We start from the raw sequence: 72,089 nt of genomic DNA, 5'->3' as shown, positions 1-72,089 counted from the left end.
GTAAACCGTTGGGAAAAACCAAAGGTGGACATAATGGCGTCCCGTCTAAACAAAAAACTAGACAGATATTGCACCAGGTCAAGGGACCCTCAGGCAATAGTGGTGGACGCTCTGGTAACGCCGTGGGTGTACCAGTCAGTGTATGTGTTCCCTCCTCTGCCTCTCATACCAAAAGTACTGAGAATCATAAGAAGGAGAGGAGTAAGAACTATACTCGTGGTTCCGGATTGGCCAAGAAGGACTTGGTATCTGGAACTTCAAGAGATGCTCACGGACGAACCGTGGCCTCTATCTCTAAGAAAGGACCTGCTCCAGCAGGGGCCTTGTCTGTTCGAAGACTTACCGCGGCTGCGTTGGACGGCATGGCGGTTGAACGCCGGATCCTGAAGGAAAAAGGCATTCCGGATGAAGTCATCCCTACCCTGGTCAAGGCCAGGAAGGACGTAACCGCAAAACATTTTCACCGCATTTGGCGAAAATTTGTTGCGTGGGGTGAGGCCAAGAAGGCCCCTACAGAGGAATTTCAACTGGGTCGTTTCCTCCATTTCCTGCAAACAGGACTGTCTATGGGCCAAAAATTGGGGTCCATTAAGGTTCAAATTTCGGCCCTGTCGATTTTCTTCCAAAAAAGAACTGGCTTCAGTGCCTGAAGTTCAGACATTTGTAAAAGGGGTACTGCATATACAGCCTCCTTTTGTGCCTCCAGTGGCACCTTGGGATCTCAATGTTGTGTTGAGTTTCCTAAAGTCACATTGGTTTGAACCACTCACCACTGTGGACTTAAAATATCTCACATGAAAGTGACGAGTTAGCCCTGGCTTCAGCCAGGCGTGTGTCAGAATTGGCGGCTTTATCATATAAAAGCCCTTACTTAATATTTCATTCTGACAGGGCAGAATTGAGGACTTGTCCTCATTTTCTACCTAAGGTGGTTTCTGCATTTCACAGGAACCAACCTATTGTGGTACCTGCGGCTACTAAGGACTTGGAGGATTCCAAGTTGCTTGACGTGGTCAGGGCCCTGAAAATATATGTTTCCAGGACGGCTGGAGTCAGAAAATCTGACTCGCTGTTTATCCTGTATACACCCAACAAGCTGGGTGCTCCTGCTTCTAAGCAGACGATTGCTCGTTGGATTTGTAGTACAATTCAGCTTGCACATTCTGTGGCAGGCCTGCCACAGCCAAAAAATCTGTAAATGCCCACTCCACAAGGAAGGTGGGATCATCTTGGGCAGCTGCCCGAGGGGTCTCGGCTTTACAACTTTGCCGAGCAGTTACTTGGTCAGGAGCAAATACGTTTGTAAAATTCTACAAATTTGATACCCTGGCTGAGGAGGACCTGGAGTTCTCTCATTCGGTGCTGCAGAGTCATCCGCACTCTCCCGCCCGTTTGGGAGCTTTGGTATAATCCCCATGGTCCTTACGGAGTTCCCAGCATCCACTAGGACGTCGGAGAAAATAAGAATTTACTTACCGATAATTCTATTTCTCGTAGTCCGTAGTGGATGCTGGGCGCCCATCCCAAGTGCGGATTGTCTGCAATACTGGTACATAATTATTGTTACCAAAAAATTCGGGTTATTGTTGTAGTGAGCCATCTTTTCTAGAGGCTCCTCTATTATCATGCTGTTAACTGGGTTCAGATCACAAGTTGTACAGTGTGATTGGTGTGGTTGGTATGAGTCTTACCCGGGATTCAAAATCCTTCCTTATTGTGTACGCTCGTCCGGGCACAGTATCCTAACTGAGGCTTGGAGGAGGGTCATAGGGGGAGGAGCCAGTGCACACCAGGTGATCCTAAAGCTTTCTTTAGATGTGCCCAGTCTCCTGCGGAGCCGCTATTCCCCATGGTCCTTACGGAGTTCCCAGCATCCACTACGGACTACGAGAAATAGAATTATCGGTAAGTAAATTCTTATTTTCTCTTAGTCCGTAGAGGATGCTGGGGATGCTTCAAGAACCATGGGGTATAGACGGGATCCGCAGGAGACATGTGCACACTATAAGTCTTTGAATGGGTGTGAACTGGTTCCTCCCTCTATGCCCCTCCCCCAGACTCCAGTTATAGGAACTGTGCCCAGGGAGACGGACATTTCGAGGAAAAGGATTTATTTAACGTTTTTAAACTAAGGTGAGATACATACCAGCTCACACCACAAACACGCCGTACAACATGGCACTCAACAACAACGTATGCAACGGCATGATCAACATCAGTCATAGACTGACAGAACTCAGCACAACATGTGCGTAACTATAACCAATAACTGCAGAAACAGCCCGCACTGGGACGGGCGCCCAGCATCCTCTACGGACTAAGAGAAAAGGATTTACCGGTAGGTATTAAAATCCTATTTTCTCATACGTCCTAGAGGATGCTGGGGATGCTTCAAGAACCATGGGGTTTATACAAAAGCTCTAGAAAGGGCGGGAGAGTACGGATGACTCTGCAGCACCGATTGACCAAACAAGAGGTCCTCCTCAGCCAGGGTATCAAACTTGTAAAACTTCGCAAAGGTGTTTGATCCTGACCAAGTATCAGCTCGGCAAAGCTGTAATGCTGAGACCCCTCGGGCAGCCTCCCAAGATGAGCCCACCTTTCTGGTAGAATGGGCCTTCACCGATTTCGGTAACGGCAATCCTGCCGTAGAATGAGCCTGCTGAATTGTATTACAGATCCAGCGTGCAATAGTCTGCTTGGAAGCAGGAGCCCCAATCTTGTTGGGAGCATACAGGACAAACAGATCTTCTGTTTTCCTAACCTGAGCCGTTCTGGCGACATAGATCTTCAAAGCTCTAACCACATCGAGATATTTCGATTCCGCCAAGGCGTCAGTAGCCACTGGCACCACAATAGGCTGGTTTACGTGAAATGATTGAACCACTTTTGGCAGAAATTGTTGATGAGTTCTCAACTCCGCTCTATCAGCATGGAAAATTAAATAGGGGCTTTCGTGAGACAAAACCGCCAATTCAGACACTCGCCTAGCGGACGCCAAGGCCAACAACATGACCACTTTCCAAGTAAGGAATGTTAACTCAACCTTGCGCAAAGGTTCAAACCAATGCGATTGCAAGAATTGCAACACCACATTAAGATCCCACAGTGCCACAGGAGGCACAAATGGAGGTTGGCTGTGCAGCACACCTTTTACAAAGGTCTGAACTTCTGGAAGAGAAGCCAGTTCTTTCTGAAAAAAGATCGACAAGGCCGAAATCTGTACTTTAATAGAGCCTAACTTAAGGCCCGCATCCACACCAGCTTGTAGGAAATGGAGCAAACGCCCCAGGTGAAAATCTTCCGTAGGAGCCTTCTTGGATTCACATCAAGATACATATTTTCTCCAAATACGGTGGTAATGCTTTGCCGTTACTTCTTTTCTAGCCTGAAGAAGTGTGGGAATGACTTCACTGGAAATACCCTTTCGGATCAGGATTTGGCGTTCAACCGCCACGTCGTCAAACGCAGCCGCGGTAAGTCCTGATACACACACGGCCCCTGTTGTAACAGGTCCTCCTGAAGAGGAAGAGGCCAGGGATCTTCTATGAGCAAATCCTGAAGATCTGGATACCAGGCCCTTTTTGGCCAATCCGGAACAATGAGGATCGCCTGAACCCTTGTTCTTCTTATAATCTTTATCACCTTTGGAATGAGTGGAAGTGGAGGGAACACATATACCGACGGAAACACCCACGGTGTCACTAGGGCGTCCACCGCTATCGCTTGAGGGTCCCTTGACGTGGAACAATGGGGGTCATTCCGCTATGCTGCAATTTGCTGCAAATTGCGCTTGGTATGCAGAGCACATGCGCTTAGTTATTTTAATAAGAACTTAGTAGATCAAGCTCGAGCGACATTTTTTCAATGCTCGAGTGATCGTAGTGTGATTGACAGGAAGTGGGTGTTTCTGGGCGGCAACTCAGCGTTTTCACGGCATTTGCTAAATAACGCAGGCGTGCCAGGGAAAAACGCAGGAGTGGCTGGTGAAACGGGGGAGTGGCTGGCCGAACGCAGGGCGTGTTTGTGACGTCAAAACAGGAACGAAATGGACCGAGGTGATCGCAATCTAGGAGTAGGTCTGGAGCTACTCAGAAACTGCTAAGAATTATTTCGTAGCAGTTCTGCTAATCTTTCGTTCGCTATTCAGCTAAGCTAAGATTCACTCCCAGAGGGCAGCGGCCTAGTGTGTGCAATGCTGCTAAAAGCAGCTAGCGAGCGAACAACTCGGAATGAGGGCCAATATCTCTGAAGTTTCTTGTTGAGGTGGGACGCCATCATGTCTACTTGAGGAACTCCCCAACGACTTGTCACTTCTGCAAAGACCTCTTGATGAAGACCCCACTCTCCTGGATGGAGATCGTGTCTGCTGAGGAAGTCTGCTTCCCAGTTGTCCACTCCTGGAATGAAGATTGCTGACAGCGCGCTGGCATGTCTTTCCGCCCAGCGAAGAATCTTCGTGGCCTCGGCCATCACCGCTCTGCTCCTTGTTCCGCCCTGGCGGTTTATGTACGCCACTGCTGTCACGTTGTCTGACTGAATCAAAACAGGCAGACCTCGAAGAAGATCTGCTTGAGTTGCAGTATGCCGTTGTAAATGGCCCTTAATTCCAGAATGTTTATGTGTAGAAAAGCTTCCTGGCTTGACCACTTTCCCTGTGTGACTGCTCCCCAGCCTCGGAGGCTTGCATCCGTGGTCACAAGGATCCAATCCTGAATTCCGAACCTGCGTCCTTCCAGAAGGTGAGAACTGTGCAGCCACCACAGAAGGGATATTCTGGTCCTGGGAGATAGAATTATTTTCCGGTGCATGCCCAGGTGAGACCCGGACCACTGGTCTAACAGGTTCCACTGAAACACCCTGGCATGGAACCTGCCATACGGAATGGCCTCGTAGGCAACCGAGTGCATTGAAGAACTGACACCTTTGCTGGTTTCAAAATCTGTTTTACCATGTTCTGTATTTCCAGAGCTTTTTCCATTGGGAGAAAAACTCTCTGCAATTCTGTATCCAGAATCATACCCAGGAACGACAGCCATGTCGTCGGATCCAACTGCGATTTTGGCAAATTTAGGAGCCAACCATATTGTTGCAGAATCGTCAGTGAAAGGGCAACATTCTTCAGAAATTGCTCCTTGGACCTCGCTTTATGAGGAGATCGTCCAAGTACGTGATACTTGTGATTCCCTGCTTGCGCAGGAGAACCTCATTTCCGCCATTACTTTGGTGAAAATCCTCGGAGCCGTGGACAGACCAAACGGCAACGTCTGAAATTGGTAATGACAATCCTGCACAGCAAACCTCAGGTAAGCCTGATGTGGAGGATATATGGGGACATGCAAGTAGGCATCCTTTATGTCGACCGACACCATAAAATCCCCCTCTTCCAGAATGGAGATCACTGCTCGGAGAGATTCCATCTTGAATTTGAATTTTTTTAGAAAGAAATTGAGGGATTTTAGGTTCAGAATCGGCCTGACTGAGCCATCCGGCTTCGGGACCACAAATAGGCTCGAATAAAAGCCTTCCCCCTGTTGTGACGGGGGCACTGTGACAATTACTTGATTTTGACACAACTTTAGTATTGCAGCGCTTACTATCTCTCTTTCTAGAAGAGAAACTGGCAAGGCCGATTTGAAAAATCGGTGAGGGGGCACGTCTTGAAACTCTAACCTGTATCCTTGGGTTACTATTTCTACTATCCAAGGATCCAGGTCCGAGTGCACCCAGACCTGACTGAAGAGTTGGAGACGTGCCCCCACCGGTGCGGACTCCCGTAGAGGAGCCCCAGCGTCATGCTGTGGATTTGGTAGAAGCCGGGGAGTACTTCTGCTCTTGGGAACTTGCCACAGCCTGTGACCTTTTTCCCCTTCTACTCCCCCTGGCAGCAAGGAAGGAGGACCCACGTCCTTTTTTGAATTTATTGGGCCGAAAGGACTGCATCTGATAGTGAGGCGATTTCTTCTGCTGTGCAGGAACATAAGGTAAAAATGAAGACTTACCCGCGGTAGCCGTAGACACCAGGTCAGTGAGGCCGTCACCAAACAAGACCCTACCGTTAAAAGGTAGAGACTCCATCGCCTTCTTAGAGTCAGCGTCAGCATTCCATTGATGAATCCACAATGCTCTCCTAGCTGAGACTGCCATGGCATTGGCCCTTGATCCCAAAAGGCCAATATCCCTTACAGCTTCCTTTAAATATGTTGCAGAGTCCCTGATGTGACCCAGAGTCAAAAGCACACTATCCCTGTCTAAGGTATCTACCTCAGATGACAAGTTATCTGCCCACTTTTCAATAGCGCTACTCACCCATGCCGAAGCAACGGCAGGCCTGAGTAGCGACCATGTAGTGACATAAATGGATTTTAGGGTATTTTCCTGCTTACGATCCGCAGGATCCTTTAGGGCAGCCGTGTCAGGCCACCTTTTTGGATAGACGCGATAATTTAAAAAAGTGCGTTCAGTTCATGAGAGGGAGGAAACGTTACCTCAGGTTTCTTTCCTTTAAACATACAGACCCTTGTATCAGGGACAGCAGGGTCCTCCGTGATATGTAGCACGTCTTTTATCGCCACAATCATGTACTGAATACTCTTAGCCAGTTTTGGATGTAATCTGGCATCACTATAGTCGACACTGGAATCAGAGTCCGTGTCGGTATCTGTATCTACTATCTGGGGAAATGTACGTTTTTGTGACCCCAAAGGGGTCTGGGCTTGTGATAAAGCATCCTCCATGGATTTTCTCCATGTCTGGTTCTTAGACTCAGATTTATCAAATCTCTTAGTCAACCTAGTCACATTCGTGTTTAAAACACTCAAATATTCACTCAATCATTCGTCGGCGGTGCCGACACGGTCACTCTCACAGTATTGTCTGTCCCCACTCCAGCCTCTTCCTGGGAAGAGCATTCAGCCTCAGACATGTCGACACACACGTACCGACACCCACCACCACACTGGGGCTATAGGAGACAGACCCACAACAAAGCCTGTAAGAAAGATACAGAGGGAGTTCTGCCAGCTCACACCCAGCGCCTATCCCGGTACTAAAGCCAGTAAAAAGACTGCCCAGACCTGTTAGCGCTTTTTATATATATAATGTAGCACCAAATTACTTGTGCCCCCACCCGTTTTGCACCCTTGTACAGCAGTGTGGAGGTCAGGGCCAGCGTCTCTGCAGCTTCTGTGAAGAGAAAATGGTGCTGGTCAGAGCTGTGTGGGCTAAGCTCCGCCCACTACATGGCGCGCTTCAGTCCCGCTTAAAATTATCTTCCACCGCGTGCCAAAGACTGGAGTGCTAGCAAACACTCATGAACATGCCCTGCCATCAGCTGAAGCAAGAGGTGGTAACGAGGTGAAATTCAACACTCTATATGCTTCAGAGGATGGAGGAGCAGCAAAAGGCCATTCAAGCCTATACATCTGCCTATGATATAGGCAAAGGAGGGGGAATGCACCTGACTCAAACACAGTGGAGAATGATTTCCATGTTGTGTCAGGTCATTCCCCTCATCAGAATTTTGCAAAAGCAGCTGGAGAGATTGAAGGAGGAGCTAAAACGGAGCGATTCCGCTAGGCATGTGGGACTTGTGGATGGAGCCCTTCATTCGCTTAACCAGGATTCACGGGTGGTCAGTCTGTTGAAATCAGAGCACTACATTTTGGCTACCGTGCTCGATCCTAAGTTTAAAGCCTACATTGTATCTCTCTTTCCGGCAGACACAAGTCTGCAGATGTTCAAATACCTGCTGGTGAGACAATTGTCAAGTCAAGCGGAACATGACCCGCCAACAGCTCCTCCTTCATTTTTTACCCCCACTGGAGCTGCCAGGAAAAGGATACAATTTCCAAAACCACCCACTGGCGGTGATGCAGGGCAGTCAGGAGCAAGTGCTGACATCTGGTCCGGACTGAAGGACCTGCCAATGATTACTGACATGTCGTCTACTTTCACTGCATATGATTCTGTCACCATTGAAAGAATGGTGGACGATTATATGAGTGACAACATCCAAATAGGCATGTCAGACAGTCCGTACGTATACTGGCAGGAAAAACAGGCAATTTGGAGGCCCTTGCACAAACTGGCTTTATTTTACCTAAGTTGCCCACCCTCCAGTGTGTACTCTGAAAGCGTGTTTAGTGCAGCCGGTCACCTTGTCAGCGATCGGCGTAGGAGGTTACTTCCAGAAAATGTGGAGAAGATGATGTTCATCAAAATTTATTATAAATTCCTCCGTAGAGACATTTACCAGTAATTGCCTCCAGAAAGTACATAGAGACCTGTGATGGTGGATGGTGGATTCCAGTGGGGACAAATTAATACTCTGTGAGGAGGAGGATGTACACAGTGAAAGGGGTGAGGAATCAGATGATGAGGATGAGGTTGACATCTTGCCTCTGTAGAGCCAGTTTTTGCAAGGAGAGATTAATTGCTTCTTTTTTGGTGGGGGCCCAAACCAACCAGTCATTTCAGCCTCTGTCGTGTGGCAGACCCTGTTGTTGAAATGATGGGTTTGTTAGTGTGCATGTCCTATTTATACAACATAAGGGTGGGTGGGAGGGCCCAAGGACAATTCCATCTTGCACCTCTTTTTTTTATTTATCTTTGCATCATGTGCTGTTTGGGGACTATTTTTTGAAGTGCCATCCTGTCTGACACTGCAGTGCAACTCCTAGATGGGCCAGGTGTTTGTGTCGGCCACTTGGGTCACTTAGCTTAGTCATCCAGCGACCTCGGTGCAAATTTTAGGACTAAAAATAATATTGTGAGGTGTTCAGTGTTCAGAATAGACTGGAAATGAGTGGAAATTATGGTTATTGAGGTTAATAATACTATAGGATCAAAATTACCCCTACATTCTATGATTTAAGCTGTTTTTGAGTTTCTTTTGAAGAAAACACCTGAATCCAAAACGCATCCGAATCCGACAAAAATCCGAAAGGGTGGTTTTGCCAAAACGCGTCCGAATCCAAAACACGGCCGCGGAACGGAATCCAAAACACAAAACACGAAAAATGCCCGCTGCACATCTCTAATTATTATTATTTTCGCCAATTATTTTTTGGCAATGTATGGGTTAATCAACACTTTCTCCCCAACACACCAGAATAAATGTAAGAAAGATGGATGAAGGGGGAAGGGGACACAACTTTTAGGAGACAGATGGTCACATCCTCAGCTCAGTACTGTCAGTGGGAATTTTCCACTGTTATGTGGGCCACTGTCTGATCCTGTGGAACTCCATCAGCGCTAAGCCACAGAACACTTCAAGTTCTGTGTGTGGGTTGGCGGGCCGCGGGCTGGAGGACAGGACAGCGCAGGACGGGCGGGCATAAGGGAGCACGGTGTGACGTCAGCACATCACACCACGACCAGGAACACAGCACAGGGAGGCCAGGAGCACAGCGCAGGGTGGGCAGGAGGGAGCGCAGTGTGACGTCAGTATGTCACATCACAAGCCGGTCGGTGCTGGGCGGGGTTGTGTCTCGGCAGCGCAACCGTCCATTACCCCAGGAATTTAAGTTTTACCCCATTTGGGGTAATTTACTCCTGTTCCCTGACCACTGCACTAGACTATGCGCTAATAACAGTGACATTCAAAGACAGAATAGTGATTGGTTTAGTCAAGGCTAACATGACAGTGGTTGACACACAAATGGTAGACAGTGACACAAGTTTTTTTTTCCATTTTTGTAAACTTTTACCTGATTTACCATCCATGTATACTACGATTGTGAATAATAATGAGGCACCCTGCCCGAAGTGTAGTGGGTAAAGCAAGTGCACAAGGGTACGCATTTACACTAATTGTGGTCAAAAGTGATGACATATACAAAATGACACTTAAAAACCATTTGTTGACCGTTTTTGTGTCGACCATTTCCAAGTCGACCTTTTGTACCTGCCAACCTTTTGTACTGTCTACCTTTTCCATGTTGACCTTTTGTACCTGTCGACATATTGCATGTCGACCATATGGGGTCAACCTATTAACTGTCTATCTAAAACCTGTAGATTACTTATAACACATCCTTAAAATCATGGGACCTCTAGGTTTCATAGTAAATGGAGTAGACAGGCAATCACCAGTCCACCTGTCATGCAATCGACTCCTTTCCACCAGTATCTCTCCTAAAGAAGGACATCTGTAATCTTTTGAGATGACCCAAAACTTTTTACATTTAACTGGGAAATTTAACCCCACACACATTCCACAATGTGATAGTTAGAGGCGCACGTTGAGAGGTAGACAGAGAAAAGTGAGGCGGAGGAGGCTCAGCTAGTCTATCTCCACAATAGAGAAAGCCGCAAATCAGCAGGTTTTATGTCTAAGGCCAGGTGCACACTAGAACAATGGGCAATCAGGCCAATGGTCGATATAATTTCCCTTTGTCCCAGACTGTGCCAGATTGCCTGTACACACTGTCCGATGTAATAAATGATGGAACGATCTTGCATTCTGTACTTCACCGGGTTGCACACAGTGGCCCTCATTCCGAGTTGTTCGCTCGCAAGCTGCTTTTAGCAGCTTTGCACACGCTAAGCCGCCGCCTACTGGGAGTGAATCTTAGCTTATCAAAATTGCGAACAAAAGATTAGCAGAATTGCGAATAGACACTTCTTAGCAGTTTCTGAGTAGCTCCACACTTACTCGGCAACTGCGATCAGTTCAGTCAGTTTCGTTCCTGGTTTGACGTCACAAACACACCCAGCGTTCGGCCAGACACTCCTCCGTTTCTCCAGCCACTCCCGCATTTTTCCCAGAAACGGTAGCGTTTTTTCGCACACACCCATAAAACGGCCAGTTTCCGCCCAGAAACACCCACTTCCTGTCAATCACATTCCGATCACCAGAACGAAGAAAAAACCTCGTAATGCCGTGAGTAAAATACCTAACTGCATAGCAAATTTACTTGGCGCAGTCGCACTGCGGACATTGCGCATGCGCATTAGCGACTAATCGCTCCGTTGCGAGAAAAATATAACGAGCGAACAACTCGGAATGACCCCCAGTATCTTCTGGTTGGCCGTGCTGCATGTCCGATCAGAAGATGGCGTATGTGCCCTGTGGGAGCATGCACTTCAGACATACACACTAGCCGACATGCACAATTTTCCCAGCATTACAGATCGTGCCGATATCGTTGTAGTGTACCTGGACTTACTACCATTCCTATCACCCTTCCCCGCATGCTGTATAACCATGCCACCAGCATCATGTCACTTTTCATGAGTGATAATGGCCATGTTTTGGGACTGGTTAATATAATTGATATTGATTTGTCGTATTGAATTACATTCTCTTTACAGATAACCAGATAGGCTGTGATATTGGGAAATAATTTTAATAAATATATATGTGTGTTTGGTCCCTTAACAAATCTGATTTCTGAGTAATAATTTCCCCAGTGTGTTTCATGACCTCCTACAGAACAGTATTTAAGTTTGCAAGTGTTAGGGATATTTGGGGGATCACCAACAGTCATAGACCAAGAGACTTGCTACTCATGTGGTAGAATTGTTCATGATATTCCAAAAGTGATCACCGTCCAGTGTTCATATGGGTAACGGAATCATGACGATAAATTGAAAAACATAATAGTTCAAAGAGTCTCCAATATATATAAATATGTTTTTTACTTGACCTCTCTCCTCAAAATAATAGTGCTTTGGTAGGGGGCCCTTCTGTATGATCCGTCACACTGTACAAATGCCCTTATTTATCAGTGAGTGATAAAGTGCACCAGCCAATCAGCTCCTAACTGCCATGTTACAGACTGTTTGAAAAATGACAGTTAGGAGCGTATTGGCTGGTGCAATTTATCGCTCACAGTGAAATAGTATTCCCGGTAGGTTGCAGCCGGGCAGGACGCTCGGGAGCAGGCAGGGGTCCTATGGGAAAAGGGGGCGTGGCTGGCAGAAGAGGGGACCCATCGCCGTCAGCACTTACGAACATGCTGGGCTGCCTCCAAGCCTGCCCCACACTGTGAATAGATGTTGTGCGCATGCCCACAACATCCATTCACCGGGCACTGGTGATCGGTAAGAGCAGGTTTTCCCACCCGCGGGACACTGTGGTCCGTGGGCAGAATGGCACAGGCAAGCTGTTTTAGTTGGGCGCTGCTAAAAGGGAAGAGAGCATTTTGCAGTTTTCAAAATAGGTAGTGTGTGGCACACTGCTGAAACAGCCTAGTGTGTACACTATGTACATGTACTATGATACCATCACTTTCAAAGTAGGGACCTTTCCTCACCACCTCTGATGCTACCTGTCTATGTGCGCAGGAGAGGAGACCAACATACAGCTGTAAGGCTTTCCTGGCTCATGTCTACTGTACATAATACATTTGGGAATTATGGGCCTGATTCAGAAGTGTACACTAATGCATTCACAGCTGTGGATGTGTGAACTGTGCAGATGGCACACGACTGGATTTCTATGGAGTCGCCCTCCAGCGGCTTCGCAGCTCCAAGCAAATGGGCACAACTTTGAATCAGGCCCTATGTTCTCCTAGAGTGCATTGTGTGTATAGCGTATAGATATATTTGCCATGGTCGTGTCAAAGTACAGTATTGGCAGCTGCAGTAAATCCTATTGGCATTAGTTACTTGTGCTCATTTCCTATATATTAGTTTTATGTTACATAGTTGGTGAATTACAGCTCCCATAGTGCTCTCTGCCAGTTAGATGAGCAATCTAATTCAATAGCAGATGAAGAGCCTCAGGTGATGTACACAATAGTACACAATTGCCCCCTGTATGTCACAATGTAAATTGGGGGTTCGGTACTGTATGGCATAAAGTGTACTGGCAGCCCTATGGTTCATAAACTAGGAGGTGTCTCTATAAAACATTGGGACAGGGGCCCTTCAAAATGTTGCCACGGGGCCCACAAAGTTCTGTCTACGCCCCAGAATGTTGTTGTTAATTTAACTATCTAGATAATGAACCATTTGCTGTGTTTATTAAATGAAGTTTGTGCTCTGTTATTCAGTACTTCAGTTCTAATTTTTAACTTGGTAGAAAGTCTTCAATAGTGAATGCAGTTACATGATTTTTATGGCCGACTCAAAAATGTGATTATTGGGGATGCTGGTAAATGTGGGCAGAAGATGACCTGTTTATTATCTCACCACAGTAACACCACCGACAGTGATTTGGCAGCTTGGTACAAGTGCTCAGGCTGAGCTGTAGGATTACTACATGTGTATTACTTATGTGTTACTTTCACAGCTATGGATTAACGTTTTTTATCTTTCTTTTGAATTCTCCAGTAAATAGCTGATCCATTATTTAACCCATTAAGGAGGTTATTCAGAGATGGACAAAGATCTTGCTTCCCGCAGCAAGACCTGCGCATCTACTCACATGATAGGGGCCGCCCAGCACAGGGCAAAGCCGCCCAGCATGTGTGTGGCGCCACCTCGTGATGCATCTGCAATTAAGTTGCGGATGCATAGGTTAGAGGACGACCTCCGGCTGCGCTGGCAGGTGGTCTGGCAACAAATCTTTATCGGAGCAGCTGCGTGTGACATCAGACAGCCACCCTGAAAATGGTCCAGACACACCTGCGTTGTCCAGACCACATCCACAAAACACTACTATGACCCCCCCCCCCCCCCGGCCACCGCTGTTAGTCACTTTGTGGCCGTAGCCTGGAGAGATACAGCTGCATGGTGAAGGGTTGCACATGCACATTACGGCCAGTATACATGCGCAGACCCCCTGGATGCGGCTGCTCAGTGCGAATATGCGGCTGCGTCCAGGTCTGAATGGACCCCTAAGGCCAGTACACATGGGCATTGAAAAATTCACCTGATAATAAAACCATCAGACATCTGAGCCACCCTCCGCTTGCTCAGGATAGGTGCCACAGCTAAGCTGAAGCCAGTAATCTGTGTCTTCAGTCCTGGCTTTGGCACTATTTCAGTGACAGCATCTTATGCTCCTCCAAACGCCTTAAACTTGTCAATCAAGTTGTAGCGCACTGTGACCAGGGTCGCAGCAACATCGCGGAACATGCACACTCCCAAAACTGGTAATTTCTGTCCAAATCAGCACTGCGTCCAAGGCTGAATCAGGCCCAGAGCGTTTCATGCATGTACATGCAAGCAATTAGAGCGTGTCCTTATCCATGTACACCTAAAAGTGAAAACCTCTTCTGCCTGGACCAGCACCCCTCCCACCTGCATTTACTACATATTAGAATGCGCACTATTATAAGGAAGTTCTGGATAATTTGTATAATGTATTATTTATATATATATAATATATATATATATATATATATATATATATATATATATATATATATATTGTATTAGGGATGGTAGCAGAGCCGGCCCTACGTATAGGCAAAGTAGGCAATTGCCTAGGGCATCTGGTATGCCTAGGGGCACAATCAGCTTCTGCTGATTAAAATGATATGCGGCATGCCTATATTCTGTGTGTAGCATTTCGTATGCAGATACAGCCACAATCGCACACAGTATATAGGCATGCCACATATCATTTTAATCAGCAGAAGCTGCTTGTGCATCCTAGCCACATTGCAATGCAAATAAGATACATTTTCATAAAAAATAGGCACCCGACATTAGCAAAGCAGCCAGTTGACTCACGCTAGGATCTATATGTGTCATTATGTGTATAAGGACATTAATAATGTGTAACATATGTGTAAGGGGCACTATGTGTGTCATTATGTGTAGAAAAGCACTAATAATGTGTGGCATATGTGTAAGGGACATTATGTGTGTCATTATGTGTATAAGGGCATTAACAATGTGCGGCATACGTGTAAGGGAAATTATGTGTATAAGGGCATTAATAAAGGTTGGCATAATATGTAAGGTGCATTATGTTTATAAGGACATTAATAATGGGTGTCATATGTGTAAGGGGCATTACTGTGTGGTATTGTGTATAAATGCATTACCAATGTGTGGCATTATGTGTATAAGGTGCTCTACTGTGTGGCGTAACGTATAGAAAGGGCACTACTGTGTGGTCTAATGTGAATAAAGAGCAATATGGTGTGGTGTAATGTGAATAAGGAGCAATATGGTGTGGTGTAATGAGAATAAAGAGCAATATGGTGTGGTGTAATGTGAATAAGGAGCAATTTAGTATGATGTTATGTGAACGAGGGGCACTACTGTGAGGAGTAACATATATAAGGTAAAGTGGTACTACTGTGTGATGTAATGTGAATAAGGGACACTATCGCATGATAAATTGTGAATAAAGTTGCACTACTGTCAGGCATAATTTGAATTGGGGGTACCATTGTGTGGCCATGCCCCTTGCCAGCAAAAACACATACCTTTTTGGGCTGTGCGCCAAATGTGCACACTGTTCTTATTTCAATTACAGGGGGTAGGAAAACAAAAAAAGATCTGCTATGGGTGAGGGGTGATGGTGCTGGGAAAGGGGTGTAGGGTCAGAGGCGGAACTAGCGGTGGTGCTAGGGGGCACCAGACAAAATCTTGCCTAGGGCATCATATTGGTTCGGGCCAGCTCTGGATGGTAGAGACCCTTGACATGGTAAGTGGGCATGCATTTTGGCATGCATGTGGTAAGAACCTTATTGTACTTTATTTCAATATAGTTTATTATAAGTATTCTTAGTGCTAATAGTGTGCACCTGCATCTTCTTTTTTTCTGCATGAAACTACAGGTCTCAGCATGGTAGCACCCCTTTAAAATTAGGGTGTACAGTCCAGACTCCCCCTTGTTTGATAAATTATCTATATTTGTATTTTGAGTTGATTTAAGTACTTTCCATAGTAATGGGACGCTAAAGGACACAAACACATCTGCTAGCAACTCCTGCAGTGATCTTTCCAAAACTGTGCAACAACCGAGTTCTCCCTGACCCAAACTGATTAATATTTGCCCAACTGCCCCTCTAACCATTTGGAAAAATTAGCCGTGTTCCACCAAAATATTCTCGGTCTCTAATGACAGCTTGGCTACTTGGACCCATTTTTCTGTAGGGCAGGGCAGTAACTAGGTCCTGTGTAGGGGGCGCTGTTGGCAGCACTTGTCAATTTTATGTTTTAATTACTTTCACTTGCATCTTCCCCCCATTTTTTGAAGACCAGCATCTACTGGCAGCCACTGTCTCCTTCCCCTAACAATTCCGTTGCTAATACCTATACAACATTCATGAAGTTAACTTGAGAACTCTGTTATTCAGTCACAATATCCTTTATTACATTTCAAGATGCCGACATACTCAGGATTCAAACCCATTGCCTGTGGCATTGCAGTCAGACACTCTATTAATTTAGTTGTCTGTCCTTACATAGAAAGGCACCTGAGCAGATCTATGTAGTGTGTGGCTGCAAGGGACTGGATGTGTGGCTGCACACTACATGACCTACTCAATTGCAATGCTGATTATTTTATACAGAGTGTAAGTAGTTACATATAGTTAGAAAGCTCATAGATTTTATGCAGGATCAAATCGCTCAATGAGTAGGGTGTTTGACTGGAATGCAGCAGGTTATTGGTTTGAATCCTGGGTATGGCAGTATATTGAAATGTGTTATTTACTAAGGGGTATTGTAACTGAATAACAATGAGCTCTCAAGTTAAGTGCTTGAATGTGGTAAAAAGAGGATTTTTGTCATAACCCTCCCACACGAGAGCATTCACCTTATGTCCCTATTGGAAAATTGGGGGGGAAGGGGTGACACGCCAATTCTCTTTCTGGCACATGGCACCAAAAAGTCTAGATACGGCTCTGCTGCAGGGTGTGGGGATTAAGCCTAATGCCGTCATTCTCAGGTTAGCACTTATAGAGTCAGCCACCATTATATCACTGGGACAAATCCGGCTGTTTCTGTGCACCCAGAAACAGCGGCAGAACCTGTTAACATATTACTTATCCAGCTGTTTGCAAGGAACCAATAACATCAGGGACTAATCCAGTTATCTTTTATCACCACCTCGCTACCAATAACTTACCTGCAGTTTTTCCACTACAAAGACAAACAATGCTGGTTCCACAGCCCAGTTGGCACACCACGACTCCTTTGGCCACTCAGCTCTCTCTGCAGCATACCCAGCGGCCGTACACTCCAGTGTTTTCACTCTGAAATCTCAGACTTTCCCTTTCGCAACTTTTTTCCTGGTTAGTATCAAAATTCCCAGGTTTTTCCCGGTCCTTTTTTTCCCATTAAAATACTATGGCACATACTGTACTTGTAAAGCTAAATTTAATCTCAAAGGTACCTGTGTAATTTCCTTTGTTTTTGTAGTCTGCAAATAAGCTAAATGTGACTGCTGCATGCAGAGTCCAACTTCTCCACCCTCCTCCCTGCTCCTCTTTGGTTTTTCTGATGCCAATTTCATTATTACATTATATTTTATGTTTTTCAAACACACATAATTATCACGTTACACAGGTTATAGAATAGAGAGTAATAATTTTATCTAAGAGGCAGAAAGTCATTTCATTGTGCAGTCAGTCAATATAAAAAATTAGGGACTTTCTGGCTAGTAATTTGCAGTATGGGGTTACTAATGTCAGCGGCATCCCAATGGTTAATCCCGTTAAGTATTTAACCCTACCCTTAACCCACCCCTCCCGATGCCTAACCCTAACCATCCCTCTCACAGCCTAACCCTAACCGCCCCCCCTTCCCCCGCAGCATAATCCTAACACTCCCCCTAATGCCTAACCCCATTACCTACCACCGGGATCCATTTGGGTTCTGACTGTTGGGATCCCGACTGCCATGATCCCAACCACATCCTGTTACTGCAGCTCCACTTACATTACTTAAATGTAATTTATTATTTATTTATTACCAGTTATTTATATAGCACACACATATTCTACAGCGCTTTACAGAGAATATTTGGCCACTCACATCAGTCCCTGCCCAAGTGGAGCTTACAATCTATATTCCCTATCACATGTACATACACACACATTCATGCGAGTGTTAATTTTGTTGGGAGCCAATTAACCTTCCAGTATATTTTTGGAGTGTAGGAGGAAACCGGAGTACCTGGAGGAACCCCACACAAGCATGATAGAATAAACAAACTCCACACAATTAGAGCCATGGTGGGAATCGAACCCATGATCTCAGTGCTGTGAGGCAGTAATGCTAACCATAAATGTAATCAAGCATAGTATAAAGGTGGAAGGGCCATGATTACACAATCACCGTGTCACATGCACAGCCCATGTGGCCACACCACGTGGCACACCTCGACCACCAGGAGAGATCCTGGAAGGGAGATGCAGCACTGAAATTGGTATAATGCTGTGAATTGTGTGTCCATGAAAAGGGTAGGCCAAGATATTGCAATTCTCTGAGAATTGCATAATCACACACCCTGTCCCACCCATTGGACTATGAACTTAGAGGACAGGATGCAGGAGAGTGACCTAAACTTCAGGGGGTCTATTGACTCACAAAAATTTGAAGGCAAGTATAGAATATCAGTGTCAGTCGAAAGCATCCACTTTTTTTTATATAAGTGTTTAACTAATGGGTTGCAAACACAATCCTGAACAGATCATTCTAATGTGACATAAACTGTATGGGACTGATTCAGATGTTGCGCACGCCCCCTACTGGGTAATTACAGGAACGGGCGTCGGAGCCAGAGTTGGACTGGCCCACAGGGGTACAGGGGACACCACTGGTGGGCCCCACTGTCTATGGGCCAACCACCTCCTCTAAGGATCAGGTTTCAGGCTGTGCACTTGAATTATACGTGTTACTTATACTTAGGGTTACCACCTCATCCCCTTAATTCTGGACACATATTAATTACACAGATTCTGTGGCTGGTTAAAACCAGGTGAAATGGAGTCTTGAAGTCAGCCAGCGTCAGAACCTGTGTAATTAATATGTGTCCAGAATTAAAGGGATGAGGTGGTAACCCTACTTATACTGCACTGGACTATGGTGTATTTTCTACTATGCATTGCTGTTATTTATCTGGTACATTATCATGTATGCAGTAGCAGTGTTTACTATATACACACTGTTCAAAAAAATAAAGGGAACACTAAAATAACACATCCTAGATCTGAATGAATGAAATATTCTTATTAAATAAAATACTTTGTTCTTTACATAGTTGAATGTGCTGACAACAAGATCACACAAAAATTATCAATGGAAATCAAATTTATTAACCAATGCAGGTCTGGATTTGGAGTCACACTCAAAATTAAAGTGGAAAAACACACTACAGGCTGATCCAACTTTGATTTAATGTCCTTAAAACAAGTGAAAATGAGGCTCAGTAGTGTGTGTGGCCTCCACGTGCTTGTATGACCTCCCTACAATGCCTGGGCATGCTCCAGATGAGGTGGCGGATGGTCTTCTGAGGGATCTCCTCCCAGACCTGGACTAAAGCATCCGCCAACTCCTGGACAGTCTGTGGTGCAACGTGGCATTGGTGGATGGAGCGAGACATGATGTCCCAGATGGGCTCAATTGGATTCAGGTCTGGGGAACGGGCGGGCCAGTCCATAGCATCAATGCCTTCGTCTTGCAGGAACTGCTGACACACTCCAGCCGCATGAAGTCTAGCATTGTCTTGCATTAGGAGGAACCCAGGGCCAACCGCACCAGCATATGGTCTCACAAGGGGTCTGAGGATCTCATCTCGGTACCTAATGGAAGTCAGGCTACCTCTGGCGAGCACATGGAGGGCTGTGCGGCTCCCCAAAGAAATGCCACCCCACACCATTACTGACCCACTGCTAAACCGGTCATGCTGGAGGATGTTGCAGGCAGCAGAACGTTCTCCTTGGCGTCTCCAGACTCTGTCACATCTGTCACATGTGCTCAGTGAGAACCTGCTTTCATCTGTGAAGAGCACAGGGCGCCAGTGACGAATTTGCCAATCTTGGAGTTTTCTGGCAAATGCCAAACGTCCTGTACGGTGTTGTGCTGTAAGCACAAACCCCACCTGTGGACGTCGGGTCCTCATACCACCCTCATGGAGTCTGTTTCCGATCATTTGAGTAGATACATGCACATTTGTGGCTTGCTGGAGGTCATTTTGCAGGGCTCTGGCAGTGCTCCTCCTGTTCCTTCTTGCACAAAGGCGAAGGTAGCGGTCCTGCTGCTGGGTTGTTGCCCTCCTACGGCCTCCTCCATGTCTCCTGATGTACTGGCCTGTTTCCTGGTAGCGCCTCCATGCTCTGCACACTACACTGACAGACACAGCAAACCTTCTTGCCACAGCTCGCATTGATGTGCCATCCTGGATGAGCTGCACTACCTGAGCCACTTGTGTGGGTTGTAGACTCCGTTTCATGCTACCACTAGAGTGAAAGCACCGCCAGCTTTCAAAAGTGACCAAAACATCAGCCAGAAAGCATAGGAGCTGAGAAGTGGTCTGTGGTCACCACCTGCAGAACAACTCCTTTATTGGGGGTGTTTTGCTAATACAGAGCCGTTTCCAACACTTCATGCTGCTTGTATGTGCTTAAAGAGAAGTAAGACTTTTTTGCAAATAGTGATTTACATTAGAGGTACCTCTTATAAGTTTCCCACTTATATTTCATGTTTATCCGTGGACGCACGGTTGAAAAATCATCAAGCATCATTGCACCCTTTCAATAAGGTTCAACAAGACTTATTCCATGTATGTCTTTTCAGGTGCTTTATTTCAGTCATATTCACCATCATATATTTATATGATTTTTTATTCATTGATTAATGGGTCATTTTATGTATGAACATTTTTATATTTATTTCTGTCTATGTGTTTAATGAAACACTTTTATTCATTATAATAATAAATTTGCTCTATAGACTCATTCAGCGCTCCCATTTTTTTCCATTATCGTGTTTTGCTAATTGCCTATAATTTCCACCTGTTGTCTATTCCATTTGCACAACAGCATGTGAAATTGATTGTCAATCAGTGTTGCTTCCTAAGTGGACAGTTTGATTTCACAGAAGTGTGATTGACTTGGAGTTACATTGTGTTGTTTAAGTGTTCCCTTTATTTTTTTGAGCAGTGTATATATATATTTATATATTTATCAAGGGGTCAGACCATGCACTCTCTCATGGTTGGGCAAACCAATGTGGCTGCTGGCCAAACCCCCTCTGTAGACTAACCACACCCCTAAACATGGGCCCCTACCACTACATTCCTTTTGTGGGCCTTTCATGCCTCAGTCCTACACTGGTTGGAGCTATTCAATTGTTGCTCCGATTAGACGCCCATTAGCTGCGGCAGTCACATTTTTTCTCGCAGACTCCAGAGGTGTGAGAAAAAATGTTTTAAAAATAACATAGTTTGGGCACCCAAACACCCAAATCCAGACATTAGATGCCCAGTCAATCTCCATAGACTTTGGCACTTTTGGGTGCGTTAACTGCTAATGGGTGGCAGATCAGAGCAACAATTGAAGAGCTTCGATAGTTGTCCATTACTAGAGACACCCAGCAGGGGGCACGAGTCACAATTGAATTGGCCCCTATTTGTCTAACCAGCAGAGGATATTGCAAATCAGGAACAATTGTATATGATAAATGAATCCTGAAAGTCTGACTAGTTACATAAGTAATGCGTGGAATATATCACAATTGTATAAATTATGATATAATACTGCACAAATTCCTCCTGTAAAATAATATAACATAACCGTATCAAGGCTCAACAAAGTCTAAGGCCAAATAATTATAATTTCTTTGTCAAGGTGTGTATTGTGGGATAAGAAGTTATTAGTACACAATACACACCTTGACAAAGACTCCTAAAACAGGACAATGGGGCTAATTCAGGCTAATTCAGACCTGATCACTGCTGTGCGTTTTCGCATAGCGGGCAATCAGGTCTGAACTGCGCAGGAGCTGCGCAGGTAGGGAGCTACTTGTCAAGTACACAGGCACCGCCGCTGTGCGATGCTTTTGTACTTGTGCAGGGGGGTGTGTGTGTGTGGGGGGGGGTTAGGACCTGGGCACCCCCCCCCCCTTCCCGCATGTCAGAGTAAATTATCGTAGATATGCTAAATTTAGCACATCTATAATCAACTCTGAATTAGCCCCAATACCTCTTTGCTGGACACTATTATTTGGAGTACTCAGAGGAAAGCTGCCACTTTGGGAAAATCTGATCCCTAAGGACTGATAACCAGAAGAGTCAGTGACTTTAGTCCAGTAAAAGCTGTATTTTTCCTGTGGTGTCGGAATTAAATTGCCGCATGTGAACAAATCTATTTGTCTATATCCGGACAAATCAATTCTAAAGGTGGTGTCTAAAGATTAAGGTCTCCAAGATACATTCAATGCTGTTATTACCCTTGAAAATGGTGAGTGTAATATATCAGAATGTTTGTTTTATTTTTTTGTATAATTGATGTGTCAGGTGACAGATTATTGATATAACTACAGGGTCGCAGTAACATAGAAACATAGAAACATAGGGGGTCATTCCGAGTTGATCGCTAGCTGCCGTTGTTCGCAGCGCAGCGATCAGGCTAAAAATCAGCATTTCTGTGCATGCGTATGCACCGCAATGCGCAGGCGCTTCATACGGGTATAATGAGCATCGTGAGTTTGCACAGAGTCCAACGAACACTCCTGTCGCACGGCAGAACGCAGGAAGATTGACATGAAGTGGACGTTTCTGGGTGGAAAACTGACCGTTTTCAGGGAGTGTTTGGAAAATGCAGGTGTGGCTAGGCGTTCGCTGGGCGGGTGTGTGACGCCAAAAGCCGTACCTCCGTCATTAGAATCAACGCACACGAAGAGTAACTACAGGGCTGGACTTGTTTTGCACAAAAAGATTTTGCAGGCGCTCTGCTGCACAAGCGTTCGCACTTCTGCAAAGCAAAAATACACTCCACAGTGGGTGGCGGTAATGCGTTTGCACAGCTGCTAAAAACTGCTAGCGAGCGATTAACTCGGAATGACCCCCATAGAAACATAGAATTTGATGGCATATAAGAACCACTTGGCCCATCTAGTCTGCCCCTTTTTTATCCTTTAGGTAATCTCAACCCTTTTTGAACCTTAATTCTTTGTAAGGATGTTCATATGAAACATGTTTAAATTGCTCTACATTCATAGCCTCTACCACCTCTGATGGGAGGCAATTCCACTTGTCCAATACCCTTTCTGTGAAGTAATTTTTCCTTAAATGTCCCCTGAACCTGACTCCCTCCAGTTTCAGTGTATGTCCTCGAGTTCTAATACTTCTCTTCCTTTGAAGAATGTTTCCCTCCTGAACTTTGTTAAAAGCCTTGGTATATTTGAAAATTTCTATCATGTCCCCCCCCTTTCCCTTCTCTCCTCCAAACTATACATGTTAAGATCTTTTAGCCTTTCTGGGTAAATTTTGGGATGTAAGCCATGCCCCATGTTAGTTGCCATTCTTAGTACACTCTCTAATGTATTTATATCCTTCTGGAGATATGGTCTCCAGAACTGGACACAGTATTCCAGATGAAGCCATGCCAATGACCTATACAGTGGCATTACTACTTCTTTTTTCCTGCTACTGATTCCTCTCGCTATGCAACCAAGCATCTGACTTGCCTTTCTCATTGCTTTGTTGCATTGCTTTCCTGCCTTTAAGTCACTTGAAATAGTGACTCCTAAATCCCTTTCCTCCTCAGTAGTTTCCATTATGGTACCGTTGATACTATATTTAGCCTTTGGTTTTTTGAGACCCGAGTGCATGATTTTTGCATTTTTTTGCATTAAACTGTAGTTGCCCCGTTTTTGACCATTTCTCAAGCCTAGCTAGGTCATCAATCATTTGTTTTAACCCTCCTGGTGTGTCTACCCTGTTGCAAATCTTTGTGTCATCTGCAAAAAGGCATACTTTCCCTTTAATACCATTTGCAATGTCACCAACTAAAATATTAAAGAGAACTGGTCCAAGTACAGATCCCTGGGGTACGCCACTGGTAACATTTCCCTCCATAGATTGTATTCCATTTACTATAATTGTCTGTTTCCTATCCTGCAACCAGGTTCTTATCCATTTAACGGTTTTATAATCCACCCCTATGCTTTCAAGTTTATTTAGCAGTCTGCGATGTGGGACAGTGTCAAATGCCTTACTAAAGTCTAGATATGCTATAGCTACAGCTCCCCGTTGATCTATTATTTTCATCACCGGGTCAAAAAAGTCAATAAGATTTGTTTGGCATGATCTCCCACCAGTAAATCCTTGCTGTTTTGGATCCTGTAATTTGTTTGATTTAAGATATTTCACAACTCTTTCTTTTAATAGTTTTTCCATTACTTTCCCTACTACTGATATAAGGCTTACTGGTCTGTAGTTACTTGCTTCTTCCTTGCATCAACTTTTGTACAGTGGTACTACATTCACTCTTTTCCAGTCCTCTGGAATGGCCCCTGTATTTAGTGACTGGTTAAATAATTCTGTTAATGGTGCCACCAGTACATCTTTTAGCTCTTTTACTATCCTTGGGTGAATCCCATCTGCCCCCATTGATTTATCTATTTTTAGTTTTGAAAGTTCTTTTAGGACCTTCTCCTCTGTAAATGTAGTTTAATCTGCCTTATTTTTATGAATGTCCTTGCAACCTAACTGTGGCCCCTTCCCTTCTCCTTCTGTAGTAAATACTGAGCAAAAATAATTATTTAGGTGATCTGCTATTGCCTTGTCTCCCTCCACCAAATTCTCACTCTCTATCTTAAGTCTTATTATCCCTCCATTTGATTTTCTCCTTTCATTTATATACTTTAAAAAAATGTTGCCCCCTTTATCTACTGACTGGGCCATTTTCTCCTCAGCTTCTGCATTTGCACGTCTGATCACTTTCTTAGCATCCTTCTGTATGTAAAGATACACCTCTTTGTTATTATTTTGAGTGTGTTTGTATTTCCTAAAAGCCATCTTTTTTGCTTTCACACTAGTTGATACTTCTTTTGTGACCCACACTGGCTTCCTTTTCCTGGTGCTTTTCCTAACCCTTTTGATACAAAGGTCGGTTGCCCTTAGTATCACACTTTTCAGTTTTTCGCACCTCTCCTGCACTCCTTCCAAGTCCCTCCAGTCCGCCAATGAACCACTTAAACATCTCCTAATTTTTGCAAAGTCAGCATTTCTAAAATCCAACACCTTTGTTTTTGTGTGACAGGAGTTGGATCCTGTCTTTATACTAAACCATACTGCTTGATGATCACTGGATCCCAGGCGCTCACCCACATATATGTCTGATATCCTGCAAGAAAAAATCCCGCACCTGGATCTACAATAATAGTGAATTTTAATATTAGGGATTGTATATTCGCTTGTTAGTGTATCTAATACCCATATATATGTGAATATCTGTGCTACCCACTGATCTAAAAATAGATATGAAAAAGAGAGATTGCAACAGAGATCAGCTTCCTGGGGTGCACTCCATCCCATTTACAAATGGTTTAGTAATTCCATAAACTCATTACTGGATACATGTCCTCCAGCAAAAATAGCCAATATCCACGTGGAATATTCCTAACTTGTGTTCCACATGTAATATTATTATGGCCTTATTATTCGGCCATACTAAAGCGAAATATTTAAAATTAATAGAAATAGAAAAACGTGCAGAAAGAAAAAATCTTTATTAGACAGATTTCTGTCTTGTGTGAAAATAAAAATATTTAAAACCAAATTGTGTGCCGCCTATTGATACTTCTATATTCTCAATATACTCTTATGATGAGTACAATGTATATAGCCTTAATTATTCATGTGTATATCCACTATAGATAATAGTATAATTCCATCCTTGTCCTGGATTTCTGTGTATAATATATACTTGCACCTATACCCAAATGGTATTCTGCTTGTTATATATCTTTATATTGTGTATTGATCACACAGATTAACCACATAAAATGGAAGAATGACCCTCAATTTAACGTTTAAATCACAGCCTTTGTGCTTATAATGTGTCCATTCACTTTCTTATTCTGGTAACTCTTGTTTTTCAGTGTAATATTGGGGGTCATTCCGAGTTGTTCGCTCGCAAGTGGATTTTAGCAGATTTGCTCATGCTAAGCCGCCGCCTACTGGGAGTGAATCTTAGCATCTTAAAATTGCGAACGATGTATTCGCAATATTGCGATTACACACCTCGTAGCAGTTTCTGAGTAGCTCCAGACTTACTCGGCATCTGCGATCATTTCACTGCTTGTCGTTCCTGGTTTGACATCACAAACACACCCAGCGTTCGCCCAGACACTCCCCCGTTTCTCCAGCCACTCCTGCGTTTTTTCCGGAAACGGTAGCGTTTTTTCCAACACGCCCATAAAACGGCCTGTTTCCGCCCAGTAACACCCATTTCCTGTCAATCACATTACGATCGCCAGAACGATGAAAATGCCATGAGTAAAATTCCTAAGTGCATAGCAAATTTACTTGGCGCAGTCGCAGTGCGGAAATTGCGCATGCGCATTAAGCGGAAAATCGCTGCGATGCGAAGATTTTTACCGAGCTAACAACTCGGAATGACCCCCGTTGTCAAGTATGTAAGAAATGGCAACAACTGTTTAGTAACAGCCTTGGTGTTTCTACTGTATCAGTTCAGCATCATCTGCAACAAATGTTGCCATGTGTGTTGTATTTCAAGTTCTTAACATCCTGCCCCTATTAGTATGCTTGGGACACTCGTGCAGACTTTACACCAGTGCTTAAAGTGGTCTTAGAGAGGTGGTGGAACTCACCCCCCCTTCCCACGGTGGTTACTCAACAAAGGTATTGCGCGCGCCGTAGGCTGGTCTCAGAAAAGGGGCGTGTTACACAATAGTAATAACGCCCACAGTAGTAGCACCCCATAATACACATAATGCCTACAGCAGTAGCGCCTCTTATACAATGCCCACAGTGGTAGCGCCCCTTATATAGAGCCCATAGTAGTGGTGCCCCTTATGCAATGCTCGCAATAGCAGTGCCCCTTATGACCCCAGGAGTGATGCCCCTTATGAAGTGCCCCCTTTACAATGCCCTCATTAGTAGTGCCCCCAGTAGTAATGCCCTTAATGGTAATGCCCCCAGTCGTTTAGCCCCTGTAGTTATGCCCCCTTGTAGTTTAGCCCCCAGTAGTAATGCCTCCAAGTAGTAATGCCTCCAGTAGTTTAACCCCTGTAGTTACGCCCCCAGTAGTAATGCCACTGTAGTTATGCCCCCAGTAGTAATGCCCTCCTGTAGTTTGCCCCCTGTAGTAATGTCTCCCAGTAGTTTGCCCCCAGTAGTAATACCCCCAGTAGATGCCCCCCAGTAGTAATGCCCCCCCAGTAGTAATGCCCTCCTGTAGTAATGTCCCCCAGTAGTAATGCCCTCCTGTAGTAATGTCCCCCAGTAGTAATGCCCCTCAGTAGTTTGCCCCCCAGTAGTAATGTCCCCCAGTAAATGCCCCTCAGCAGCTTGCCCCCCAGTAGTAATGCCCTCCTGTAGTTTGCCCCTTGTAGTAATGTCCCCCAGTAGTACTGCCCCTCAGTAGTCTGTTCCCCAGTAGTAATGCCCTTCTGTAGTTTGCCCCCTTGTAGTTTGCCCCCAGTAGTAATGTCCCCCAGTAAATGCCCCCCAGTAGTAATGACCCCAGTAGATGCCCCTCAGTAGTTTGCCCCCCAGTAGTAATGCCCCCATAGTAATGACCTCTCTGTAGTTTGCCCCCCAGCTGCTACACAAATAAAAAAAATAAAAAAACACAGCACACACCATACTTACCAAGCCCCGCTCCGTGTCCGGCCGCTGCAGTCTTCTCGCCGCCCGCTCCTCTGCACTATGAGAGAGACGTCATGACGTCTCTCCCATAGCGCGCACTGACTGAGCCGGAAGGCGGAGCTCAGTACTGAGCTCCTGCCTCCGGCTGCCGCTGTGCGGGAAGACGGGCGCCCACTGGTAACACACTCTCAGCGGGCGCCCGTAATCTCCTTGCAGCGACGGGGACACATCGCCGGGTTAGGTGAGCCAGAGGAGGCGGAACTGCGTTCCGTCTCCAAGTGGAACTGAAGGAACGCAGTTCCGCCCCGTTCCGGCTCACTTTAACCCCTGCTTTACACATACAGGTTTATTAATTGTGCCTTAATTTTAATGTCCCTATTGTTTTCTGTGTATAAATGTTCCCCTACACTTCCAAATGCTTGTGATCTTATGTACTTAGGCACCACGTTTAGTGATGAAATATGTACAAGAGTTAAATAACCTGCATGAATTCATAGACAGTTGTGCTGCAGAACAGATTATGCTGACCCTGTTTGCAGTGGCTCTCTATTATTGTGCATAGCCTTTCATTATAAATAGTGAATGGACAGTGAACAGATTCTACTATACACGCACAGCTTGGCTTCCTATAATAGAGTCTCCTTCCTATACTATATAATATGAAGATATACAGTGCAAGTAAGTGATTATAAGGCTAAACATTAAATAAGCATCGGCGGCACACGGCTAACCAATGCGCATTTCGCTCTATGATAGAGCTTCCTCTGGGCTCTAGCGTCGCTAGAGCCCAGAGGAAGCTCTATCATAGAGCGAAATGCGCATTTATAATTTATAATGCGCATTTATAATTTATAATGAAAGGCTATGCACAATAATAGAGAGCCACTGCAAACAGGGTCAGCATAATCTGTTCTGCAGCACAACTGTCTATGAATTCATGCAGGTTATTTAACTCTTGTACATATTTCATCACTAAACGTGGTGCCTAAGTACATAAGATCACAAGCATTTGGAAGTGTAGGGGAACATTTAGAAGGAGTTGGGGACGATATCAGTAATTATAGGTGTATCTTGATTATAAATATCATCACCAGCAAATATATGGAGAGTAATTACTGACTTCTGTGGACCTTAACATGGTGTGTTTGTACTAGCAATAAAACAGCAGTCCCCGGAATAAACAGTGTGTGGAGTGTCAATAAAGATATACATATAAACTTTAGATTCCTGTAAATATCACCACAGCTTGTGTGTATCAGTAACAAACAGCAGTAACAAACAGTAATCCCTGTAATAGGGAGGGTGTGGAGTGCCAATACAAATATTTACGTATAAATTTTTTTTTGACTCCTGCAAATACTATTATAATTTGTGTGTACCAGGAATAAACAGCAGTCCCTTCAGTAATCAGTGTCTTGAATGCACATGATCCATGAGGAATTACAGAGTATTGTGCAGATAAGCACAGGATCAGATGTGAAGAAAACACACTGGGATATTTAACATTATTGATATAAATAGGTTGAATCACTATCTGGGACGTATTTTTCTGTTTGTGGAATAGTGTCAACAATCAGAGGTGTGTAATTATATGCACCTATGTTACGTAATTATATACACAGAAAACAATAGGGACATTAAAATTAAGGCACAATTAATAAACCTCTATGTGTAAAGTCTGCACGAATGTCCCAAGCATACTAATAGGGGAAGGATGTTAAGAACTTGAAATACAACACACATGGCAACATTTGTTGCAGATGATGCTGAACTGATACAGTAGAAACACCAAGGCTGTTACTAAACAGTTGTTGCCATTTCTTACATACTTGACAATATTACACTGAAAAACAAGAGTTACCAGAATAAGAAAGTGAATGGACACATTATAAGCACAAAGGCTGTGATTTAAACGTTAAATTGAGGGTCATTCTTCCATTTTATGTGGTTAATCTGTGTGATCAATACACAATATAAAGATATATAACAAGCAGAATACCATTTGGGTATAGGTGCAAGTATATATTATACACAGAAATCCAGGACAAGGATGGAATTATACTATTATCTATAGTGGATATACACATGAATAATTAAGGCTATATACATTGTACTCATCATAAGAGTATATTGAGAATATAGAAGTATCAATAGGCGGCACACAATTTGGTTTTAAATATTTTTAATTTCACACAAGACAGAAATCTGTCTAATAAAGATTTTTTCTTTCTTCACGTTTTTCTATTTCTATTAATTTTAAATATTTCGCTTTAGTATGGCCTAATAATAAGGCCATAATAATATTACATGTGGAACACAAGTTAGGAATATTCCACGTGGATATTGGCTATTTTTGCTGGAGGACATGTATCCAGTAATGAGTTTATGGAATTACTAAACCATTTGTAAATGGGATGGAGTGCACCCCAGGAAACTGATCTCTGTTGCAATCTCTCTTTTTCATGTCTGATATCCTGTCACCATTTTTAAGAATTAAATCTAATATTGAGTCTTTGCGAGTGGGCTCCCTCACCAATTGCTTGAGAGATGCTCCCTGTAAGATATTTGCCAGCACACCCTTTTGTTTCAAAAACTGTGCAGGAAATGGGAAACCTGAATACCCCAGTAAGGTATGGGTGAGGTGGGCTATCTTTTAGGGTATGTACCGAACATGGGCTCCATCTTGAAATCGACCATCTTGAATCTAAGTCAGTTTTTTCAGAAGGAAAGGAAAGGGGGTCGTGTAACATGTCAAACAACATCAGAATTTGCTGAAAAGTTTATTGCTGTAAACAGATTTGAAATAGCCATTATGGTTCACAAGTTACAACACTTTTTGTTGTTGCAGGTAACTGAAGATGGCTTTGACAAAAGAAGAGAGAATTGAGGTCATTTTGATGTCTGGAGAACAAAGTTTCCATGTCATAGCTGCAGATTTAACAACCAGCACCCAGAAAGACCTCCAATTTCACATAACCATTGTTGAGGTTGTCTCGTCAGTAGCACTTTTTGAACAACCACTCCGTAATTTGTCAGCCACAGTCCTAGTTTCTCGGAATTTGGAAATTAGGCACCAGACAGTGTTATGTGAAATTGGAGGTCTTTCTGGGTGCTGGTTGTTAAAATCTACAGCTATGACATGGAAGCTTCGTTGTCCAGACATCAAAATGACCTAAATTCTCTCCACTTTTGTCAAAGCCATCTTCAGTTACCTGCAACAAAAAAGTGTTGTAACTAGTGAACCATAATGGCTATTTACAATCTGTTTGCAGCAATCAACTTTTCAATGTTGTTTGACATGTTAAACAACCACCTTTCCATTTGAAAAAAAAAAAAATGATTTAGATTCAAGATGGCCAATTTTAAGATGGCACCCATGTTCGGTACATACCCTAAAAGATAGCCCACCTCACCCACACATTACTGGAGTATTCAGTTTTCCCATTTCCTGCACAGTTTTTGAAACAAAAGGGTGTACTGCGACTCTTGAATCACCCTGTATAGCGCGGCTCATGGAGTGTGCAGTGATTTTCTGTACTCTTCTTTGTTGTCATAAATGACCATTTCTCATCACAGCTTATTGTGGCAATAAATGATGTATCACCTGAATATATGAAAAATCGCATCCAGGAGCAATAGTTCTGAGCCTGTCCCTGCGTTGTGTTACATGTGGTCGCGATGTGATCACTTCTCTCATTCATCAGGATGCTTGTGTGCTTGTCCATATGCAAAGTCTGCTGACCACCATGTATGGACCCCCTTCGTCATCAGCTCAAAACTTGCAACAGGATTTTAGTACCCACAAGTGCTGTCCCTTCAAACAGGCAGACACGCACCAATAGGGCGTCTACCTTGGGCACATTATCGTCAACACATTGACAACACACTCTTACTATACTATGGCCACATCCACAAGCCCCTTCCAACCCCTGCCCCAACTCTTTGGGCACAGGCAGTGGAAAGTGTGATCTCTGGCCAAGTCGCAGGAGTAAATGTTGCGTAACGTGAAAGGACATGCATGTACAGTAAGGAAAAGAGCAAGGTGCTGCCACAAAGCCACAACCTGTGTTTATGTCCATCTATGAATTAGGTCTACAGTGTCAAAATAATTATCTAGAGATCATCACCTGTAATCTGATAGTAATACGGTACATATAGATGTATTCCTATATTAATACAGACATTTTACATGGTGCAGTGCAGTAAAATCACACTTATCACAATGGGATGAAATCAGGATTTATTTACAGTGATTAACTATTTACAATCGCCTTGCCCGTATCCTGCAAGAAAAAAAATAACATAGTGGTCAGTTTAGATGCAGACAAAATATTTAACAATACTCATTGGTCACGATTCAATTATGAGAGAGTTGAATAGTGCTGGGAATTAGCTCCCAGTGCTATTCAATACAGCACCCTGTGCAGGGCCATAACTAGATATGTGCAGGGTGTGGCACCGCACATAGCGCTCCAGGCGCTGGGGGCGCTGTTGGCAGCACTTGTCAATTTTCTGTTTTTATTACTTTCACTTGTATCTTCCCCCACTTTTTTGAAACCCAGGATCTCTGGCAGCCCATCTCCTTTCCCCTAACCCTTCCGTTGCTAATACCTATACAACATTTATGAAGTTAACTTGAGAACTCTTTGTATTCAGTAACACTATCCTTTATTACATTTCAAGATGGCGACATACTCAGGATTCAAAACTATTGCCTGTGGCATTGCAGTCAGACACTCTATTCATTGAGCTGTCTGCCCTTACATAGAAATCTAGAGAATTCTAACTCTTTGAAGCTTTCCTTGTACTTTGTGAAAAAATTATCAACATTGCACCTGAGCAGACCAATTCTATTTCTGGCACAGGGCACCAAAAAGTCTAGTTATGGCTCTGGCACTCTGACACCCAACGACAAAATTTCTTCTCGATGGGTGCGAGCAGAAATCCGACAAAAGTGTCGCTACAATGCTGATTTCTTTCTACCCTTAATTCAGCGGAAATAGCTTTGTGACGGACACTTAAGTCGGAGAATGCCAGTACTCCTGACAAAACACCCTGTTTAGTCAAGAAAAAATGGGCATTCTCTGACTTACCACTGCTCTGTATTACATAGCCTCGGGAGCTAATTCCCGGCGTTATTCAACTCTCTTGGGCGAATTCAATTGTTTCTTCCGACGGCCGCCGTTAGATGGCGCCCAACAGAGCAGTTCAACTGTTGCTCCATTCAGGGCATGATAAGCCGGGGGGAGACAAATTTCAGCTCGCAGCCCCCCCATGCAGGCGTGCTGAAATGTGCGAAAAGTGACCTGTATTACAGTACCTCAAATATTACCTCTTCATGCAAATACATGAGTCACCCACATAACCTCCATAAACTATGCTACCCAATGATCTGCCCTTTACACAGTTCATACAGAACTTCCATATGTTCTGTACTACACTTACATAATCCACTAACCCCGGGCCAACATTGCTTTGTCACTGGATAGTGTATAGCCCAGCAAGACATGTTTACCTTTGTAATCTGCTGGACCAATATGCAATATGCAGCATGTACCCTTATGTATCATAGCTTGGAAGCCTTACCTCTTTCTCTATCTGTTATTGCACATTCTCATGTTATTACTGATGTGTTCCCAATTTTAAAGCATAATTGAATATGTTGGTGCTATCCCCCCGCGTGTTTCCCTTCCTTTCTCCCAAATCACTTCTCCACCCCCCATGTCTGGCATAGGTTCTTCCTCTCGCCCGTCCTACCTCTTGTTGCTCCGTTGTCTGCCTTGTCCGTCTTGAACAGGAGTGAAATACAGGAGATCCTCTGTAGCCCGTTTCAGATCATAATTATGCCATTGTAGCATTCCGAGGGCCTGTCAGTGACCAGAGGACACAGGGCACAGTGAGAACAAAAGGACAGAAAGGGACACAAAATAGACACAACATGAGTTTGAGGAACAGGAGTGTGATATGAGGAGAAGTGAAGATGTGGGGTGTTCGGGTGAAGAAACACATCATCAGTATTTCACATACTAATTATGGTAAGCTCTGGAAACATTGGGGGTAATTTAGAACTGATCGCTGCTGTGCGTTTTCGCTCAGCGGGTGATCAGGTACTTAATGCACATGCGTATGCACTGCAATGCGCACGCACATCGGTCAACAAGAAAGGGCATTGCTGGTCAGCGGTGGGATGATGCGAAAAATCAGTTTGCACAGGCGTTCACAAGGTGATTGACAGGAGAAAGGTGGTAACTGACCGTTTACAGGGAGTGTTTGGAAAAATGCAGGCGTGCCCAAAGCGTTTTCAGGGAGTGTGTATGACATCAGCTCTGGCCCCGATCATCCTGATGTGATTGCACTGGATAAATCTTGGGCTGCGCAGAGACAGCGCACACTGAATTTTAGCAGCTCAGTGTACACATAGCATCGCACACTTGCACAGGGAAAATACACTCCCCTGTATGAGGCGACTATCCGAACGCAGGACAGCAAAAAATACAGCCCAGCACTTACCCCCATTCTTCCTAAACGGCTGATACCAAAACCTAACCCAGGGACTAATTCAGACCTGATCGCAACAGCAAAATTGTTCTCTAATGGTCAAAACCATGTGCACTGCAGGTAGGGCAGATGTAACATGTGCAGAGAGAGTTAGATTTGGGTGGGTTATTTTGTTTCTGTGCAGGGCAAATACTGGCTGCTTTATTTTTTACTAGAGATGAGCAGGTTCGGTTCCTCGAGATCCGAACCCCCCCAAACTTCACCTACACGGTTCCGAGGCAGCCTCGGATCTTCCCGCCTTGCTCGGTTAACCCGAGCGCGCCCGAACGTCATCATCCTGCTGTCGTATTCTCGCGAGATTCGTATTCTATATAAGGAGCCGCGCGTCGCCGCCATTTCCAATCGTGCTTTGGAGATAATAGCGAGAGGACGTGGCTGCGTTCTCTCAGTTTCTGTGTTCACTGTTCAGTGTGCTGCAAATATCTGTGCTCAGTGTGCTGCAAATATCTGTGCTCAGTGTGCTGCAAATATCTATGTTCTCTGCCTGAAAACGCTCCATATCTGTGCTGCATTGTAGGAGGACAGTGTAGAATTTTGCTGACCACCAGTATATAATATATAGCAGTACGGTACAGTAGTCCACTGCTCTACCTACCTCTGTGTCGTCAAGTATACTATCCATCTGACAATGCTAAATTCCTTTGTCGTATAAACAACCCTTTATGAAGCTAAGAACACTGTACGCTGTTTACTTAAGAAGTACCGTAATGGTACGCTATCTGCGTAGCGATCGCTCAGCCGTAGGCGAGACGCTCAAGCGTCACGTTCGCTCACGGCCCAGTGATCACAGGACACGTTATTGGTTATGTCTAGGGGAATGATTCGCTGTAGCGTAGCATACGCTCGAGACCACGAGGAGGTCACCAGCGGCGCAGACGCTCACAACGCTATACCTTTATGTTAAAACCTTATACCAATGAAATACACTGAATACCTTAATGTGAGTACAGGGTGTAAATGCAACCTTGTGTAACCTGACTAACTACAAAGCTGCTTGAGCGTCACCGACGCTCAAGTGAACACTTAACACTATAGAAAATACACAGATACTGGTTTAGGTTCCAAAGCCTATTAACTGTATTATATCTAATATACTTGTAAAAGGGGATAACAGTACAAATGATACACTACAATATAACAAAGACTTCCTAACCACAGAACTAAACAATAAATACAAAAAGACAATACTACACTGACCTAAATGCAATACAATACAATACTATAATACTATGAGAGATATAAGGGAAAAGAGGAGAGAGAGAGATAGAGAGAGAGAGAGAGAGAAATTGGCTCACAGAAAGACAATGATAACATTAAATAAGAGACAACATGGTTGCAGATAAAACTACACATGTGAGAGACAATCGCTGCGCAGTTAGTCAATGCTGAATACAGCATGGGATGGAAGCTAGACTCCATTTTGAGAAACCTCCCATAATTCTAAAGACTGCACCACATGCCTGAAAGGGGGAGGGGAAGACATCCAGCAGCAGCCATTTTAGATTTGCAGGTCCAAACACATGGCACTCTATACTAAACCACAATCACATAGCAGAAAACACAAGACTCCATTTTCTTCCAAAATGTCCAAGCCTCAAAACAATGCATATGTTCTGATTTTACAATTCCAAACCATCTAAAACACCTTTCACAATGTAATCCAACTTCCTAGAACCATCTCATAATTTCACATCCCAAACAACTTCAGTATCTCAATAACCAGAGCATATTCATCACAAGACCAGATCACAATGTAATTAACACAAACGTAACTGCATGGTGGTATTTATGATTAACAGGATATATAGTATAACTAACCAGCACAATCTATTTTAAATTTCCATAGGCAAACAAATACCACAAATCCTATGCTACCGATTGTATACTGTTCCAATTCATCACGGACTTCACAGAGTATCCACAAACACCCAACAATCACACAACCAAGTTACAATATCCTATTTAAACCAGAAAGCAATCTATCTGTTTCCTTATCTAGCCATGTGAGGTTCAATACTTAGCCTTTAGTTTGGAGGATGTCCTGGGGATTCAGCCGCCATGCTGCTTGGTGCCAGGTAGCTGTGTGTGTGTCTGTGAGTGTAGCTACATTACATCTGTTCTCTGAGGCCACACCTGACCACTACCTTCCTGTTTGACCAGTACCTGGGGGAGGGGTCTTTCTTTCTCCTTTGTATTGAGTCACCATTCTCTTTGTATATGCTAATCAGGTTCAGCCCTGAAAACTTAGTAAAAGGTTGTCTTGAGCATCCATTGTTCTAACAATATGATCTTAGCTTTTATTCATATAATCATATCTATCCGCTGCAATGTCCCACAACAACACAACAGGCCTCAAACTAACCCACACCTGATTCTGCTTGCTTCAATACCAAACATGATGTGTTTATCTGGTTCGGTTCGAATGATACACATCCATGACATTAATTCATTAGCCAATTCTAAATCTCCATGATGTCTGGTGCTGTTCATTATTATAACCATGTACTGTATGAAACAAGTGCCGAATCCATCTCTGTGCCATGTCCGAGCAAATGCGTGTGTTTCCATATATTGCTGTGCTCGCTGCGCATATTTGCAAGTATAGCGACTTATATGTGTGCAGTTTATATGGTCTCTCTATGTAATATTTTTGACTTTGACAGTCCACCCTTTGGCAGTCACCAATAACTGCCACTTCCTAAAACATTTCAAAAAGAGAAAAATATATGTCAGGGGTTAATACATTTCCATGGTTGGGTAAGGGAGGAGAGAGGAGAAGGTGTGAAGAGGGTATGACCTAGTGAGAAAGCAGAAGCATGTGTGTATGAATCCATGTTTGGGGGGTGTCATGTATCATCGTGCCGTACGTGTTGTACATCAAGCTTCGAGGTATTGCGAAGTATACATTTGAATTCCTTCTTATCCCGTACTAAGGGTCTGTGGATGGGCTGTCAAACTTTACCGAGCTCATTTCGGCTGTGGTTGTAACAAAATGGGGGAGCACATTTTAGTTGATGATACATGAATGGGGGAGGTATGTGGTTGCTGATATCTGTGCCTGTATTCCCTGTCGACTATGTGTGTTATTACCTGAGGGTTGTAGAGATGAAGATAAAGAACACTTATGGAGAATGCAATGATATTCTATGTCAGGGAAATGTACATCTGTCGTTGAGGTTGTGTTCGGTATCTGTTGAGAGTCGTCTTCTTTGCGCTGTATTGCTCCTTAGGCATGAGCAAATAGCTTTGTCTGAGCCATCAGATTTACAAAAATGTTGGGCTAGCGTGAGTTTAAAGATACTAGGGAAACTGGGGATCCATGGCAAAGTTCATCAAGTGTCCATATTTAAAGTTGTCAAATCTTCTTCTTTGGTCAATCCGTTGTCTGTATACATCTCGTCTCGTCAGCTTCCTCGTCCAAGGGGGTCTTTGTATCTTGGAGAAAAGCAGAAAAGCAGGTGAAAGAAACGGACCGTATAATCGCATTTTCATCACATTCTGGTTTCTATCATTGGGTCATAAATCAAATCCAGGTTAATTACAGTTTCCTCACTCCTCAAGCTCATCACTTTTGTACTTTGTTTGCACCTCATTAAAGCCTGCCCGCATCTAAATATCAATCCAATCGATATAACGACACCTAAGATACATAGTAGAAACTTTCCAACATCCATTATGACTCCTTGAGCCCACTCTCCTAAACCGGAGAACCAATTTCGCGGGTTCAACCATGACACCCAACCAGTCAGCTCATTACCTACAGCAGCAAGGGTGAGATTGTGTTTTCGACGAAATTCCCACTTCAATTGGAGAATATCGTCCATCTTTTGGTCTATGACCTCTACCGGATCCTCGGTGCTATTTGTGATATACGTGCAACACTTTATGCCGTACTGTGTTGCCAATGTAACACAATATCCGCCTGTTACTGCTGTAAGATAATTAAGAACCATCCTATGCTGAACTAGTTCTGTTTTATAAGCTTGAAGTTCTCTTCCAGTGTATCTAAACGTGTCATCATACATTTCAGTGATATTATCTAACAAATTGGCGAGTGCGGAAATGTATCTATAATTCATCACTCCCCGAGCGGTACGAGTGAAATCTAACGCTACCAGAACCTGAATCCCGGTGGATTCATGGATAAGATCAGAGGCCGGATGCTCTAACCTTTCTGACAGTTGTCTTTTAACCCGGTGCTCGTAGTGAGTGTGAGTATAAGGAGCTTGGGCACCACGGTGTATGTCCTTCATTTTGTCATGTGTAACAGTCATCACTTCAGGCAATACTTTTCCAATATAACACAATCCTTCAGAGTTTGGGGCAAGCCATTTGTACGCCTTTCTCCCGCATATGAAATATGCATCATCGGGGAGAACATAAGGGACGGAGAAGGACATGACCATGTTACAAACCTTCCAGGTGAAATCTCCTGACCCTAATTCTTCCAACTGCTTAATGCACGTATCGGTTTGTACGATATGTGCACAGTATCCTGGTGATACCTCTCCAACTCTAGTAATCCTATTCCCTAAGGTATATCGATACCGGAAAGATTTTCCTCTACTGGCTATGTGGCGTACGAGCTCTGTATCTGTAGGCATTCTATCTGCTCTGTGTGAAAAGGTCATGGTAAGGTTGCTCCATGACACTTCCCAATTTCCCGGTTTTCTAGGATTGGAGATGTTAAAACATAAGAGGGACCTATCCACATGGTATTGGTGGAGCTTCAAACTAGGAGGGCTGGAGATGTTAAACCTCCGGTCCACCGGTCTCCCACCCTTTAGCTCAAGTACCTCCCCTACCGTTAAAGGAAATGGTACTAGCCCTGATTTACTATGACCCTGAGGTACTTGAGAGCATACCCAACAATCTGTTTGGTTTAACACGTTACCCACTAAGGAGTGATAGTCACTCAATGGATGCCGGTCTATATGGATATTAAAACTAGATTGGCATTTCTTTATGCATCCATCTTCAACCAGATTATCACAGAGCCTACAGATACAATTTTTCTTTTTTTGAACTAACAATCCTTCAAAGAAAATGTTTACAGATAACATGGTTGTTAGATCGTGCCCGGTACTCGCCTTTGCTTGGTGATTGGGTTGCTATTGGAAATTTACACCTCCGTCTCAGTCATCAGGACCTTTCTGGATCCTTTCTCGACCTCACTGGTACTCTCACCGAAACAGACTGCTCTGGTCAACATCATGGTTAGCGGGAAAATCCATGTCACAGTCTCTTGGGGCAAGTCCATCTTACAGGAGGAGAAAAGAAGAAATTTGTAATGGGGGTATAAGAAAACAGTTTGAGGGGGAGAGAACTTGTTACGATAATAAGTTCTCTCGTCTTGTTGTTCTTCTTGTTCTGCTGTCCTCTCAAAGGTGCTGTCTCTCAGTCTTCAAAAACGATCATTCTGGTGATGCAATATTCCTTCCTAACCGACGATCTTTCTGTAAGGAGCAAAAATCTGGCATTACCATTGGTCCAACTGAGGGGTGACATACCATCTTTAAATCATGGAAACATGAGTGAGAAGAGAGAGAAAATAAAAACAAAAGAGATAGAGAACAATTCATGTGCATATATACATTACATAACTCGACAATAACCATCAATAAGAGAAGAGAAACAAAGCATTTTTAAACATTGTCAACATTAAGAAAACATTGTCAGACTATTTGGCTGTCGTATCTACGTGTCTAATGGTTTCCTTGAGCAGTCCCTCCCCACCAGCACTTGCATTATTCCACTGTCTGTATCTGGCCAGAATACATTGTGGTGGATAGGTCATGCTGGGGTTTGGTAGACTTCTGCAAGGACCAAGCGAATATGCAATGTTTGAATTCTTACCAATAATCGTCAGAGATGGGGATAGAGAGAGAAAGAAAAAACATTTTTCACAAATACATTTACAACGTTTAACCTGGTCATTCCTGTGTCTTCAGTGAATGACCTCCCAATTTATTAACCGTTACCTCAGGCTTACCATCAGTCCTAATGATCACCTTTCCTAACTATATATTATGGGTGTGGCCCAAAATTCTTCCTATATGATCCCTGCTTGTAATTTGGTGTGTCATAACTTTTGAAGTTCCTCCATGTGCCAATGGCCTGGGGTTTTGGTTGATTTGATGCCTCCTCAAACGCTTGGATGCTCATCACCATCAACCGCTTTCCCTGTACCTACCTGATTCCTTGGATACCATGATTATGTCGTTGTCTAGGGAGTTGATATGCCTTCTGTGAATCTTTGATCATACAGTTAGATCTTTCCTAGGATCTGGGTAATCAGACATGATTGATCTCAATTCTGTCCGGGACCAGGGATGGCGCATTGCACTGTCCTTGACGGGAATGGTTCCCTGATCATCAGTCTTCCCATTGGGGACTGTGATCACCCTGACAGGACTAAACTCAATCACATCACCTTGTTTTGGTCTTACAATATGGGGTACATTTGTTTGTGCGTGATATAAAACATTGTACGTACCTGTGGACACGACCTCACCTGACCCTCCGTTAGGGGGTTTGATTATTGCCTTTACCAATTTGGTCGTGTCCACCTGGATGTCTTGTAGGATGGCTTCTGGAAGAGGCGCCGACATCGTTCTGGGCTCACTTTCTTGTTTGTATTCCTGAGGGAGGTTTGACATGGGGTGCAGCTTGCACAGGTTAATAGTTGTACATTCAACAGTATTACAATAATCATTGTTACATTTATTACACTTATTCTTATAATCTATATTACAGTTGCTAAGAGCGTTTTTATTGTTCCACCTTTGTGCTTTTCTCTCCGCAATCAACTCCTCTCCTGCTGCCATATCTCTCCTCTCAAGATAAGAGTCAGAAAAGTCAATAGACTCTTTTTGTAATTCACTTTCCTGTTGCCATAACTGTAAATATTCATAATGTTTATTTTGTCTCTTCGTTGGTTCAACGAGACTTATCCTCCTCCTTAAATTTTGTAACACTACTGGACTGAAGCTACCTATTCTTGGGAATTTGTCCCTGTCTTGTACAGTCATTCTCTCCCATTCATCACATAAAACTTCAGCGTGATTTCCATATTTCTTACACATCACATATCGTGCCGACCCGATGGATCGGTTCTCTGAATCAACCCGAACCGAGGTTGATCGCCCCCTACCTGAACAAATGGCCCCCATAATCTGCAGGCGTTGCCTATTCCTCCTTGAATATCAAGGCTTTCAGCGAACCCTTACAAACAAACCAAGATGTCCTTGGGCAGGCCGGCGGTGGTGGTTTATCAAGTACCCCACTTACTTCTCGCCCACGTTGGCCTGTGCTGCAATCACTGTAGCCAGAGCTGCTGGACCCAACCTAGGGCCCCTGTGAACCTTTAGTTTACTGGAACATATGAGGGTTACCCGCAGGACACTTACTCTTTCCAGTAAAGTTGGGGTTGTTAGATAGTTCCTGAGTGACCAGCGAACTTCCCTTCCAAAAATAAAAAATTACACAAATCACGTCAGAATGTACAGATAGCGTTTGTGACCACTTTACTCTAATGGTATTAGGTCAGATTACTAACTACTGCACACAATAACGTGCGGTCCAATCGTTCAGTATACGAGCACTACTTGTCATGTACTGAAAGATCAATGGAATCTGTGTTTCCGGCTGCGATTCCTTCAGCCAGAGCTTGTATGGCCTATATGGGTTCTGCACCAACACCCCAGGCGTTGTGCCACTGGACTTTTATAGCGGACCTTTTACCTTACGACCTCCTGGTCTTGTTACCTTATGACCTCCTGGTCTTGTTACCTTATGACCTCCTGGTCTTGTTACCTTATGACCTCCTGGTCTTGTTACCTTATGGTCCGCTATACTCTAATGCTCAAATATTATTTAACCAGGGATGCCTCCCTGGCCACCGTATATGTCACTTACACGTATGTCCCTTGACGAGTACCCGGCTTTCCTTTTGGTTCCACCTTAAAGTTATATAAACTTTTGTATACAAAACACACTCACTCAACACATGTACACTTTTGTTTCTATATCTATTTCTGCGCAGAAATTTGTCTTTAGCCCAACAGTGTTACCAATTAGGAGCAGGATCTGTTAAACTAAATTTCAGATTTTCTAAAAATAGATTTGCGTTATTTACCGCTTCGCGTTATCTACCGCTGTGCGTTACTTATCGCCTTTGCGTTACTTCACTTTATCACAACTTGAGCTACGTGGGCGTAACCGGACGCTACGTTGCGTAATGAACGCTGCGTGCGTCTGCCTTTTGGATTGCGTACGCTAGTCTTTGTTAGCGACACGTGTACGCAATGCAAAGGATCCACCGTAACACAATATATTTATTTATCAATGTAGGTGATCCCTGATCATCTACCGCAATCCACACTGACTGCCTTGTATCTCAGACAAACCGTGTGTTTGTTCTATACTTTAACTATTACCTCTACTATTAAATAACAGCAAATCTCTTTTTAGCACTTTCTATCAACTATAAAATTGGCAAACAGGAATAGTGATATGTGAAACTTACACAGATGAAAATGCAATTCTAAATTTAATCTAATAACATACATTGATGTAAGCACACGCATATGAAATTACATATAAGTACCAATCACTATTACTTATGATTGACTATGATATAGATTAAATAAATGCATAAAAAAAAAAAACCTCATTAAATGATGATTTCTTTTTGACAGTGGATGGCTGATTGTTTCCTGAGTCAACTGAAAACCAGCCGCTCAGAAAAAAAATTTTTTTTTGACCTTCCCAAAATGGCCGCTGCTCCTCCCCCTTCCACCTCCATGAGGGTCACACAAAATGGTGGACAGACCATGCGGCCTCTTGTCACAAAGAAAGTCATCATTCAAAACTCCTAAAGTTATTCTAGGCCTGAGTGTGTAGTTGGCACCAAATTGAAATAAAAACCAGATTTTCAAAGACAATAGCGTACTGTTCTTACCTCCGGTTACCGGGTTCCTTCAGCACTCTTTATCTAAGCGAAGCAGACGCTTATCCCGTCAGCACTGTGAGACAACCTCCCACCCTTTGCTGGAGGGATAATGTCTGCTGATCTACCTAGTGCAGATATGAGAAGTATAGGACGAGCCCGCAATTGACAATGCTAAATTCCTTTGTCGTATAAACAACCCTTTATGAAGCTAAGAACACTGTACGCTGTTTACTTAAGAAGTACCGTAATGGTACGCTATCTGCGTAGCGATCGCTCAGCCGTAGGCGAGACGCTCAAGCGTCACGTTCGCTCACGGCCCAGTGATCACAGGACACGTTATTGGTTATGTCTAGGGGAATGATTCGCTGTAGCGTAGCATACGCTCGAGACCACGAGGAGGTCACCAGCGGCGCAGACGCTCACAACGCTATACCTTTATGTTAAAACCTTATACCAATGAAATACACTGAATACCTTAATGTGAGTACAGGGTGTAAATGCAACCTTGTGTAACCTGACTAACTACAAAGCTGCTTGAGCGTCACCGACGCTCAAGTGAACACTTAACATTATAGAAAATACACAGATACTGGTTTAGGTTCCAAAGCCTATTAACTGTATTATATCTAATATACTTGTAAAAGGGGATAACAGTACAAATGATACACTACAATATAACAAAGACTTCCTAACCACAGAACTAAACAATAAATACAAAAAGACAATACTACACTGACCTAAATGCAATACAATACAATACTATAATACTATGAGAGATATAAGGGAAAAGAGGAGAGAGAGAGATAGAGAGAGAGAGAGAGAGAAATTGGCTCACAGAAAGACAATGATAACATTAAATAAGAGACAACATGGTTGCAGATAAAACTACACATGTGAGAGACAATCGCTGCGCAGTTAGTCAATGCTGAATACAGCATGGGATGGAAGCTAGACTCCATTTTGAGAAACCTCCCATAATTCTAAAGACTGCACCACATGCCTGAAAGGGGGAGGGGAAGACATCCAGCAGCAGCCATTTTAGATTTGCAGGTCCAAACACATGGCACTCTATACTAAACCACAATCACATAGCAGAAAACACAAGACTCCATTTTCTTCCAAAATGTCCAAGCCTCAAAACAATGCATATGTTCTGATTTTACAATTCCAAACCATCTAAAACACCTTTCACAATGTAATCCAACTTCCTAGAACCATCTCATAATTTCACATCCCAAACAACTTCAGTATCTCAATAACCAGAGCATATTCATCACAAGACCAGATCACAATGTAATTAACACAAACGTAACTGCATGGTGGTATTTATGATTAACAGGATATATAGTATAACTAACCAGCACAATCTATTTTAAATTTCCATAGGCAAACAAATACCACAAATCCTATGCTACCGATTGTATACTGTTCCAATTCATCACGGACTTCACAGAGTATCCACAAACACCCAACAATCACACAACCAAGTTACAATATCCTATTTAAACCAGAAAGCAATCTATCTGTTTCCTTATCTAGCCATGTGAGGTTCAATACTTAGCCTTTAGTTTGGAGGATGTCCTGGGGATTCAGCCGCCATGCTGCTTGGTGCCAGGTAGCTGTGTGTGTGTCTGTGAGTGTAGCTACATTACATCTGTTCTCTGAGGCCACACCTGACCACTACCTTCCTGTTTGACCAGTACCTGGGGGAGGGGTCTTTCTTTCTCCTTTGTATTGAGTCACCATTCTCTTTGTATATGCTAATCAGGTTCAGCCCTGAAAACTTAGTAAAAGGTTGTCTTGAGCATCCATTGTTCTAACAATATGATCTTAGCTTTTATTCATATAATCATATCTATCCGCTGCAATGTCCCACAACAACACAACAGGCCTCAAACTAACCCACACCTGATTCTGCTTGCTTCAATACCAAACATGATGTGTTTATCTGGTTCGGTTCGAATGATACACATCCATGACATTAATTCATTAGCCAATTCTAAATCTCCATGATGTCTGGTGCTGTTCATTATTATAACCATGTACTGTATGAAACAAGTGCCGAATCCATCTCTGTGCCATGTCCGAGCAAATGCGTGTGTTTCCATATATTGCTGTGCTCGCTGCGCATATTTGCAAGTATAGCGACTTATATGTGTGCAGTTTATATGGTCTCTCTATGTAATATTTTTGACTTTGACACATCCATACCTGTGGTGCATTTTAGTTGTTGTGCGCAGTAGTAGGAGGACAGTGCATAATTTTGCTGACCACCAGTATATAATATATAGCAGTATGGTACAGTAGTCCACTGCTCTACCTACCTCTGTGTCGTCAAGTATACTATCCATCCATACCTGTGGTGCATTTTAGTTGTTGTGCGCAGTAGTAGGAGGACAGTGCATAATTTTGCTGACCACCAGTATATAATATATAGCAGTACGGTACAGTAGTCCACTGCTCTACCTACCTCTGTGTCGTCAAGTATACTATCCATCCATACCTGTGGTGCATTTTAGTTGTTGTGCGCAGTAGTAGGAGGACAGTGCATAATTTTGCTGACCACCAGTATATAATATATAGCAGTATGGTACAGTAGTCCACTGCTCTACCTACCTCTGTGTCGTCAAGTATACTATCCATCCATACCTGTGGTGTATTTTAGTTGTTGTGCGCAGTAGTAGGACAGTGCATAATTTTGCTGACCACCAGTAAATATATATATATAGCAGTACGGTACAGTAGTCCATTGCTCTACCTCTGTGTCGTCAAGTATACTATCCATATCTGTGCTGCACTGTAGTTGTGCACAGTATATATAGTAGGAGCACAGTGCAGAATTTTGCTGACCACCAGTAAATATATATAGCAGTACAGTACAGTAGTCCATTGCTCTACTTCTGTGTCATCAAGTATACTATCCATATCTGTGCTGCATTGTAGTTGTGCGCAGTATATAGTAGGAGGACAGTGCAGAATTTTGCTGACCACCAGTATATATATATATATATATAGCAGTACGGTACAGTAGTCCATTGCTCTACCTCTGTGTCGTCAAGTATACTATCCATATCTGTACTGCATTGTAGTTGTGCGCAGTATATAGTAGGATAGTGCAGAATTTTGCTGACCACCAGTATATATATATAGCTGTACATTACAGTACTCCATTGCTCTACCTCTGTGTCGTCATGTATACTATCCATATCTGTGCTGCATTGTAGTTGTGCGCAGTATATAGTAGGAGGACAGTGCAGAATTTTGCTGACCACCAGTATATATATATATATATATATATATAGCAGTACGGTACAGTAGTCCATTGCTCTACCTCTGTGTCGTCAAGTATACTATCCATATCTGTGCTGCATTGTAGTTGTGCGCAGTGTATAGTAGGAGGACAGTGCAGAATTTTGCTGACCACCAGTATATATATATATATATATATATATATATATATATAGCAGTACGGTACAGCTATTGATATATTACTGGCATATAATTCCACACATTAGAAGATGGAGAACAAAAATGTCGAGGGAGGCCGGCAATTTGGGTCGCTTAGATTAGCCATCCAGCGACCTTGGTGCACCTCTTTTTTTCTTTGCATCATGTGCTGTTTGGGGACTATTTTTTTAAGTGCCATCCTGTCTGATACTGCAGTGCCACTCCTAGATGGGCCAGGTGTTTGTGTCGGCCACTTGGGTCGCTTAGCTTAGCCATCCTGGGACCTTGGTGCACCTCTTTTTTCTTTGCATCATGTGCTGTTTGGGGACTATTTTTTGAAGTACCATCCTGTCTGACACTGCAGTGCCACTCCTAGATGGGCCAGGTGTTTGTGTCGGCCACTTGGGTCGCTTAGCTTAGCCATCCAGCGACCTTGGTGCACCTCTTTTTTTCTTTGCATCATCTGCTGTTTGGGGACTATTTTTTGAAGTGCCATCCTGTCTGACACTGCAGTGCCACTCCTAGATGGGCCAGGTGTTTGTGCCGACCACTTGGGTCACTTAGCTTAGCCATCCAGCGACCTTGGTGCACCTCTTTTTTTCTTTGCATCATGTGCTGTTTGGGGACTACTTTTTGAAGTGCCATCCTGTCTGACACTGCAGTGCCACTAATAGATGGGCCAGGTGTTTGTGCCGACCACTTGGGTCGCTTATCTTAGTCATCCAGCGACCTCGGTGCAAATTTTAGGACTAAAAATAATGTGTGAAGTGTTCAGATTAGACTGGAAATGAGTGGAAATTATGGTTATTGAGGTTAATAATACTATGGGATTAAAATGATCCCCAAATTCTATGATTTAAGATGTTTTTTAGGGTTCTTTGAAAAAAAAAATACCCAAATCCAAAACACACCCGAATCCGACAAAAAAATTTCAGGGAGGTTTTGCCAAAACGCGTCCGAATCCAAAACATGGCCGCGGAACCGAATCCAAACACAAAACCCGAAAAATTTCCGGTGCACATCTCTAATTTTTACGCTGCAATTTAGATTTCAGTTTGAACATTCCCCACCCAAATCTAACTCTTTCTGCACATGTTATATCGGCCCCACCTGCACTGCACATTTTGCCCATTAGAGAAAAATGTTGCTGCTGCGATCAGGCCTGAATTAGTCCCTCAGTGTTTCCTATATCCAGTGCCCGGGGCACCCTAACAGGGCATGTTTTCCATATCTCTTTACTGGAGCACAAGTGTATTCATTACAGACTGACATTATAAAAGTTCAGCAGGTGGTATTAGCTGTTTCCCTTGTGATTATTGGGGTCATTCAGACTGATCGCTGCTACGCATTTTCGCACAGCGGGTGATCAGATCCGAACTGCGTAGGTGTATGCACCGGGATGGTGCTAAGAATCCATTTGCACGTACATTCGCAAGAAGATTGACAGGAAGAGGCCGTTTGTGGGGGCAACTGACTGTTTTCAGGCAGTATCCAGAAAAACACAGGCGGGCTCACGCGTTTTCAGGTATGGTGTCTGACGTCAGCTCCGGTCCCGATCAGCCTGTTCTCATCACACTGGAAGAGTAAGTCCTGGGTTGTGCAGAGACTGCACAAAATCAGTGTGTGCAGCTCAGCTACACATGCAATCGCACAATTGCACAGCGAAAAAACACTCCCCCTGCAGGCGGCGACTATCTGATCACAGGACTGCAAAAATCACTGCCCAGCGATCAGATCTGAATTAGGCCCTATGTGAGGAGACCTGGAAAACATACTGAAGACTGGATTTGGAAAGCACTGATGTAACTGTAATACGTGAGAAATAACTGGGTAACAGCAAAGGTAATATTTATGTTGTGTTATCTTCAACTGCAATCAACCGAGACTTCAGCATTACTTAATAGATTTCTAGTAGTTAAAAAAGTCTAGATGTATTATGGACACCTGCCTTTATGTAAGTGAGGTGTGTTCAGGTGAAGAAACCATTATCATTTACGTTAAAAGATACCTTTACATTTATCATCTGACGACTCACATTGTAAGTGAGGTACGCTGGATGAGATTGGTGAAGTTTTTTACCATTTTGTACGTAACAATACTACACATTGTGTATTTTTATTTCTATCCCCCTGCCCCTGGTCGAGCGTTCCATCGAGGACCCGAACGTAGAGCCTTTCCGGTCAACCACTGGGACATACAGAGCATAGCTAAGTATTCCTATTCCCTCACAATTTCCACTCTTGCATGAACGTTAGCGCCATCTAGTCCACAAAACCACTTTTTTCTGTCCAAATTCGTGGATCTTTTTTGGGATAGGTCCAATTTTGGATTTAGAAGGCAGCTAACGGTAGACAAGCAGCGCCCAAAAGGATTTTCACTTTTTCTATAGTATTATGGATTGCAGTGTAGTTTGATTCATTTGGGATAGGTAAAAATAGATTGTAGCCACAGAACTACTAGCAGAGATGAACAGTTCCTTATCTCAATAAGGGCTGATGCTGCGTTCTTCTTATGCAGATTGTTAGTACATTGTGAGCAGTAGCGGATCTTGCCACGGGCAAGCAGGACTTTTGCCCGGGGCGCCGCCTTCCGGAGGGCGCCGGCGCCATCCGGAGGGCGCTGCACCATGGCAAGATCTGCTACTGTGCCCCCAGCTGCTGTGCCCCCCCGTTGGTCCCCCCCCGACGCTGTGCCACCCGCTGGCCCCCTGCTGTGAAGGGAACCAGACACTAAGCGTCTAGTTTCCTTTTGTGGAGAAGACCTTTGCTGTGCGGTGCGCGATGACATCCCTTACCCTAACCCTCCCCCCTTACTTACCTTCAGGATTCCGACTGTCGGGATTCCGGCGTCGGAATGTTGACTTGTTTGGGATTCCGACACCTGTGTTCGGGTGGTATTCATGTGACCGCCGGTCAGCTGACCGACAGTCACATGACCTCCTCCACCAGCCCAACGGGTCACTATCCCGATGGTCGGCATGCCGACCAACAGGGACTATTTCCACTCGTGGGTGTCCACGACACCCATAGAGTGGGAATAGAACCCGTGGCGACCGCAGGTCGCCACCGAGCCCGCAGTTTGGCGTGCGCAGCGAGCCCGCAAGGGGCTTGCTGCACTCGCCCCTCCCCGCCGGGATCCCGGCGTCGGTATGCTGCCGGGATCCTGGCGTCGGTAAGCTGACCGCCGGTCTCCTGACCGCCGGTCATCAGTACTACACCCCCTGTGTTCTGATGGGTGCTGGGATTCAGACATCGGTATTCCGACTGCTGGTATCTTGAACGTGTACTGTGAGTACATAACATGATTCTACAGAGTCGGGTTATCCCCAAGTAATCAGCTGAGGCCACACTTGCCCCGAGTCATATTATATAACATTAAAATGCCCTCCAGTTAATTTTATACCACACTACAATGAGCAAGTCCAGGGGCATACCTATATATATTGCAGGCCCCAAGAAAAAAAGTTTGAAAGGACCCCTACGTACCACCCAATAGCGAATAATGTATATAACACGTAACTTTGACAGGTAAGGTGGGCCCCTCTCAGCTCTGGGCCCCATAGCAGCTGCACTGCCTGCACCTATGGTAGCTATGCCCTTGCATGGCCCATCTCTGCATTCTGCCCGTCCCTTCTTACCTGCTCCTCACTGTAGCCGTGATATTTTTGGGCCAGGCTGATGTACTCTTCCACTGCAACAGAGGAAGGGGCATTACAGTAACTGATTGGTGTATGCACAAGGCACAGTTCAGCCTATTGGTTATCCATTATTGTATCTTGGCAAAGTCAGGAAACTAGGGGCAGTGTTCTCTTAAAAATCACTGCATAGAAAACTCCTATCTTTACAGCTAGATGTAATAAGTTGCTGATAGTTCCGTTTACTGCTGCTTTCTGATCTCTTCTGCAAGATGGGACATATATAAACTGTACAGTAGACACGTCTGTATAAATGACACTACTAAAGATCCTTAAGGGATGAAGTAAGATTGTAAATGGTTACAACATGATCTATGGCAGTGGTGGCCAACCCGCAGCTCTCGAGCCGCATGTGGCTCTTTCATCCTCCGCATGTTTGCACGGTCAGCTCCTGGCCACCGCTGCCTGACACACATACTTCTTAGACTCCCCCCCACCTCCAAGTGCTGCTCACCGCGCTGCTGCTGTGAGGGGAGTAGAGCGCAGTGTGCTCCTCTCCTGCCCCTCAGCCAATCAGAGCTCGCAGACCAGCAGCTAAGGCTCCTGATTGACTGCCAGACTGCGAGCTTTGATTGGCTCACGGACCGGCGCCTAATTGAAGATAGACACCTGCACCACCGCCGGAGACTGATGGGCAGGAGAGGCGCTCGCTGCGCTCTCCTCCCCTCACAGTAGCAGCGCTGTGAGCAGCACACTGGCACTATGGGGACATGTCTATCTGGCACTGGGGGCATATCTGGCACTGTGGGGATATGTGTATCTGGCACTCGGGGCATATCTGTATCTGGCACTGGGAGCATATCTGTATCTGGCACTAGGGGCATATCTGGCACTAGGGGCATATATGTATCTGCACTGGGGGCATATCTGGCACAGGGGGACATGTGTATCTGGCACTAGGGGCATATCTGTATCTGGAACTGGTCTGGGGCATATATGTATCTGGCTCTGGGGGCATATCTGGTACTGTAGGGACATATGTATCTGGCACTGGGGGCATACCTGTATCTGGCACTAGGGGCATATCTGTATCTAGCACTGTGGGGCATATATGTATCTGGCACTGTGGGGCATATATGTATCTAGCACTGTGGGGTAAATATGTATTTGGCACTGTGGGGCATATATGTATCTAGCACTGTGGGGTAAATATGTATTTGGCACTGTGGGGCATATATGTATCTGGCACTGTGGGGCATATATGTATCTGGCACTGTGGGGCAGATATGTATCTGGCACTGTGGGGCATATATGTATCTGGCACTTTGGGGACAAATGTGTATCTGGCACCCGTGTTTGGCGTTTTCATATGTATGTGGCACTGTACTGGGGCATTATATGTGTGTGGCACTGTACAACATGACTAAAAATGTGGTTATGACACAAGGTCATACTCCTACAAATGTCATACCGAAAGCTGTGCACACAAAAATGGGTTGTGGCTTTGTGACAAATAGTCACAAATGATAGCATGATAGTCCCTCTTGCCCTTGACTACAAATCTTTTCTGGATCTTTGCCTGTGACTGGTTTGCCACCCCTGATCTATGGGAAGAATGAAATGGCAGCTCCATTACTGTAACACGCTTGTAATGCTGCCAACCACATTTTACAGGGGACAGCCAGCATTACACATTTATATGCTGCTTTACCATTAACCTTATAATGCCATCCCCTTTAAAATGATGTTAGCAGCATTACAAGTGTGTCACACTAACGGAACCAGAATTTCAGTGACCCCATAATGATTGACAATATCATGATTGAATTCAAAATCATATTGAACCTGATCCTTAGGACATAAGTAATACAAATTTGAAACCCACATTGTCCAAACTCCAGGTCTATTTGGTGAGATCACCCTGCCTTTATATATAATTGTATACTAGCTTAGGGGATATGGGCCTGATATAGAGGACACATTAACAGCTGCAACTTTTGTCTCAGCCTCTACTGTACCTGTACCGTAGTGCCAAAGGCAGTGGGCCCAAAGGCTGTGGCATGATTTTCATAATGTGCATGGAATGGCGCACTATTGATCAGATATCTGATGCATAAACAGCATAATTGGACATTAAAGCAACACTATAGTTGCTCACAATGTAAAAAAAGATAGCTGTCCACCGGTGCTGGTGGGACTTCATCTTTTGACACTGTTCCCGATACTAACACACCACCAACACACCCACTGCTGAGAGCCAGGATCCCAGTCACCACCCAGGATTGCCTGTCAAAATTCCATGGATCTCCATGCAATTTTCTACCAGTGCCCTACTAAAACAGCCTGCAGCTGCCGCATGAATAGATGGCATCCGCATGTGCACAGCATCTTTTGACATTAAATGGAGAGCTTGGGGAAATATGGGCACTCCCTTATTTGTGACATTGACTGCATTTCCCCCAATAGTTTCCCCAATGGGGGTGCGTCTTCTTCCTGGCCAGCCGTGCCCCCTCTTCGAGCATGGGCATGCACACATTTTCCCCACTCCCCTGCGCCCTGCTCTGCCCGCAACCTAGCGGGATCACTACTCAAATCATGCGGTAACTGCAGTTTTGCTTGGTTTTACGGAGGGATTTTACATTAATGAACAGCCTCCTATATCTACTAATACACACATTATATCTGCAGATAGTAGGCACACACAGGTCACCAAACAGATCGAGTATGCGTTACCATCGCTGGGGATCCCGGTGGTGGAATGCCGGCTGGGTGTGGGGGGGGGGGGGGGGGGGTTTGAACACAACAAGCCTCCTGCGGGCTCACTGCACTTGGCATGCTGCGGGCTCGGTGGTGAGCTGCACTCGCCACTGGTTCTATTTCCAGTCTATAGGTGTCATGGACAATCACGAATGGGAATAGTCCCTGCTAGTCACCATGCCGACTGTCGGGATTTAGAGGGGGGCAGGATGTAGGTGTCGGTAATGTGTCCAGCGGTCTCCTAACCGCCGACACATAACTACATCCCCACCAAACAGCTTCACACAAAATAAAAATCTATCCACAGTAACATGAGTTTGCAACTTTTATGATAATCTTTCTAGTATATATTCTACATCTGTATGTGTCAGTAATTCCCAAAGTGCGTGTATATGTGAAGGAAGGAGAAGAAAGGAGCGGGCATCACCAATGGGGCGGATTGGATTTAGAATCATGTTAAATTAATAGTCACAGGGTTGTGTTATTACCAGGAAGCAGCGGCCAGAACGTGTGGGAATCACTGACATATGTACATACGGTGCATCTGCCCTATAAAATGCTTGTGTTACAAAACGCTATAGACCTAGCATAGGATTATCTATAAGAAATAACAGAAAGAGAAAGGCTCAAACATACGTTCTGCATCAGACACTGATGAAGATGGTGCCCACAATAATATGTCTCCCATGTCCTGTGTCTCAGTGTCTGTGAATAGAAGCAGAGACAAATGGTAATAACATGTCCATGGGTGTTACTCTACAGGAGGAAACAAAAAGTCGAAGGTATATATAGTACAATTTATTTCTTAGCTGGAATGATGTAAAAATGATACATTTACATAGATATAATAGCAGCACTTGGACACAAAATAGACATAAACACCATCTACTTTTCAGTCAGTCAGTCAGTCAGTCAGTCAGTCAGTCAGTCAGTCAGTAAGTCTCTGAAGCACTGGGGGAAGCAAAGCCAAACATTGTATTTATTTATTTTATATTTCTAAAATATAAAAGATGTTAGTGATAGCTGGTCTTCCTGGGATGCTCCGGGTCGCTCTGTAGCAACTCTGCTTCCTGCAGGAAGACAGGGCAGGAATGCTGCTAGCCACATGCAGGGGGTCCCCAGGTCACTGTGCTCGTTGCAACGGCGGGTTGGGTTCGCATGACTGCCGGTTGGGAGACCACCGGGGTACCATATTGATGCTGGGATCCCGGCTCTTAGATTCCCCGGGGTGGGGGGGAGCGAGCACAAATAAGCCCCTTGCGATCTCGCTGCGCTCGTCACATGTGCTATTCCTACTGTATGGATGTCGTGGACATGGTTCCTGTTAGTCGGCATGCCGACTGTCGGGATTTGAAGGGGAGGGATCTTGGCGTCGGCCTCGTGACCCCAGTCACATAACTACATCCCGCAATGGCACTGTACACACCTAGTTATGGCCCTGCTCTCAAGTAAGTTGTAACAAACATCTGTTACCATTACATATACATTTATTAGTAGCCCATTTATAAGACTTACAAAAGAAGACTAAAGATTTTAGTGACCATACCTTGTTGTTTACATACTGGGATCTCAGCCTGGAATTCAGGCCCCACTCGGATCATGTTGTCTAGTGACAAAACAAAGAGAGAAAGAATATAAAATATAAACACAAAAAGTGAGCAGAAAAGGTATAATAAGGGTTACTAGGATACTAAGGCGTCTATTTACTAAGCCTTGGATGGAGATAAAGTCGCTGGAGCTAAAATACCAGCCAATCGGCTCCTAACTGTAATTTTTCAAACACAGCCTGTGACATGTCAGTTAGGAGCCGATTGGCTGGTACTTTATCTTCAGAGATTATGGGGTATATTCAATTAGCAGTGATAACGGACTTTTCCCTCGAAACGCAATTACAGCCTATTCAATTTTCCAGGAAAATTTATCGGTCATAAGTTTTTCACTAATTTAACTTCACCTACTCTGAAGGAGGCGAAAAGTTGGGAAAAGTCACTATTTTAAGGTAAAAATGTTTGGATACAGAACTCCTGGGACACCCCCCTTAATGACTAATTAGGCACGTTGAAGTTTTTAATTATTTTTAATTGGCCAATAATGACATGTCATTTTTGGGGTGAAAAAGTAAAAAGTGATGGAAATTGGGGTTCAAGGTATGGGACAGGTATATTGGGGTGCTTTATGAGTGGGACGGGTGTTTTTTTAAGTACCCTAAAATGACCCAAATATATACTTATACCCATTTTCATGTACCCCAAATTTAATGAGAGCATTTATTTTGCTCAAAAAAACTTGCTTTCTATCATTTTTTTACATTTTAAAAAAAAAATGCATATAACAGCCATTTCACGCAATTTAAGTCCCCAAAAACTCTCTAATGTAATCTCTAACACACTTCTCTTCTGTTTTCCTATGTTAGTTTAGCATTTTTTGGGGTACAGGCTGATTTCCCCATTTTCACCTGCACTTTTCACTGCAAGAATTTTCACATGAAACCCGTTTGGAATTGAATAAGTCAAAAAACGGAGCGTTTTCGCGGCAATTTTCGCCCGATTGCCGCGAAAAATTTTCAGCCGAAAAATTGCCGCGAATTTGCGGATAATTGAATATCCTAGTATATCTCCATCCAAGGCTTAGTAAATAGACCCCTAAAAGAGTTGCCAAATACAAGAAAAAACCCATTGGCACAGGCAAGTGGCACCAGAGCAGGAGAAGCCAAGCAGCACCTGAACTACTCTGTTTATTTGTGTCAGCTAGAATTAATGAGTATAAGTAAAAGACATAGGGGGCTATTCAGAGATGGACACAGATCTTGTATAAGCAGCAAGATTTGCATCTATTTACTCACATTCTGGGGCCGTCTAGCGCAGGGCAAGGCCGCCCGCATGTGTGTTGCACTTCCCTGCGATGTGCTAACACTTCAATTTAAGGTTGAATCCTGGCTGCGCAGGCGGTCCAGCACCATTTTTTCCCCTCAAATCGGCTGCGTGTGACATAACGGAGCCACCCTGAAAACAGTCTGGGCACACCTGCGTTGTCTGGACCACGCCTGCAAAATGCCACATCGCCACCCTACCAGACATGGGAGTTCTATTTAAGATGGGATATTTCCCATAGCAACCAATCAGATTTTACTTATTATTATCTAGCACCTTCTAGATAATAATACCTGGAATCTGATTGGTTGCTATGGGCAAAATCTCATCTTAAATAGAACTCTCATCTAAGTAAATTTACCCCGATATATCGATAGTATAACTTACCAGCTACATCGCTGACAGACCTCTTCCTCTTTCTTTTGTTCTGAAAAACAATATAGTGGGAATTATCACACCAATGGAAACTGTGCATAAACTCATAAGAAACAAGCCAGCTATTGGTCACATACTCCGTAAATGAAGTATATTTTTCTAGGAACTATGCGATAAATAGTTGCTCCTAACACAGCACTGCTGCCCCTTTGTGGGCACTCAGCCTGACTCTGGGTCAGACGCAATTGTTGCTGTCATTTCACCTTTTGCCACAGTTGTGTCTCAGCCTGACTCTTGGTCAGATGCAATTGTTGCTGTCATTTCACCTTTTGCCACAGTTGTGTCTGTGACTTTATGCTAATGCTGCTACATAGCCCTTCCCTAGTGTACATCTGTGTGTCCGAATGTGCAAGGACTGAGACCTCCACTGTCAGAGTCTATGGACGCTGCATTACCATCTGATCATCAGTCGCAACATCGAAACTTGCACCTACCCTGTGGTAAGTGCAGTTACTCCATCTGAGTACAGCCTCCTGTGTGAGTGGTTGAGCGTCTTTGTACTCAACCACACTCAGAAACACGCCTGCGTCACTCCCAAAAGACGCAACATCTCTGTACGTCTCTCTAGCCACCCCCATTTCCTCCCAGTCATATATTTATAATGCACAGAATGGAGTCCATCAGGTAATATTTACTGTTTCTGGTGCTTAAACCTATATTACCATGATATTGTGTTTAATGTACATCTAATGATGAAGTCAGTAACTAAAGACCTCAGTAATACATATAAATTAATAATATTGATGCCACCCTATAGTTTTCTTTAAATTATAATAATAAAATGTGTCCATGGTATGTTTGTAGTATGCAGTAAAGGAGAATCATTTAACAACCCAATATAACACAATATACCCAATTTCAGAACACACAGAACAATATTTCAAAGAATCACCCCAAACAGACTATTTTTTTTATAAAATACTATTTTCAAACAGATAATTACAAAGCAGACATGGGTCCTGTATCTAATTAGTCACCAAACCAGGCATTTTATTAGCTACTGCAGTGGTTCCCAAACTGTTTCTCTTCCAGAGCTATTTTCTGCAAGGATTGGATATACACTTTAGTGCTGACTATTGAGGGGGACACTTAGCCCTGTTTTCATGTAGATATAATTTTTATTTAAAAAAATTACCATATATTTTACGTTATCCAAAACTACTATAACAGAGATTTAGAGCCATAAAAACAAGTTATGTGCACCAAAAGACAAGATTTATCATGTATATCATTATTGAGAATGTCCAACACATGTAGTAGCTTGAAGAGAAGTTATGATATACAATAGCTGAGGTTTACAATAATTAGTGATGTGCACCGTAAATTTTTCGGGTTTTGTGTTTTGGTTTTGGGTTCGGTTCCGCGGCCGTGTTTTGGATTCGGACGCGTTTTGGCAAAACCTCACCGAGATTTTTTTGTCGGATTTGGGTGTGTTTTGGATTCGGGTGTTTTTTTAAAAAAACCCTCAAAAACAGCTTAAATCATAGAATTTGGGGGTCATTTTGATCCCAAAGTATTATTAACCTCAATAACCATAATTTCCACTCATTTTCAGTCTATTCTGAACACCTCACATCTCACAATATTATTTTTAGTCCTAAAATTTGCACCGAGGTAGCTGTGTGACTAAGATAAGCGACCCAAGTGGCCGACACAAACACCTGGCCCATCTAGGAGTGGCACTGCAGTGTCACGCAGGATGGCCCTTCAAAAAAATACTCCCCAAACAGCACATGACGCAAAGAAAAAAAGAGGTGTAATGAGGTAGCTGTGTGACTAAGATAAGCGACCCAAGTGGCCGACACAAACACCTGGCCCATCTAGGAGTGGCACTGCAGTGTCACGCAGGATGGCCCTTCAAAAAAATACTCCCCAAACAGCACATGACGCAAAGAAAAAAAGAGGCGCAATGAGGTAGCTGTGTGACTAAGATAAGCGACCCAAGTGGCCGACACAAACACCTGGCCCATCTAGGAGTGGCACTGCAGTGTCACGCAGGATGGCCCTTCAAAAAAATACTCCCCAAACAGCACATGACGCAAAGAAAAATTAAAGAAAAAAGAGGTGCAAGATGGAATTGTCCTTGGGCCCTCCCACCCACCCATATGTTGTATAAACAGGACATGCACACTTTAACGAACCCATCATTTCAGCGACAGGGTCTGCCACACGACTGTGACTGAAATGACTGGTTGGTTTGGGCCCCCACCAAAAAAGAAGCAATCAATCTCTCCTTGCACAAACTGGCTCTAGAGAGGCAAGATGTCCACCTCATCATCATCGTCCGATTCATCACCCCTTTCACTGTGTACATCCCCCTCCTCACAGATTATTAATTCGTCCCCACTGGAATCCACCATCTCAGGTCCCCGTGTACTTTCTGGAGGCAATTGCTGCTGGTGAATGTCTCCACGGAGGAATTGATTATAATTCATTTTAATGAACATCATCTTCTCCACATTTTCTGGAAGTAACCTCGTACGCCGATTGCTGACAAGGTGAGCGGCTGCACTAAACACTCTTTCGGAGTACACACTGGAGGGAGGGCAACTTAGGTAGAATAAAGCCAGTTTCTGCAAGGGCCTCCAAATTGCCTCTTTTTCCTGCCAGTATACGTGCCTACTTGGATGCGGTCACTCATATAATCCTCCACCATTCTTTCAATGGTGAGAGAATCATATGCAGTGACAGTAGACGACATGTCAGTAATCGTTGGCAGGTCCCTCAGTCCGGACCAGATGTCAGCACTCGCTCCAGACTGCCCTGCATCACCGCCAGCGGGTGGGCTCGGAATTCTTAGCCTTTTCCTCGCACCCCCAGTTGCGGGAGAATGTGAAGGAGGAGCTGTTGACGGGTCACGTTCCGCTTGACTTGACAATTTTCTCACCAGCAGGTCTTTGAACACCTGCAGACTTGTGTCTGCTGCAAAGAGAGATACAATGTAGGTTTTAAATCTAGGATCGAGCACGGTGGCCAAAATGTAGTGCTCTGATTTCAACAGATTGACCACCCGTGAATCCTGGTTAAGCGAATTAAGGGCTCCATCCACAAGTCCTACATGCCTAGCGGAATCGCTCTGTTTTAGCTCCTCCTTCAATGTCTCCAGCTTCTTCTGCAAAAGCCTGATGAGGGGAATGACCTGACTCAGGCTGGCAGTGTCTGAACTGACTTCACGTGTGGCAAGTTCAAAGCGTTGCAGAACCTTGCACAACGTTGAAATCATTCTCCACTGCGCTTGAGACAGGTGCATTCCCCCTCCTTTGCCTATATCGTGGTCAGATGTATAGGCTTGAATGGCCTTTTGCTGCTCCTCCATCCTCTGAAGCATATAGAGGGTTGAATTCCACCTCGTTACCACCTCTTGCTTCAGATGATGGCAGGGCAGGTTCAGGTATTTTTGGTGGTGCTCCAGTCTTCTGTACGCGGTACCTGAACGCCGAAAGTGGCCCGCAATTCTTCGGGCCACCGACAGCATCTCTTGCACGCCCCTGTCGTTTTTTAAATAATTCTGCACAACCAAATTCAAGGTATGTGCAAAACATGGGACGTGCTGGAATTTGCCCAGATGTTATGCACGCACAATATTGCTGGCGTTGTCCGATGTCACAAATCCCCAGGAGAGTCCAATTGGGGTAAGCCATTCTGCGATGATCTTCCTCAGTTGCCGTAAGAGGTTTTTAGCTGTGTGCGTATTCTGGAAAGCGGTGATACAAAGCGTAGCCTGCCTAGGAACGAGTTGGCGTTTGCGAGATGCTGCTACTGGTGCCGCCGCTGCTGTTCTTGCAGCGGGAGGCAATACATCTACCCAGTGGGCTGTCACAGTCATATAGTCCTGAGTCTGCCCTGCTCCACTTGTCCACATGTCCGTGGTTAAGTGGACATTGGGTACAACTGCATTTTTTAGGACACTGGTGAGTCTTTTTCTGAGGTCTATGTAAATTTTCGGTATCGCCTGCCTAGAGAAATGGAACCTAGATGGTATTTGGTACCGGGGACACAGTACCTCAATCAAGTCTATAGTTGGCTCTGAATTAACGATGGATACCGGAACCACGTTTCTTACCGCCCAGGCTGCCAAGGCCTCAGTTATCCGCTTTGCAGCAGAATGACTGCTGTGATATTTCATCTTCCTCGCAAAGGACTGTTGTACAGTCAATTGCTTACTGGAAGTAGTACAAGTGGTCTTCCGACTTCCCCTCTGGGATGACCATCGACTCCCAGCAGCAACAACAGCAGCGCCAGCAGCAGTAGGCGTTACACTCAAGGATGCATCGGAGGAATCCCAGGCAGGAGAGGACTCGTCAGACTTGCCAGTGACATGGCCTGCAGGACTATTGGCTTTCCTGGGTAAGGAGGAAATTGACACTGAGGGAGTTGGTGGTGTGGTTTGCAGGAGCTTGGTTACAAGAGGAAGGGATTTACTGGTCAGTGGACTGCTTCCGCTGTCGCCCAAAGTTTTTGAACTTGTCACTGACTTATGATGAATGCGCTGCAGGTGACGTATAAGGGAGGATGTTCCGAGGTGGTTAACGTCCTTACCCCTACTTATTACAGCTTGACAAAGACAACACACGGCTTGACACCTGTTGTCCGCATTTGTGTTGAAATAATTCCACACCGAAGAGCTGATTTTTTTGTATTTTGACCAGGCATGTCAATGGCCATATTCCTCCCACGGACAACAGGCGTCTCCCCGGGTGCCTGACTTAAACAAACCACCTCACCATCAGAATCCTCCTAGTCAATTTCCTCCCCAGCGCCAGCAACACCCATATCCTCATCCTGGTGTACTTCAACACTGACATCTTCAATTTGACTATCAGGAACTGGACTGCGGGTGCTCCTTCCAGCACTTGCAGGGGGCGTGCAAATGGTGGAAGGCGCAAGCTCTTCCCGTCCAGTGTTGGGAAGGTCAGGCATCGCAACCGACACAATTGGACTCTCCTTGGGGATTTGTGATTTCGAAGAACGCACAGTTCTTTGCTGTGCTTTTGCCAGCTTAAGTCTTTTCTTTTTTCTAGCGAGAGGATGAGTGCTTCCATCCTCATGTGAAGCTGAACCACTAGCCATGAACATAGGCCAGGGCCTCAGCCGTTCCTTGCCACTCCGTGTCGTAAATGGCATATTGGCAAGTTTACGCATCTCCTCAGACGCTTTTAATTTTGATTTTTGGGTCATTTTACTGACCTTTTGTGTTTTGGATTTTACATGCTCTCTACTACGACATTGGGCATCGGCCTTGGCAGGCGACGTTGATGGCATTTCATCGTCTCGGCCATGACTAGTGGCAGCAGCTTCAGCACGAGGTGGAAGTGGATCTTGATCTTTCCCTATTTTTTTAACCTCCACATTTTTGTTCTCCATATTTTAATGCGCACAACTAAAAGGCACCACAGGTATACAGTGTAGATGGATGGATAGTATACTTTATGGATGACGAGTGACAGCACAGAGGTAGGTACAGCAGTGGCCTACCGTACTGCTATATACAGTATAATGGACCTGGTGGACACTGTCAGCAGACTGCGTTTATAGTATAAAAAAAAAGACACCACAGGTATACAATGTAGATGGATGGATAGTATACTTATGGACGACGAGTGACGACACAGAGGTAGGTACAGCAGTGGCCTACCGTACTGCTATATACAGTATAATGGACCTGGTGGACACTGTCAGCAGACTGCGTTTATAGTATAAAAAAAAAGACACCACAGGTATACAATGTAGATGGATGGATAGTATACTTATGGACGACGAGTGACGACACAGAGGTAGGTACAGCAGTGGCCTACCGTACTGCTATATACAGTATAATGGACCTGGTGGACACTGTCAGCAGACTGCTAAACTAGTATAAAAAAAAGCCACCACAGGAGTGTTTTTCAGGCAGACAAACGTATACTGGTGGTCACTGTCAGCAAAACTGTGCAATGTACTCCTGCTATAGCTGCTCCCCAGTACCCACAATTAAGCAGTGTGAGCACTCAGCACAGATATATCATGCAGCACACTGAGCACAGATATGGTATGGAGCGTTGTTTTCAGGCAGAGAACGGATAAAAAACTGGTGGTCACTATTAGCAAAACTCTGCACTGTACTCCTCCTAACAGCTGTTCCCCAATCCTCCCCACAATAAGCTAAGCAATCAGATCAACTGTGTAGTATATAACTATATAAACGGAGAGGACGCCAGCCACGTCCTCTCCCTATCAATCTCAATGCACGTGTGAAAATGGCGGCTGCTTACATAGAATCCGAATCTCGCGAGAATCCGACAGCGGGATGATGATGTTCGGGCGCGCTCGGGTTAACCGAGCATACAGGAGAATCCGAGTATGGCTCGGACCCGTCTAAAAAGGGTGAAGTTCGGGGGGGGGGTTCGGTTTCTCGGAAACCGAACCCGCTCATCACTAACAATAATGCGTCCAGTGGGAGTTTTGTTGTATAATTTGCAATGTTCCAGGCCATGTCCTTAAGTGTTTCATCACAAGGGCCTTTGTCAGGGCTGGCCTGGATCTTGGCACAATAAATCTAAAAATGGCTTTGTAGCCAATCAGAACCAAAAGCATTGTTATAGTAAGCCAATCCAGAACAGGTTTGTAATGTTGGAGGAGTGCATTTGAGGGAAGATAACCTGGTCCTCATAGTACAAATCTATTCAGCATAACAGTAAAAATGGCGGTCCTCATATTATATATTCAATATAAAATATACAGCTAAAATCAATATATCCATGTATATCAACTAGAGAAGTGTGGTTCGGTTTTACTCAGTTTCGCCAAAACTAGTTTGGATTTATCCGGATTTATCTTATTGGCTATCCAAAACACGTGGGAGCCGATAGCCAATAAGATGCCAATTTTGAAATTTCGAAGTTAACAAAGAAAAATCTGAGTAAAATCGAACCCGCACATCTCTAATATCAACCTATACATCATATTTCTGACACAATTTGAAGAACATTAAATCTTACCTTCCCCATCAAGCCTGGTGGGGAGTCAAACTATTATTTTTCCTAAATGGCAGGCTTACTGTACCGTTGCGAATACAACGTTTAAAACTATAAGTTTAAAAAGATGCTCTGTGTAGCGTCCACTGTGGTAGAATGCACACCGCAACAAGACCGTCACTCTATTGTTTACTGTTGCTAAGCAACTATTTTGATATTATGAAATCACAATTGTTTGAATAGTCACATGGTAGGCACTTTGTTTACTGATGCTAGGTTGCTATTATCTCCTTAGCCAATCACCTGTTTCACTGTACAGATTAGCAGCCTATATCTGCTTGTATATAAAATATTGGACATAACACATTAAAGTTATTGTTCAACATAGATTATCTGTACTTTTACATGAAGCTTCTATTCTTGTGATTCTCTCCATATCAACGCACTGCAGCCGGAAGCATGAATAATACTTTGTTTATGCAAATTAGCAGCCATTAATTACTGTATTTAATTAATAAAACACAATAAATCATAGACTGAAATTGATGGGGATTAAATAACCAAATTCTTATTCATAAAATCAAAATGTATGGCTGAGGGAAATTACTCCATGCTTCATACTCTAATATAAGACAAGTCTCTCTATTTAGGTACAGTAGTCATTACATCACTCTGATATTTGCATTTTGTTATATGCATCTATGCTATCTGTTGTCTCGTCATTGTAATCCTCAATGCAGTTCAATAATTTACAATTCTTGAACTGGTCTTTTCACTAGTCGTTTATTAGGATACAGTAGATCACCTGTAATGTCAAAAACATATTATTAAATTCAATTCAACAAACAAAAAAATAGTTCTAATTAGTGATGAGCGGGTTCGGTTCCTCGGAATCCGAACCCCCCCGAACTTCACCCATTTTACACGGTTCCGAGGCTGACTCGGATCCTCCCGCCTTGCTCGGTTAACCCGAGCGCGCCCGAACGTCATCATCCCGCTGTCGGATTGTCGAGAGATTTGTATTCTATATAAGGAGCCGCCATTTTCACACGTGCATTGGAGATGATAGGGAGTGGACGTGCAGCGTTCTCTCAGTTTCTGTGTTCAGTGTGCTGCAAATATCTGTGCTCAGTGAGCTGCAAATATCTGTGCTCAGTGTGCTTGAAAATATCTGTGCTCAGTGTGCTGAAAATATCTACGTTCTCTGCCTGAAAAATGCTCCATATCTGTGCTGCATTGTAGTATATAGTAGGAGGACAGTGCAGAATTTTTCTGACCAGTGACCACCAGTATTATATAGCAGTACGGTACAGTAGTCCACTGCTCTACCTACCTCTGTGTCGTCAAGTATACTATCCATCCATACCTGTGGTGCATTTTAGTTGTGCGCAGTATATATAGTAGGAGGACAGTGCAGAATTTTTCTGACCAGTGACCACCAGTATTATATAGCAGTACGGTACAGTAGTCCACTGCTCTACCTACCTCTGTGTCGTCAAAAATACTATCCATCCATACCTGTGGTGCATTTTAGTTGTGCGCAGTATATATAGTAGGAGGACAGTGCAGAATTTTGCTGACCATCAGTATATAATATATACCAGTACGGTACAGTAGGCCACTGCTCTACCTACCTCTGTGTTGTCAAGTATACTATCCATCCATACCTGTGGTGCATTTTAGTTCTGCGCAGTATATATTGCAGGAGGACAGTGCAGAATTTTGCTGACCACCAGTATATAATATATAGCAGTACGGTACAGTAGGCCACTGCTCTACCTACCTCTGTGTCATCAAGTATACTATCCATCCATACCTGTGGTGCATTTTAGTTGTGTGCAGTATATATAGTAGGAGGACAGTGCAGAATTTTGCTGACCACCAGTATATATATATATTAAAAGCATCTGATGAGAAGCATAAACTTGCCAATATGCCATTTCTGACAAGGAGTGGCAAGGAACGGCTGAGGCCCTGGCCTATGTTCATGGCTAGTGGTTCAGATTCACATGAGGATGGAAGCACTCATCCTCTCGCTAGAAAACTGCAGTGCCACTTCTAGGTGGGCCAGGTGTTTGTGTCGGCCACTTGGGTCGCTTAGCTTAGCCATCCAGGGACCTTGGTGCACCTCTTTTTTCTTTGCATCATGTGATGTTTGGGGACTATTTTTTAAATCGGCCATCCTGTCTGACACTGCAGTGCCACTCCTAGATGGGCCAGGTATTTGTGTCGGCCACTTGGGTTGCTTAGCTTAGTCATCCAGCGACCTCGGTGCAAATTTTAGAACTAAAAATAATATTGTGAGGTGTGAGGTATTCAGAATAGACTGGAAATAAGTGGAAATGATGGTTATTGAGGTTAATAATACTATGGGATCAAAATGACCCCAAATTCTATGATTTAAGCTGTTTTTGAGCGTTTTTTGTAAAAAAAACAAAAACAAATCCAAAACACACCCGAATCCAACAAAAAAATTTCAGGGAGGTTTTGCCAAAACGCGTCCAAATCCAAAACACGGCCTCGGAACCGAATCCAAAACCAAAACACAAAACCCGAAAAATTTCCGGTGCACATCACTAGTTATAATAGAAAACAGTCTATTATGTAGAACATGTGCAGTACCAATTAATGTTAGGAACTCTGCATAGGCTCCATGTCTCTTCTAAATTGTCTTGTTACCCAATGATTTTATATACCAATTGTAGTATTTCCAACAAGGGCCCTCATTCCGAGTTGTTCGCTCGCAAGCTGCTTTTAGCAGCTTTGCACAGGCTAAGCCGCCGCCTACTGGGAGTGAATCTTAGCATAGTAAAATTGCGAACGAAAGATTCTCAAAATTGCGATTACACACCTCTTAGCAGTTTCTGAGTAGCTCCAGACTTACTCGGCATCTGCGATCAGTTCAGTGCTTGTCGTTCCTGGTTTGACGTCACAAACACACCCAGCATTCGTCCAGACACTCCTCCGTTTCTCCAGCCACTCCCGCGTTTTTCTCAGAAACTGTAGCGTTTTTTCGCACACACCCATAAAACGGCCTGTTTCCGCCCAGAAACACCCACTTCCTGTCAATCACATTACGATCACCAGAACGAAGAAAAAACCTTGTAAAGCCGTGAGTAAAATTCCTAACTGCATAGCAAATTTACTTGGCGCAGTCGCAGTGCGGACCTTGCGCATGCGCACTAAGCGGAAAATCGCTGCGATGCGAGGAAATTTACCGAGCGAACAACTCGGAATGACCACCAATGCTCAACAATGTATTTTTTTAAGGATCGCCCTATAATATTCCCTGTAATGAACTCTAGCATATGTATTACACTGGCGGTATTACAACCTATGTGACTGTTGGATGTAGCTACGTTGCTTCCTTCCTCTGTTAGAATCCAGGCCTAAGAAAATCTTTGCTAAATTAACGCTAAATGTGCATGTCTCACAGGGAAAGAAACCTCTCAGAGATTAACTGGCTAAAAACTGTGATACTGGAAAAGCAACTAGTAGATGAATAGCACATTGCCTTCTTATACTCCATGCTAGGTTTATCGGGAAAGGGTTTGGAGAGAATTGGATCCACTAAGAAGTGTCAATGGTACCAGTTATATTGTGTAATGAAGGGGAAACAAACAGCGTCTTCTATAGTAGCTTAATTTGTTTTTATAATTCTATATTGTAAAAGATCTTTTCTTTCCATAGTCTTTCTAAAGACATATTTCTAACATGTTCTAGATAATCTCATTCCTTCAAGCAATTAATGTAAGTCATTGGTCTATTTATAAAATGTACTAAAGACTTTTCTCCAGAATTTTAGCCAAAGAAAGAATATACTTCAGTATCTCATATTAAATACCTTAGATAAAACAGTTTCTCCTTTCCCATGGCACTTCCCCTGTTCCTGCAGCCCCCATAGGGAGATGTGCAGATCCCCTGTTCACAGAGATGACAGAGGTTTTACTAATTTTATCTTTTTAATCAAAACATTACAGCGTTTCTGGATGGCCGTATACAGAATGTACTTATTGGTCTCCCTCTGGAAAGAGGCAGGGAAGAGTTCTCTTGCTGCTGTCTCCCACAGTGCATCGCTCCCCTGACTCTCCCAGAACCCACTCTGTGCATGCAGGCAAATTCACAGCGGTCTACAGACATATGTTGACATCTTCCATATTTGCCGGAGGAGGTGGATTTTGGGAGGAATCCCAAGGTCTCTTGTGAAAGTTCAGAGTCTCAACGGAAAATTGTAATTTCTGTTTGTACCTCTTTATCATGTGGGATTGTGGTGTTCAGAGACTTTGCACCATTAAATTATTTTTAATACCTGAAAGCACTCACTTTTGCAAGCAGGGGCGCATCAAAAGAGAAGGAGGCCCCTGGGCCTCTGTCTGGGCCCCCTCCTCTCTAACTGGCAGATAGAGAGAGACCCTAGTCCTGTCCAGAGTCTAGTACGCATGCGCAGGTCTCTGGGGAAATGGTGCAGCTTACATTTTCCTAGTGATTTTCCTACTGCGCATGCGCGGAACGGCGGGAATATGGTCGCGGTATCATTTTCTCAGTGGTTTCTTCAGCGCTGCTTCTGCCGATGCAGGACTCCAGAGGATCAATATTGAAAAAATGGGTGTAGGGTGTGCGGTGTGGACCCTCCTGGACCCCGGGGGCTCATGTGCACAGCACTCACTGCACCCGTTATAGATACGCCAGTGTTTGTAGGACATGTGCAGGATTTTGCATATAAGGCTCTCGGCACATATTATTTTTAATACAGATGTCATATATCCTGAAATTCTCGATTCTGTGTTGTACAGTTTTATTGGCGTGTTACAGCTTGTGACTGCAATCCCGTACACAGTTACTATGGCTCCAGCGTCTTACTTTCCATGGCCATGCTGCACAGCTGTAGACTGACTCAGAAGGTGGATTATCACCAGATGTGCGTACGGTCATTATGTCTTTGTACACAAGCAGCAGATCTCAGACGCCTCCAGTGGGCGTCTCCAGAATAAGCCCCATCGGCTAAAACATTTCCATATGCTCTCACAGTCACTGCGAAGGCATTTGCGTACACCTCTGAGTCTGGACATCAATACTCTTTTGCAGTGCAGTAAACTGAGAACATCCAGCAGACACTTCAACATTAGCAAGTGAAATACCAGTTACTTGAAACTGTATTGCAAAAAGTAGGAGGAATGTTAAAATCTACAGCGATATTATCTGATGGAGGATTACACATTATACTGATTGTAGTAACCTTAGGTCTATTAATTACCCAATGAATTGCTGGGACATCATATATGAGCTACATTCGTCATCGCTTGGAGAGTGATATTAATACTGAGAGAGAAAAAAGCACCAGCTAACCAGCTCCTAACTGTCATTTTTCAAACACAGCCTGTATCATGGCAGTTAGGAGCTGATTGGCTGGTACTTTATCTCCATCCAATTTATCACTCTCCAAGCGATGACGCATCTAGACTTAAAAGTAGATACAGGTCGGGTATCCGTTATCCGGATACCCGTTAACTGAAATATTCCAAAAACCGGAATATTTCAGCCCTGTAGTAATGTCATGATGTGGCTAGTGTCATGACGTCACTGGAGCCTGCAGCCAATAACAGACAGGCGGTGGAGTGGCTTTGCAGCCATTCCCTCACCGTCACTAAAGCCACACTAGCTGCGAACCCCCCCTATCAATGCACCGAACCCGCCGTGTATCCCCGGGACCCCCCGCTGATGCGCCAGACCCTACTGCCATTGTGTCGGATCCGGCGTGGACCCCATGACACATCCCAATAACAGGTATTCTGCTGTCTGGAAATATCCTGGTCCCGAGCATTCCAGATATGGGATACTCGACCAGTACGTATATTTATGAAACACCTAAAAAAAATGTAATTAAAACATTATAAAACATAAAAAAACATATAATGAGGAGTTCCCCTTCAGATTCTACACTTGATAAAGGATAATCTGATCAGAATTACGTCCTGCGGTTGTTATGCTACACTTATTTGGATAACCTTGGAAGACTGTATCACAAAGGCAAAGCTTTGTGATGTGTTGCTGAAGCTTGCCTGTATTTCGGGCACTGGCCATCACACTCTGTTTGCACACACCACCAGCCGGACATGGTATGAGCAGGGGGAACTCCTTATTATATGTTTTATAATGTATTAAATGCATTTTTGTTTGTGCATATCCCCTTTTAATTCTATATATGATGCCCCAGCAATTCATTGGGTAATTAATAGACAAAGGTTACTACAATCAGTATAATTGGTAATTATCCATCAGAGAATAGCGCTGTATACCTCCTACTTTTCGCAATTGGTAGAATAATGCTGTTTGTTTTAAAACTTCAAAATACGTTACCCTAAATGCTGATATAACCGTTTCCCTAGCACAAGAAGAAGGAATATGCATGACCTTCAGCACTGTATTTTATATCTTTTATTCTTTAACTAGCTCAGAAACTGGTCTATAAAGCTGCCTTTTGATTTATGGGAAAAGGGTGGATTTCAGTTTCTGACCACATGATGACATTAATTTATTGTAAGATTCCCAATTTTGAAGAGGTGACGTCGACTTATCAGTAGAGATGAGCGCCGGAAATTTTTCGGGTTTTGTGTTTTGGTTTTGGGTTCGGTTCCGCGGCCGTGTTTTGGGTTCGACCGCGTTTTGGCAAAACCTCACCGAATTTTTTTTGTCGGATTCGGGTGTGTTTTGGATTCGGGTGTTTTTTTTTAAAAAACACTAAAAAACAGCTTAAATCATAGAATTTGGGGGTCATTTTGATCCCAAAGTATTATTAACCTCAAAAACCATAATTTACACTCATTTTCAGTCTATTCTGAATACCTCACACCTCACAATATTATTTTTAGTCCTAAAATTTGCACCTAGGTCACTGGATGACTAAGCTAAGCGACCCTAGTGGCCGACACAAACACCGGGCCCATCTAGGAGTGGCACTGCAGTGTCACGCAGGATGTCCCTTCCAAAAAACCCTCCCCAAACAGCACATGACGCAAAGAAAAAAAAGAGGCGCAATGAGGTAGCTGTGTGAGTAAGATAAGCGACCCTAGTGGCCGACACAAACACCGGGCCCATCTAGGAGTGGCACTGCAGTGTCACGCAGGATGTCCCTTCCAAAAAACCCTCCCCAAACAGCACATGACGCAAAGAAAAAAAGAGGCGCAATGAGGTAGCTGTGTGAGTAAGATAAGCGACCCTAGTGGCCGACACAAACACCGGGCCCATCTAGGAGTGGCACTGCAGTGTCACGCAGGATGGCCCTTCCAAAAAACCCTCCCCAAACAGCACATGACGCAAAGAAAAAAAGAGGCGCAATGAGGTAGCTGTGTGAGTAAGATAAGCGACCCTAGTGGCCGACACAAACACCGGGACCATCTAGGAGTGGCACTGCAGTGTCACGCAGGATGGCCCTTCCAAAAAACCCTCCCCAAACAGCACATGACGCAAAGAAAAAAAGAGGCGCAATGAGGTAGCTGTGTGAGTAAGATAAGCAACCCTAGTGGCCGACACAAACACCGGGCCCATCTAGGAGTGGCACTGCAGTGTCACGCAGGATGGCCCTTCCAAAAAACCCTCCCCAAACAGCACATGACGCAAAGAAAAAAAGAGGCGCAATGAGGTAGCTGCAGGGCCGTTTCTTGGGGCAGGCGAGCAGTGCAACCGCACTGGGCGCCCGCCGTGGCACTAACTGTGGCTCCCTGCTTCCCCCTCCTATTTCTCCCCGAGTAACCCGGTCGGGGGGCGGAGTTTCACGGAATGACGCGGTTGCGCCGTTACGTCACAACGCAACCCCGTCACTCCGCGAAACTCCCCCCCGAGCGGAGTACAGAGTGGGATCCAAGTTAGGAAGAGGGAAAGGCCGGCACGAGGAGCGACTGGTGAGGCGGGCCGAAGAGCGGTAATCGCCTCTGTAAGTATTCTCTCTCTCTTTCAATGTGCAAAATAGGGACACCTGCCATAATGTGTGAAATGGGGACTCTTGCCTGCCGTAGTGTGGGGATTTAATGTATGAAGGGCATTGCGGTGTGTGGCATAATATGGTGCAGGGGGCATTACTGTGTGGGGCTTAATATGGTAGAATTTTTTTTTCATGTGGTGGTCGTGATCTGTTGGAGCAGGGTCAAAAACTGGATTGTGAGGTAGTCTTTTCAGATGAGGCCATGACCATTTAAATGAGGCCACACCCATTTAGATGAGGCCACGCCCCCTTGCCGGGTGCGCGCGCAAGTTGTTTTTTTTTAAATCTAGGTGTGTGGGGGGGACGGGGACATTTTTTTATGTCATGGGGGCGGGGGGCGCATTTTTAAATCTCGCACTGGGAGCCAAATTGGCTAGAAACAGCCCTGGGTAGCTGTGTGAGTAAGATAAGCGACCCTAGTGGCCGACACAAACACCGGGCCCATCTAGGAGTGGCACTGCAGTGTCACGCAGGATGTCCCTTCCAAAAAACCCTCCCCAAACAGCACATGACGCAAAGAAAAAAAGAGGCGCAATGAGGTAGCTGTGTGAGTAAGATAAGCGACCCTAGTGGCCGACACAAACACCGGGCCCATCTAGGAGTGGCACTGCAGTGTCACGCAGGATGGCCCTTCCAAAAAACCCTCCCCAAACAGCACATGACGCAAAGAAAAAAAGAGGCGCAATGAGGTAGCTGTGTGAGTAAGATAAGCGACCCTAGTGGCCGACACAAACACCGGGCCCATCTAGGAGTGGCACTGCAGTGTCACGCAGGATGTCTCTTCCAAAAAACCCTCCCCAAACAGCACAT

General features: G+C 44.2%; 1 protein-coding gene across 1 annotated transcript; it reads right to left on the bottom strand.

Moving 5' to 3' along the window:
• Positions 1-33,447: 33,447 nt before the first annotated feature.
• Positions 33,448-63,443, bottom strand: LOC134968690 (REST corepressor 2-like). Its single transcript, XM_063944204.1, has 6 exons — positions 63,326-63,443; positions 56,301-56,340; positions 54,590-54,649; positions 53,680-53,748; positions 50,290-50,342; positions 33,448-33,561 (listed from the first exon to the last, which is right to left on the bottom strand). Exons 1-6 carry the CDS (start codon positions 63,332-63,334, stop codon positions 33,448-33,450), a joined length of 345 nt encoding a protein of 114 aa, XP_063800274.1. The 5' UTR covers positions 63,335-63,443.
• Positions 63,444-72,089: the final 8,646 nt, after the last annotated feature.

Source organism: Pseudophryne corroboree, chromosome 11 (genome assembly GCF_028390025.1).
Source record: "Pseudophryne corroboree isolate aPseCor3 chromosome 11, aPseCor3.hap2, whole genome shotgun sequence".
In the NCBI taxonomy this organism is placed as follows: Eukaryota; Metazoa; Chordata; class Amphibia; order Anura; family Myobatrachidae; genus Pseudophryne; species Pseudophryne corroboree.
The sequence above is the reverse complement of the archived record's forward strand: the minus strand, read 5'-3'. Positions and strand labels throughout refer to the sequence as shown.

Excerpts from the sequence above, each read along its gene's own strand:
- LOC134968690 (XM_063944204.1), bottom strand. Across the intron at positions 54,650-56,300 it reads GTCTGTCAGCGATGTAGCTG|ACAACATGATCCGAGTGGGG; the intron begins GTAAGTTATACT and ends TTTTGTCACTAG. Across the intron at positions 50,343-53,679 it reads ATCAGTGTCTGATGCAGAAC|TGGAAGAGTACATCAGCCTG; the intron begins GTATGTTTGAGC and ends CCTCTGTTGCAG.